General features: G+C 38.0%; 3 protein-coding genes and 1 pseudogene across 4 annotated transcripts; 1 reads left to right on the forward strand and 3 right to left on the reverse strand.

Moving 5' to 3' along the window:
• Nucleotides 1-7570: 7570 nt before the first annotated feature.
• LOC308687544 (uncharacterized protein) lies at nucleotides 7571-11685 on the reverse strand. The gene is made up of 4 exons (XM_081360143.1): nucleotides 11434-11685; nucleotides 10258-10330; nucleotides 9329-9430; nucleotides 7571-8696 (listed from the first exon to the last, which is right to left on the reverse strand). The coding sequence occupies exons 1-4, from the start codon at nucleotides 11569-11571 to the stop codon at nucleotides 8671-8673; spliced, it is 339 nt and encodes a 112-aa protein (XP_081216269.1). The 5' UTR covers nucleotides 11572-11685; the 3' UTR covers nucleotides 7571-8670.
• Nucleotides 11686-19672: 7987 nt separating this feature from the next.
• On the forward strand, nucleotides 19673-20616 carry LOC308687535 (microfibril-associated glycoprotein 4-like; annotated as a pseudogene). The gene is made up of 3 exons: nucleotides 19673-19879; nucleotides 19960-20056; nucleotides 20149-20616. The product of its transcript is annotated as a microfibril-associated glycoprotein 4-like (transcript).
• Nucleotides 20617-24203: 3587 nt separating this feature from the next.
• Nucleotides 24204-27420, reverse strand: LOC308687536 (microfibril-associated glycoprotein 4-like). The gene is made up of 6 exons (XM_081360134.1): nucleotides 27019-27420; nucleotides 26860-26911; nucleotides 25815-26015; nucleotides 25638-25734; nucleotides 25336-25503; nucleotides 24204-24572 (listed from the first exon to the last, which is right to left on the reverse strand). The coding sequence occupies exons 2-6, from the start codon at nucleotides 26863-26865 to the stop codon at nucleotides 24316-24318; spliced, it is 729 nt and encodes a 242-aa protein (XP_081216260.1). The 5' UTR covers nucleotides 26866-26911; nucleotides 27019-27420; the 3' UTR covers nucleotides 24204-24315.
• Nucleotides 27421-51501: 24081 nt separating this feature from the next.
• LOC308687983 (NACHT, LRR and PYD domains-containing protein 12-like) lies at nucleotides 51502-59731 on the reverse strand (the record flags this gene model as incomplete). The annotated part of the gene is made up of 6 exons (XM_081360800.1): nucleotides 51502-52061; nucleotides 52140-52186; nucleotides 55574-55745; nucleotides 55816-55994; nucleotides 56072-57884; nucleotides 59476-59731. 6 exons carry the CDS (start codon nucleotides 59729-59731, stop codon nucleotides 51502-51504), a joined length of 3027 nt encoding a protein of 1008 aa, XP_081216926.1.
• Nucleotides 59732-72089: the final 12358 nt, after the last annotated feature.

Consider the following 72089-nt stretch of genomic DNA (forward strand, 5'->3'; position numbering starts at 1 on the left):
TTCTGTGGTGCATTTTTGAGGCAAGATAACCTGCAAGTTTGTTTTTGATTTATTTCATTTAATTTGTTTAGATTGACTATTGCTCATTTCGTTTGCGAGCGCTGTTGCGAGCAGCCAGAGCCTGCCTCAGTATTTCAAAAAGATTTACTCACTGTGGTTTAATAAATAAACATTAAACTAACTGTCTGTGTGATATGCTTGAAGTGTTTTATATCTATGGATTTTATTGTAGCTAAGTAAAGTATTAGCGTTGATTCGAGAGGCTAAATTGATCAAACATATGTTTTACTTGCTGTTGGCTGGCTTGCTTGGTCGTCATTTTTATTTTTATTTTTTAAATGCTCCAAACATTTGCCTAAATTAACTTAATAAAGAAATGAAAATAAAAGAAACATAACTAACAAAACGGACATATTTTAATGGCAGTTTGCCGCTGTGGAAAAAAACAACAACAACAACAACAAAAAACGGGCTTGGGTCGGACTCGGGCTGATAATACTGATGAGCTGTCGGACACGGGTCGGGCTAGGGCCTGAGCGTCTCGGGCCAGGGCCGGGCTCGGGCCTAGATTTGAGGCCCGTGCAGGGCTCTATCAGAGACCAACAGCCAATATGAACCTGATCATGCAGAGTCTCTGCTGAATGACCAATGAATCACATTCAAGTGTCATGAAAAAGATCATGAAAGAAACACACCTGCAGGTATAAACTCGTCATCATCCTCATTCTGATCTTCATCCTCCTCCTCCTCATGGCTCTGTTGTTGTTCCTCTGCTGTGGTTTCTTCTCCTTGTCTCTCTATCAGGTTCCTGCAGTCCTCCAGTCTGACGGAGCACATCTTCATCTGCTGTTCTCCAGCATTACAGTCAGAGGTTTGATCAGCGGATCCATGATCCTGAGCGTCAGTATAACACAGTAAAGTGAGGCTGAGCTCTGAGTCCTGTGTGTCTCTGGATCTCCAGACTGAATCCTGAGCTTCTGTCCCATCACTCACACACACTGAAACCTTCTCCAGATCCTGACAAACACATCATAGATCAACACAAATAAACAACAACCAGTTGATATTAGCCTCATTATTCAGCAGTTATCTCTAGTGGCTATACTGGTTATTTGTTTGCATATTTTGCTGATGTCTTAATTTGAGATGTGTATAAGTGAGAAGCTAACAAAGCTTTGGTTTGATTGAGCTGAAGGATGAAATGATGAGCTGCTCAAACCTCTCTGTTGGGTTTGTCTCCTCTTTCTCTCAGCTTTGCCTCCAGTGACGCCACCTCTTTCTTCAGCTGACAGATTTCAGTGATGAAATCCTCAATATCCAGCATGGACAGATCAGTTCCTACTGATTTACAGCAGATCACATCCATCTGCGCTCTCATGGTCAACATCTGAAGACAAACACAACATCATTACTACAAAACACATTTATAATTAACTCAACACAGTATTTGCATTTGATTAGGTATTTCTTAAACTATTGAAACAATGGTTTTACCATACTTTTACTCTATTTTCTTCAAATATTACATTCCTCATTTCATCTCAAAGACAGTTTTTCTTTATCATTTTCACATAATAAATACTTAAAGTGAATGGCCAAACATTTATAATAATGTCAGTATAGCTGTTGTTGACAACAAACTTTCTTCAATTTAGTGTAAACTGGTAAAGTTCATTGCTGTCATATGACCACAATAATGTTGTTTAAAGTGGTCATAAGAGTTTTACCATCATTTACCTTTACAATTGCTTTTTATGGTGTTTGATTGTTCCAGACAACTTTAATGCCACCTTTACAAAACCAAAGCGTTTAAATCTAGTTTTAAAAAGGTAAATTTAGAGACGAACAAAAGTGTCCAAGACAGCAAAAATATATATACCGGTATAGAAACAAGACTTTTGCTTTCGAACAGGAATACTACAATAAATAATGATATCACCTCCATTTAAGACATTTACCTTCAGCTGCTGATCTTTCTCAGATTTCTGCTCGTTACTCCTTGAAGTGTAAATCGTTTAAACTGTCCGGTACTAAACAACATCAAGCACACAATAATGTAAAATCACATCATTGATGTAAAACACGATAAACACACACGGGCTGAACTACGCAACCTGGTCTCATAGGATTCCGTGAAATGTCCACGGGCCCTTAACTCAAAATCCGTGGAGCCATCACGGAATCGCCCCAAATTCCGTGATGCGGCCACGGATATTACTCCAGCGCAAGTCAATGACACTGACCTTCCGTGGTCAACACACGGATACCCGTTTCAATGACGGAGTACAGATCTCACTCAATGGACGTGCTTTCTCATTTGGAAACGCAACATTTGAAGTATTTGTTACTTTTCCAACATCAAATGCCATAATGACGTTAACCTGACTGTTATTGTAGCTATTGCATTGTCCTGTCATCATAAAATTTCGGTTTGTTTCAGTTAGCCTAACCAAAGTCCCGTGATGGCACCACGGACCTCAACAACCTGACCTCACTCACGAACGTTGTAAAGTTTCTGGCTTGTTTAGGAACTTATAAGCTTTAGGTCGACTGTGTTGCAATGGCATGTAATTAACTTGACATTTTGTCTCGTCCTGTCATCATAAAATCCAGTTTGATGGCGTTTTACACCTATTGCATGCTTGGCTATAGTGTATAGTCAGATCTAAAATCTGTGGTAGGAGCACGGAGTGAGTCTGTGGTGAGACCACGGATAACTCCAACGCAAGTCAATGACACTCATCTTCCGTGGTCCACACACGGATACCCGTTTCAATGACAGAGAACAGATCTCACTCAATGGACGTGCTTTCTCATTTGGAAACACAACATTTTAAGTATTTTTTTTTCCAACACCAAATACCATAAAGACTTTAACCTCTCTGTTATTGTAGCTGTTGCATTGTCCTGCCATCATAAAAATTCAGTTTGATTCTGTTAGCCTAACTGAAGTCCCGTGATGGCACCACGGACCTCAACAACCTGACCTCACTCACTGGATGTTGTAATGTTGCGCTGGCTTGTTTAGACACTTGAAAGCTTTATGTCGACTGTGTTGCAATTTTGTCTTGTCCTGTCATCATAATATCCAGTTTGATGGCGTTTTACACCTATTGCTTGCTTGGCTATAGTCAGATCTAAAATCTGTGATAGGAGCACGGATTGAGTCTGTGGTGAGACCACGGATAACTCCAACGTTCGTGATACGGTCACGTAATTTAATCTATTGATTCGTGCCACGGACACGTTTATTTCGTTATTTTTCGTCTTTCGTGATCACAGCTCGATTATTTCTGCCTGTCGGCTGCAGCAGAGAAGCTGTTTAATCAACATTTATTCACGAGATCTTATCTTATCGTGGTTTATGTATTTTTTTAATGTTATTATTTCGGTCTTATTGCCAGGGAAGCTGGATTGCTTTGCTGTTTATTGATATTTTTAAAATTTATATTTATATATTTTAGGAAATCGCGCTGAAGAAGTCTCGTTCCGAACACATCGCGATATTTGGCATCAGTTCACGTGTGTCAACTGTTGGTAAGTAGCCTAGTAAATAAATACCTAAATACGCTGTCCTAATAATGTGTGATATAATGTATTTTCTGTTTGTCGATATTAATCTGCCATTATATCTGCCATTTCCACGGTGACTTTGCGTTTCATTGCTTTCTAATTCAAAATAGGGTGATTACACGTGACACTGCCTGTCACGTGACGTGCTATAGGCCTAGATATTCATATCAGATTAAAAATAGTACAATTAGTTCCAAAGTTGTATTTGTAGTAGAAGCACAGTAAAAACAACACTTACCATGCTTTTACCACAGTAACATTAGTTTTACTGTGATAAGTGTAGTAAAAAAACAGTAATCACAAAACTTACCATGCTTTTACCACAGTAACCCTAGTTTTACTGTGATAGGGCGTGGTAAAAGGACAGTAACCACAAAATTTACCATGCTTTAAACCTCAGTAACCTTAATTTTACTGTGATTGGTGTAGTAAAGGACAGTAATCACAAAATTTACCATGCTTTAAACCTCAGTAACCTTAGTTTTACTGTGATTGGTGTAGTAAAGGACAGTAATCACAAAATTTACCATGCTTTTACCTCTGTATTGATAGTTTTAAAGTGATATTTGTTGTAAATGCATATTAACCACAACACTTGCCATGCTTTTAATGCTTTATAATGTAACATCCAATATTTGTAAGGTAAATCAGTACTTTTTCCTTTAAATAATCCTATATATTGTACATAATGATATTTTCTTTTCTCTTTTTTCAGCTGAAAAGACCAAAGGGGCCTTTCGGACTCAGTCAGCCCATTATTGTTTGAGGAGAAGTAAACGGAGGAGACGGACAGCTGCAAAGGCAAATATTCGCAATGGTATGTGTTGGTTTTAACCCTAAATCAAACATTTTATCAAGCATTTGTTGTTTCTTAAAACTTTTCTCACAAAACCCATAGCCCAATCAGTACAAACATAGTCTGAAAGACTTAATAATTCACAAGATTTAACAGGTTGTCAAATTCGTACGATACTCGTACATATTTGTATACTCATACACAATCCTGCAGCTTTTACTCCTAGTGCTGTCATTGGCTACTGCCTCAATTCCTGTACATATTTATCGCGATATTTGTAAATCAGTTGCGCCACTTCTTGGAAAATTGTCGGATGTCACACACACTGTCAGAAAGTTTATATTAATTGCAAATTGGTCCCCGTCTGTTTATGTTCCAGTGATACATGATGTCTCTCCACACCTCATAACCTACCTCTGTTTGCAAGAGTGGAAAAGCTTATGTGACTTGTCACATGACATCAGATACTCGATTATTTTGTCATAATCAGATTAGTAACACTGCTGATAACTGTCCCGTTTGCATGTAAATCATTTTCATATGATTATTGCTTGCTATTAAAGACATACTTTTATTCATAGAAATGACCACATATCAGTGAACTTATTACATAAAAATGCTTTTAACATTTAATTATGCAACACTCTTTACAGAAAACATATCATACAGTTATAAACTGACTATTTGCAAGTAATGTATTAAAATTACCTTCCTTTCTGTTTTGAAGGATTACTACCAATATCAAACTCAACAGCTCTTTTAAGAGCCAACCATTACAAGAGCTAATAGTGAGTCGCAGCGAATCTTGCCGTGATCAGCCCTTCCCAGATGAAGTTTCTAGAATATTTCAGTCAGAATTTACTCATCAAATGTTTTCTCCTGAATCATATGGTAAATTAACTTATTTAATACTGTCTTAATTTATGTTTCAAGAACAATAGTAATTGCACATAGAGTAAGTCGAGACTTTCTTGTTTTACAGCAGAGAAGGAAGACCAGTCCTTATATCAACGCAAGCTAATCGAATAAGTCCTTTGTTTCGGGTGAGGAAGGAACATCTGGTGCCCAAAGAAGACAGAAAAGTGAGCGAGTCCATTGTTATGTCTTGAATTGAAACAATGCTGTAAAATGTAGTACATAATTTGATGTTGACAAAACAATTTGATGTTGTAAGGAACAGGCAACTCTGGCCCTTTGCATTCTACTTTTTGAGGTTAATTAAGAGTTAACCTCCAACCCTAATTGAGCACATCTGAAAATTTTAACCAAAGTCTTCAGGTTTATTTCTAGACAATAGGCAGGAGGGTTTGTGGTCGGAGCTAAATCTGCAGGACAGTGGACGCTGAGGGCCAGAGTAAACCATCACTGCTTTAAAAAACGCAGAACGTAAGCTGACCCGACTGTCCATTAAACAACTTCATTTGAATGGTTTCTGTTTTCTGTTTTACTTTCAGACCAGGACTGGAGAACGCCTGACAATGGGATGTTGAGACTTCTTCCTCTGGCTGAGAAAAGCTACACCACATCAGTGATCACATCTTCTGTTCTTCAACTGAACAAACTGTTTAGACGAGGAAGAAGAACACGAACACGATAGAGACGTACAGGGAAGAGCAAGAAACCAGTTTAGCTGTGATAATGAATCATTATTTTCCAACACAATATCAAATCTGTTTTCTGTAGGTGACTGAATATTCTCTGGCACTAATTGTATGGCTTCAGCAGCTGTGAATGGACTATTATGATGTTAATGTATTTTTGAAGACACATTTTTATTTATCTTGAATCTCATTTGTCTTTATGCTACTTTATTAACTTTATGCTTTGTCCTCCAATAAAGTGTTGTTTAATAAAGTATGGTGACTATTGTGTATTGAAAGTGGTGTTTGGGACAGTAAATATACATTTTTATTTGAGAAATTTTAATTTCTTATTTCTTTAGTTTAATTAATTAATAAATAACTAGGCCTACATATAATTAATAACTTATAAATTACTACATATAATTAATGACCAAGATTCTTTTACTTGGGACATAAAAAAATGTAGATCTGGTTAATGATATTTGGGACAACAATGCAACAAAAGTTGCACATACTTGCATGTATGCCAGTTTGCAGTGAAATAAAAGGAAGCTATGTGAATAACAAGAGGCTCCAGTGGGCTATCTTGCTATAAATACTTAAAGCTTAATTGAAGATGATCCATGTTGATCATTCTAGTATATCTACAACTGCTTTTCGAATGAAAGCATATATCACTGATGTCAGGCATATAAGCAGCAATCAGAGGGGGTGAAAAGGAAATGTTGGCACTGTTTTTTTTTGTTGTTTTACTGAATGGTGCATTACCCTTGTGTAATAGTAATAGTGTGTGTAGATCTGTGTAGATTGTACGGCCCAGCAATGGCCCCCAGAAGACCAAACAAATGCACATTTCAAATGGCTGTAACTCAAAGTCCGGTTAGTGTATCAAAGAGAAAATCGGCAGGACGACTGCTTATGCTATGTATAATAAATAATGTTGGCCACAGTTTTCAGATATATATGTAAAGCTGGCATAAAGTTATTTTTAAAGTGCTCACAGTAAAATATCAAATTTCAGCCTGTCCCTCATATATGTCATAAAGGTTAGCACAATGAACAGATTTAGATATCCAGTTGTCCATTAAATATATGATTTATTTAACATTTATTGTTTTATTACTAAACGTTTTAAACTACATTACCCACATATCTCTGTCATTCTATCAGTGGAACAGGAAGCATTGTTCTGTAGTTCATTGAAATGTGCAGACATGCTTAGGGTTAGGGTTAGGATCTCGGTAAAGGAGTAATTTCTCACATTATAGAGACACTTTATAGTTAGCTTAATGTATAACTAATGTAATAATAATACCAAACCATACTTTGTCACATGAAGCGCCGTTTTATATGAGTTAAACGATTGTCCAATCACAGCGAGTTCTGCGATAAAGTCACAGCCAATAAAAACCCAGCTGAACAGATGCGTCACACTTACATGCCCATTTATGGTAAATGATGACAGATCTCTTCTGGTTCCGGCTGCAGGGATAGATACCTTAAATATTGAATATTTAGGCTGTTAAACATGTATTATTTCTAATTAAATTATAAAACTCATATTTAAAAACAAAAGACTCCTTTGTGTGGTTACCATCCAAAAACGAGTTCACGTGATCAATGACACAAATTTGTTTATTTTATTAGACTGATGCATAAATACATTTGAAAGAGAAACTTTTTCTAAGCAATGTCCTACAGCAGGAGTAGTTTTGCAGTATTTTAATTAAAGATAATTACATGTACTAAAGTGCTTCTAACATTTACAGTGTATGTATAGTCAAAGATATATCAATTATATTCAAATAAATGTAACAAAAGCACAATGAATGGACACAATTTTGAAAGCTTATTCCAATATTTAATGTCAAACTGTTTAAAGACAAATGTAGCACCAAAACTACTGCACAACAGTATAAAAATCAGTTAATTAAAAATATCCAGATACAGGGGCAATCTATTATAGTGACACATACATTAACGTTAAAAAAAATTGCTATGATGAAGTTATATATTTACAAACCAAAAGATGAGATTCAACTTTGTTATGTGAAAATTTGTTTCGTCGCTTTAAAGAACAAATAGGCAAAAACATAAGCACAACATTTTACATTCTCAACTTTCATTCTATATCCTTGTGATTATTGGTCACTTTTATTGTAACTATGCAATGAATATGTCCTTTAGCAAAACACCTGATGAGCACTGACCCTTTTTTATAAAGGCATTAGGCAGCAATCAAGTACAGTTTATGAAGCTGAAAAGAGAAAACAAAATGCTTTAACAATATGGAAAAAGATAAATCACTATATTCAATATTGGTTCTGCATATATCAAAGAGATCCTGAGGAGGAGTGGGACTCCACATGAAGACTTTCAGAAACTGTGACAGAGCAAAGGGTGCACCTCGCTGGACACATCCTACGCATGCCCAAACAACAACACCCAAACACAGTGATGAAGTGGACAGGACACCACCAGGAGGATGCAGGAGACAGGAAAGACCAAGGAAGATACGGAGACAGATGTTTCACGAAGATCTGAAGAATGTCAGTGTCCCATGGGAAGATCTGAAGAATGTCAGTGTCCCATGGGAAGATGTGAAGAATGTCAGTGTCCCATGGGAAGATGTGAAGAACTTGGCCACGGATCGAATACGCTGGAGGACACTTGTTGCCCAATGTGCCCAGCACAGGACTTGATGATGACGTTGTGAGTTTATCCATAACCGTGGGATATGTTTTCTGTAAAGAGTGTTGCATAATTAAATGTTAAAAGCATTTTTATGTAATAAGTTCACTGATATGTGGTCATTTCTATGAATAAAAGTATTTCTTTAATAGCAAGCAATAATCATATGAAAATGATTTACATGCAAACGGGACAGTTATCAGCAGTGTTACTGATCTGATTATGACAAAATAATCGAGTATCTGATGTCATGTGACAAGTCACATAAGCTTTTCCACTCTTGCAAACAGAGGTAGGTTATGAGGTGTGGAGAGACATCATGTATCACTGGAACATAAACAGACGGGGACCAATTTGCAATTAATATAAACTTTCTGACAGTGTGTGTGACATCCGACAATTTTCCAAGAAGTGGCGCAACTGATTTACAAATATCGCGATAAATATGTACAGGAATTGAGGCAGTAGCCAATGACAGCACTAGGAGTAAAAGCTGCAGGATTGTGTATGAGTATACAAATATGTACGAGTATCGTACGAATTTGACAACCTGTTAAATCTTGTGAATTATTAAGTCTTTCAGACTATGTTTGTACTGATTGGGCTATGGGTTTTGTGAGAAAAGTTTTAAGAAACAACAAATGCTTGATAAAATGTTTGATTTAGGGTTAAAACCAACACATACCATTGCGAATATTTGCCTTTGCAGCTGTCCGTCTCCTCCGTTTACTTCTCCTCAAACAATAATGGGCTGACTGAGTCCGAAAGGCCCCTTTGGTCTTTTCAGCTGAAAAAAGAGAAAAGAAAATATCATTATGTACAATATATAGGATTATTTAAAGGAAAAAGTACTGATTTACCTTACAAATATTGGATGTTACATTATAAAGCATTAAAAGCATGGCAAGTGTTGTGGTTAATATGCATTTACAACAAATATCACTTTAAAACTATCAATACAGAGGTAAAAGCATGGTAAATTTTGTGATTACTGTCCTTTATTACACCAATCACAGTAAAACTAAGGTTACTGAGGTTTAAAGCATGGTAAATTTTGTGATTACTGTCCTTTACTACACCAATCACAGTAAAATTAAGGTTACTGAGGTTTAAAGCATGGTAAATTTTGTGCTTACTGTCCTTTTACCACGCCCTATCACAGTAAAACTAGGGTTACTGTGGTAAAAGCATGGTAAGTGTTGTGGTTACTGTGCATTTACAATAAGTATCACATTAAAACTACCAATAGTGTGGTAAAAGCATGGTAAGTTTTGTGATTACTGTCTTTTTACTACACTTATCACAGTAAAACTAATGTTACTGTGGTAAAAGCATGGTAAGTGTTGTTTTTACTGTGCTTCTACTACAAATACAACTTTGGAACTAATTGTACTATTTTTAATCTGATATGAATATCTAGGCCTATAGCACGTCACGTGACAGGCAGTGTCACGTGTAATCACCCTATTTTGAATTAGAAAGCAATGAAACGCAAATTAAGTCTCCGTGGAAATGGCAGATATAATGGCAGATTAATATCGACAAACAGAAAATACATTATATCACACATTATTAGGACAGCGTATTTAGGTATTTATTTACTAGGCTACTTACCAACAGCTGACACACGTGAACTGATGCCAAATATCGCGATGTGTTCGGAACGAGACTTCTTCAGCGCGATTTCCTAAAATATAATTTTAAAAAATATCAATAAACAGCAAAGCAATCCAGCTTCCCTGGCAATAAGACCAAAATAATAACATTAAAAAAATACATAAACCACGATAAGATAAGATCTCGTGAATAAATGTTGATTAAACAGCTTCTCTGCTGCAGCCGACAGGCAGAAATAATCGAGCTGTGATCACGAAAGACGAAAAATAACGAAATAAACGTGTCCGTGGCACGAATCAATAGATTAAATTACGTGACCGTACGTTGGAGTTATCCGTGGTCTCACCACAGACTCAATCCGTGCTCCTATCACAGATTTTAGATCTGACTATAGCCAAGCAAGCAATAGGTGTAAAACGCCATCAAACTGGATAGGACAAGACAAAATTGCAACACAGTCGACATAAAGCTTTCAAGTGTCTAAACAAGCCAGCAACATTACAACATCCAGTGAGTGAGGTCAGGTTGTTGAGGTCCGTGGTGCCATCACGGGACTTCAGTTAGGCTAACAGAATCAAACTGAATTTTTATGATGGCAGGACAATGCAACAGCTACAATAACAGAGAGGTTAAAGTCTTTATGGTATTTAGTGTTGGAAAAAAAAAATACTTAAAATGTTGTGTTTCCAAATGAGAAAGCACGTCCATTGAGTGAGATCTGTTCTCTGTCATTGAAACGGGTATCCGTGTGTGGACCACGGAAGATGAGTGTCATTGACTTGCGCGTTGGAGTTATCCGTGGTCTCACCACAGACTCACTCCGTGCTCCTACCACAGATTTTAGATCTGACTATACACTATAGCCAAGCGAGCAATAGGTGTAAAACGCCATCAAACTGGATTTTATGATGACAGGACGAGACAAAATGTCAAGTTAATTACATGCCATTGCAACACAGTCGACCTAAAGCTTATAAGTTCCTAAACAAGCCAGCAACATTACAACGTCCAGTGAGTGAGGTCAGGTTGTTGAGGTCCGTGGTGCCATCACGGGACTTTGGTTAGGCTAACTGAAACAAACCGAAATTTTATGATGACAGGACAATGCAATAGCTACAATAACAGTCAGGTTAACGTCATTATGGCATTTGATGTTGGAAAAGTAACAAATACTTCAAATGTTGCGTTTCCAAATGAGAAAGCACGTCCATTGAGTGAGATCTGTACTCCGTCATTGAAACGGGTATCCGTGTGTTGACCACGGAAGGTCAGTGTCATTGACTTGCGCTGGAGTAATATCCGTGGCCGCATCACGGAATTTGGGGCGATTCCGTGATGGCTCCACGGATTTTGAGTTAAGGGCCCGTGGACATTTCACGGAATCCTATGAGACCAGGTTGCAACTACACTCGTTCGTGGTTTCACACAGCAACACATGATGACGCATTTCCGCCTCCCGCTGGACTGGAGCGACTGTACAGCTCGATACTAGTCACTTGTTTTTCAAGACTCTGAATGATTAACGTAATGTATTAATATATCTTTAATGTCCCAATAAGGTGGCATCCATTTAATAATTTTAATAAATATAATAATTTACACTCAATATATTATTATTGCATACTGTTTTACAATACTGAGGTGCATCTGCCTCTATTCGCACTATGTATAGCATCTAACTACTATTTACTTATTGCAAAGAAAGCAGCTACTGCTAATTTTACATAGTTTAGATAGAATCTGTTGCTATTTTCACTTAATGCAAAGTGAGCGCTGTCATTATTTACCCATTTTGTGATCACAAAGGAAATATGCACATTACAGAAAATTACTTTTTTGTAATTAAGTTTTTTAATTACTTAATTATTTGCCAAAAAATCTATTTTAAAAGATAAGAGACATCAATATGCATGAATGCTGATATTATATTAGGCTTCACTAGCTTATACTCTGTAGTTTATAAACAAAATATTTTAGTTACAACATTAAAGTTAACATGACATCGTTCTACATGTTCTTAAACAAAGTCTGTGTTTTTCCTCGGCCGGCTTTTGTGTCTTTGAGGAAATTAATCTTAACAAACATTAACAAACATGTTGTGCTTTTCTTTCAAAATGCATGACGTGTTCAAAGGAAAATCTACAGGTGAACATCCTCAATGGTTTGATGTACAGTAGATCTGATGTTTGATGTGTACATAGGCTGAAATTTCACAACACTGTATTTGTGTGTACAAAACATTCATTTGTTTACATATATGTACTGTTGTAAACGAAAAATTGTGTTTTTCTCTGAAAATAAAGTGGGTAAATGTGTGTTGTTGCTGAGACCAAAAATAAAAAAACCAAATGAAAGAATAATATCTGTTCTGAAACATTCACACGCAAAGTTGGAGGTCATGTGATCTGTAATCTCTTTAGCTTTTCACTAGAACACATCCAAGTCCAAAACCCATCAAGAGCACAGCCACATACAATAAGAAGAAATTCTTATTTCTTCAGAAATGTACTGTGAATGCTTGGATGCCTCTATCTGAAGTCCAGATCTCAACCTGACTGAGCTTGTATATATATATATACATACACACAAACAAGGACTAATGACTAACACCTGTGAATAATCAAACAATGAAAACATAACACATGAAACAAGGAGGCACATGATAGGATCACATAAGGGCAAGGGAATAACATGACAAATGTGATAAATGATAAAATTAAAAAGCAATGGCAATTGGGGGGCCTGGGCGGTGGAGCAATGGCAGACTGGCGCAGTGTTTATTACTTATATTTGTGTGTGTGTGTGTGTGTGTGTGTGTGTGTGTGTGTGTGTGTGTGTGTGTGTGTGTGTGTGTGTGTGTGTGTGTGTGTGTGTGTGTGTGTGTGTGTGTGTGTGTGTGTGTGTGTCTGTGTGTGTGTGTGTGTGTGTGTGTGTGTGTGTGTGTGTGTGTGAACAGGGCTGGAGAACATGTACCAGCTGACACGTAACAGAAAGTACATGCTGAGAGTGGATCTGGAGGACTTCACTGGAAGGAAGGGTTTTGCTCTGTACTCGTCCTTCTCTGTGGGTCCTGAATCTGACGGGTATAAACTGCAATTTTCAGGGTTCAAGGAGCAGGTAGGACACTTTCATACTTTAACACTCGAGTACACATGTTCATGTACTTTCAAAAGTTTTGGGAATTTCACTGAAGTATTCTTTACCTAAATATGATGATAATATATTTAATGATGCTCTTCTCTGCAGCCGACTTTTTATCTGGCTATGATGGACAGAAGTTCTCCACCTTTGACAAAGACCAAGACGCTTCAGATACTAACTGTGCCAAACGGTTTCTCGGGGGATTTTGGTACAGAGCCTGTCACAGTACAAACCCCAACGGTGTGTATTTATGGGGAGAAGATCCCACTCATTACGCCATTGGAAATGTTTGGTACACCTGGAAGAGGAATCTCGCTGTTGGTCTGAAAACCATCAGGATGAAGATCAGACCTGTGTCTTAGACATATGAAGAAACATTACAGGGATTCTCAGAAAGAAAATAAATGAAGGTTGTAAAGACGGAGTCCAACGGCCTGGGCGATGGGATAATGTGTGTATGTCTTCTCAGCGCTCCAGTGAAGTTTACTTAATTTATTAGAATTTTCAATATTACTTTAGCCCAGCGCTTAATCTGACTCTAATTTCAAATGATAATCAAATTTAGATTGTGTTTCTTATTAGAAAATAATCATAAATATTGATTATGATTTAATTTAGATCTGAGTATCAATTTCAATTATTCTTTCATTAAGGGACCCGATGCCGCACAGAGTCACACGCCCCTGGTTTACGTGGATCTCACGGACACAAACTTGTCAGTTCTGACTTTTGTCAGTGGATGCAGGGTTTGCTAATACCTCGGTAAGTCGGTTGCCTTCTGCTCACACATACAAAAAAGTGTAGTTTATTTAACCATTTCCATACAACTTGCTAAATCAGTGATAGACAGAAATTAAAAGATTTTATATGCGCCTTATTTGACCTATTTATATGACCAAATATAAATATACAGTACCAGTCAAAAGTTTGGAAACAGTACTATTTTTAATGTTTTTGAAAGAAGTCTCTTATGCTCATCAAGCCTGCAGTTAAAAAAACAAAAACAAAAAAAACCCCAGTAATATTATGAAATATTATTACAATTTAAAATAATGGTTCTCTTTTTTAATATACTTTAAAATGCAATTTATTTTTGTGATGCAAAGCTGAATTTTCATCAGCAAGTACTCCAGTCTTTGGTGTCTTATGATCCTTCAGAAATCATTCTAATATGCTGATTTATGATCAATGTTGGAAACAGTTGTGCTGCTTAATATTTTTTTATAACCTGAGATACTTTTTTCAGGATTATTTGATGAATAGAAAGTTAAAAAGAACTGTATTTATTTAGAATAGAAATCTTTTGTAACAATATACACTACCGTTCAAAAGTTTGGGAACAATAACTATTTTTTTTTTTAAGAAATTAGTACTTTAATTCAACAAGAATGCGTTAAATTGATAAAAGGTGATGGTAACGATTTATAGTGTTAGAAATGTTTTTATTTTGAATAAATGCTGTTTTTATGAATAAATGCTGTTAACGTTTTACTCATCAATGAATCCTGAAAAAAGTATTCCAAAAAAATATATTAAACAGCACAAGTGTTTCCATCATTGATAATAACTGAGTATCAAATCATCATATTAGAATGATTTCTGAAGGATCATAAGACACCAAAGACTGGAGTACTTGCTGATGAAAATTCAGCTTTGCATCACAAAAATAAATTACATTTTAAAGTATATTAAAAAAGAGAACCATTATTTTAAATTGTAATAATATTTCATAATATTACTGGTTTTTTTAGTTTTTTGTTTTTTTAACTGCAGGCTTGATGAGCATAAGAGACTTCTTTCAAAAACATTAAAAATAGTAACGTTTCCAAACTTTTGACTGGTACTGTATATATATAGACCAAATATTTGACCGTATTTGACCTATCCTGGAGCACCAGCCTGCGGGAGCACCAGCCTCCTCATAATCTACTAAAATAATGGTTTCAGAAAACTTCAGAATAAATCAAGATGTAACATTTATTTGTCAGGTAAAAAAGTATCCTGCCAATTACAGAAGTAAATGATTAAAGCCAATTCAGAAATAATAAATACATGACATCATTTACTCAACGATGACTCTAAAAGTAAGCAATGCATTCCTGACAGAGACACACAGTAGTGTGTGAGCGTTTTCCAAATATAATACTTGGGAAAACACTGACACAGCACTGTGTGGGGTTTTCCCTGGTTACAGATTCCCCCGACTGCTCTGTCACCTACCCTTAAATACCCAGACCAGAACAAAAGGGTTATACCAATATTTTTTAGAGTTGTTTTTGGTCAATTCATGTACCCCAGGGGGGAGCACCTGGTTTCGGGAGATATCTTGAAGAGACATCACTCAGAGAGGAGAACAGGATTCTCCTAAGTTCTCAATCTTTCTCATTATACCAATGAATGCAATGAAATTAAGACCATTTTACCAATCGCACTGAGACATTTAAAATGAAACCAAACATGAAAAGGAAAAACAATAGATTCACAAGATACATCATATGTGATATATAGACATTCTTAGTGAACTTTTGGTATAAACAAGGAGATAAGTTTGGACAGGACAATGTCCTGTGCTCTTTCTTTGCGATCTGTCCAGGGTGCGTTTTATTGCTTTATTGCAGGGTGAATTTTATCTCAGCTTTTGTTTTAGCAGGAAAATCAGTTCTTAAAAGGTCAAAGGGTTTCCTTTTCTCCATTAACTGTGCAACTTAGTAAATCATGTAAGAATATTTATGGCTGATGTTCTGTGTAATCTCATCAGTTATTTTCTTCTTTTTTGTTTTTGGGTCACTTTAAATGTACAGTTGAAACAAATCAACAATAAACTTGAGTAAACCCCTGTAATGAATGCATAATGTGTCAATGTAGTTTGTTATGGCCATGTGAAATAATTGCAATAATTGTAATTATTGAAACTGATCAGCATAATTTCTCCACTGAAAAATCTCCAATAAAAAAATGCAATAGATGTACATTTTAGACAAGTCGAACTGTTGGCATTTTTTAGGCATTTATTTTGGTGTGTCGCACAAATATTTACTATTGTGATATTGACAAAAGAACTAAATTATTTTTAGTGTATTCTGCCAACCATGTAACTTATCACCAGTTAGTATTTCAACATTGTGCAGTGCAAGAGTGACTGAAATGCCAGATGCTCTTACTGATAAAAGGTCAGTTGAAGATGCGAGTGACGCAACGATTTATAGATGTTTCATGATCATTGAACTCAGATTAAACAACAATTTAATAAATGACAAAAATAAACAGGCAGCTTTCATTAACACACGCTATGTGCCAAGAATTAAAGAGGTGGTATAATGCCCTTTTCACAAGATGTAAAATAAGTTTCTGATGTCCCCAGAGTGTGTGTGTGTGAAGATTTAGCTCAAAATACCCCCAGTGTTTCCGCTACATTAGGCTAATTCTGCCGTGGTGGTCCGCCACACCAAAAATCATCCCGCCACGGCTGCAGCTTCTCAGTGAGGTCCGATATTGTGTTATTGTTAAGCCCCACTAAAGGCATAAAAAACATTGTAAAGCACCATAAAGTTTTCTTGCACTATATTCCAAGACTTCTAAAATCATTCGATAGCATAATGTGAGGTAAAAATGAATATTTAAGTCGTTAAAGTTAAAGTTAATGGAAACTCATCTCTCCTCAGTCATTCTCCATTCAGCATTCAAACAGCGCGTCGTGTTTGGTTCACGACAGTAACACGATAACACTCTCTCCAAGATCAATGTTCCCATTATTATACTTTATTTGTAGATAAAGGTCTATGGTTTGCATAAAATGACTTTATTGCGCTTTCTAAATCATATTCCTTTATCCCAGGTGTCTGTTAGAGTACAGCACTGGAGTAGAGAGCACTATGAATTGTTCTTCATGTGCACAGTAACTGAAATTTAAAACTGTTAAAAGAAAAGGCTCAATAAACTGTTGCATAGATATAATACACTAAGCATCAAATATCTCTTTGCTTTGTGCTTTGAACTTTTCAATGCGAAGCGCTTAATCGCTTTGCCGCTCTAAATTGGAGCCTTTCATATTATAATACTTACGGGAGGTTTAAACACCTGGGGCAAGGGGGCGTGGCCCATGGGAATATGGAAACACTGACTCCACAGATATTTTTATATAGCATGTTAAAATTGTGCAAAAATGCACTGCATTGCATTGTGTCTGTCCCTTTAAATGTAAATGAGCTGCTGCTCCCAGCACAGAGGGCGGAGCTACAACAGCTTGTGTAATTTTACCTCACACAGACAAGCACTGAAATTTTTTAAAAACTTGAATTTTTTTTTGTTCAAACTGGAGTCAGACAATGGAGAGACTCAAGAAGAAGTGACGTAATCACAATTCATCTAAAGCCCTAACTGGCCTCCAGTGAAGTAGGTTTAGTTGATATATGGAGAGAATTAAACCCCGGAATCAAAGATTATACATTTTATTCATCAAGACATAAATCATATTCACGCATAGATATGTTTCTTTTGCCGCAAGAATATATTCCCTTTGTAAATGTATGTACTATGGATCAATCCTTATATCAGATCACGCACCAGTCTATCTTAATCTTTCCATAGGTCAAGGTTTATCTCAGCACAAACACTGGAGGTTTAATTCCTCATTACTCAATGATAATGATGCATGTAAAAATATTAAAGAATGGTTTAAATATTCTATAATTGATAATGCTGCCTCTAATGTTACACCAGCTGTTATGTGGGATGGCTAATGTCAGAACTCTCTAAATTTGAACAACTTCATAAACAGCATCCTTCAGAGGAGAACTCAAAAAAATTACATGAAATTAGAAATCAATTAAATATTTTTCAGACTGAACAAACCAAGAAATTGCTGTCTTTCACGAAGAAGAAGTATTTTGAATTTGATAACAAACCTAGCAGATTATTAGCTCATCAACTGAAGAAGGAGCGTGAAGAAAATACAATTAAAGTGATTCGTAACTCTAATGGCCAATTGACTTATGATGCAAAACTAATAAATCAAGCCTTCGTTGAATTTTATAATAAGCTTTATCACTCTGACAACCCCTCTGATTCAAATATACCAAAAAATTTGGACTCTATATCTATCTACCATCATTGGCGGAGGAGGAAAAAGAGGTACAACAAGCTATCAGGTCCTTGGCGTCAGGAAAAACTCCTGGATTAGATGGATTCCCTGTGGAATTCTATAAGGCATTTTGGCCTCAAATTGAACCCCTTTTCATGCCAATGGTGAATGATTTTTTTTAAGAACGGGAACCTCCCTGAAACAATGAAGACTACCATTATAACTTTAATTCACAAGAAGGATAAAGATGCAACAGAATGTATGTCATATCATCGTCCAATCTCGCTACTTCCAGTCGATTTTAAAATTATATCTAAACTTCTTGCCAGAAAAAATGGGAAAAAGAAAGAAAAAAAATTCTTCCCTACCTTATTCATACAGATCAGACAGGTTTCATATATGGTTCGGATAATATTCGTAGACTCTTAAATATAATTGATTACTCAAAATTGAATAATTGAAAACATTAATAGTATCCCTTGACGCCGAAAAGGCATTTGATAGGATAGAATGGAAATTTGTATTTGCTGCATTAAAAAAAATTAAATCTAAGTAATACATTTATTTTGTTGATCAAAAACTTGTACAATAATCCCTTAGCAAAGATCTGTACAAATCATTTTATGTCTGAACAAATAATATTAAAAAGAGGCTGTCGCCAGGGTTCTCCTCTCTCCCCTTTACTGTTTAATCTAGCAATTGAACCCCTTGCTGAAGTTATAAGGAGTAGGGATGATGTATGTCTCAGCCAGGGGTATGTATTACAAACACTGTGCATAAGATATCTCTATATGCAGATTATATTTTATTATATTTAACTAAAACTGACCAATCTATCCCTGTAACACTCAGTATTATAAATTTATTTGGCAACATATCAGGCTACAAAATCTAAAGACACAGAGGAGGAGTCTGAGAATCTGACAGATATATAAAGAGTGTTTGTGTCAGACTGAACAATACAAACGGTGAGTTACTGTTTTATTCTTTCAGACATTTATACAACTTTATACAAGAAAACGGACATAATATAAAAATGTTTTTATTATTTTTGTCTAGATAAATCAGACCTCTGCAGTGATCTACTGAGGAGAGTCCGAGAAGATGGCAGTAAGTTCATCAATAAGTCTACATTTCTAGAGAGGGTTTTCAGTGTGATGTTCATCTCTTTCTCTCTGTCTCGTGTAGTTGATGGTGTTCCTGGCGGTTATTCTCTCTGTTGTTCTGGTGAGCGGGTGCAGTCAGGATGGAGACATGCCGGCCGACTGTTCTGACCTTTATAAAGCAGGACAAAAGCTCAGTGGGATTTACTCCATCTATCCAGCAGGAGACGTTCCTGTCTGGGTTTACTGTGACATGGTCTCAGATGGGAAAGATGAAGACAACGGAGGATGGACGGTACGAACGTGACTTTAGATCATCAAACACACATCAGAACATACATTATGAATCATATATTCTATATAAACCCATCACAGGTGATTCAGAGGAGAATGGACGGCAGTGTGAATTTCTATCAGCCGTGGAATCAGTACAAGCGAGGATTCGGGAATGTGGAGAGCGAATACTGGCTGGGTAAGATCTCACAGCGTGTGTCCGTTTGTGTGGATGATCATGTCTTTGGTTGAACATGTTCTTCATGTGTGTGTGTGTGTGTGTGAGAACAGGGCTGGAGAACATGTACCAGCTGACACGTAACAGAAACTACTCGCTGAGAGTGGATCTGGAGGACTTCCCAGGAAGGAAGGGTTCGGCTCTGTACTCGTCCTTCTCTTTGGATTGTGAAACTGACGGGTATAAACTGCATGTTTCAGGGTTCAGGGATGGAGGAGCAGGTAGGACACTTTCATTTACATTAAAAAAATTAAAAATAAAATCACACTCAGTTGAGTAAATGTGCACCTGATGTCCTCAATGATGTTCCTTGACAAAGACCAAGACACTTATGAAAATAACTGTGCCAAACTGTATCTCGGGGCATTTTGGTATGCAACCTGTCACAAGCAAACCCCAACGGTGTGTATTTATGGGGGGAAGATCCCACCATTTTTGCCATTGGAGATGTTTGGTACACCTGGAAGAATTACGCTGTCGGTATGAAAACCATCAGGATGAAGATCAGACGTGTGTCTTAGACATTTGAAGAAACATTACAGTGTTTCTCAGAAAGAAAATAAATTAAGGTTAAAGGGTTTCCTTGTCTCCGTTAACTGTGTAACTTAGTAAATCATGTAAGAATATTGTATGTGGCTGATGTTTTGTGCACGCGCATCAATTATTTTCTGCTTTGTTTTGGGTCACTTCTTTAAATTTAAACTGAAACGAATCAACAATAAACTTCAATAAACTCATGCAACAAACACAATGTGTCAATGTAGATTTGTTTATATATACATGTGGCAGGGCGGGGTTAGATCCCGCCCTAGTAAGTGTTGTCATCTAATTGATGGGCGTGAGCGCCTATTGGCGGCCGTCCCTGGCCTATTTAAGGTGGAGTTCAGGCCACCTGGGTATGCGTCATTGTTACGATCGCCTCTGTTTGGGTGCGCTCGCAGCTCTGTGGGAGCCAGGTTATGGCTGGGACTGGTGTGACCTTGCTTTTTGGTGCAGGCTGTCTTTCACCACAGCTCATGTGTATGATCGGATGGAGCAGCTGTACATTTGTGAGTTTCCTTTTATGAACGAAGCTGTGAGTAACTGAGTTATCTGTGGGTCTAGCGATCGACTTCTGGTGCATCAATTCGCTCATGAGCAGTTCGTCTCGGTGGACTTAGGGGCAAATGCTTCCCAGACAACGCTGTTAGGCTGCACTGTTTGTTCTGCTGCCATTTATTCTACGGTGTGACCGTTTATTTTAAATATTTTTCTGATATGTCCTTGTGATTTGTTTGTCTTCTGTATTGTTATAGCTTATGTTAATGCTGGTGGTAGAGGTGTAGAGTGGCTAACCATGGTCTCGGCGTTGTCACTTAAACGCGAGCCAGTTAATGAATATGATTAGCCCCACCTGTTGTTATATCGCCACCAGCAGTTTGTGTGTTTCTTTGGGTCCAGGTTTTTCCTGGCGACTAGGGAAAAGTCAGTAATATCCTGCACCTGAGAAAACCAATTGTTTTGTTTAATGTTTTGATTTTTCTATTTTTGTTTACTGATTACTTTTGGATGTGTTTTAATTTGGTGGAAGCCCGAATAATTGGGTGTTTATTTGTATTATTTGATTTATTTTGTTGTTTTGTCCTATGCCAAAATGGCAATCTGATGTGAACTTCTTGGGAAACACTAGCCAGTTTAACTTCTGTGGCCAGTAAATTGCCAAGTGTTGGCCTCTTTTATAGTTAGAATTTGTTATACTGTAATTTGTTAATACATGTGCCTGCAGCTAATTGTGAAATTATATTGTGTTTTTGTGTTTCTTTCAGAAGCTGAAGGCCCCCGGTGTAGGGAAGCTAGCTGTTTGTGCCTTTTTGGTTGTGGTGTTTCCTTCACCGAGTGTTTTGCCGTTGGCACCTGCGTTTCTTTCACTTAAGTGTGAGAGTCAGAGTGTTTGTGTGAAGTGTGGTGTGGTCTTAGGATACTCACTGTCCAGCTAGCTCCCTACTGGTAAGCCTCAGCCTGAAAGTGTCTTTTCTCTTTGGTTTTTGTTTTGATGCACACCAAAGTGGTGTAGAACTCTTGTCTCCCCTGGAGTCAATAGCTTTTTATATATTTAAAATAATTATTATTGTGAAAAAGTATTTTTGTATTCAGATCCACGTCTCTTGTCCTCTGTGGTAGCGAACCTCTGTGTTCTTGTGAAATTTCCCTGTTCAGTGAAACGGGGTGGCGTAGTCTGCTCTTTATTCTGCTATACTTTCTCATAAGTGTATATTTTGTCCTTCCACCACCTTGCCACATACAGTATGTGTTTGATTGTGTGTGTGTATTGCAGCTGCACAATTTAGCAATTTAGCTTGCTTATTTAGAAACCACACAATAATGCACAAGGATATGGACAGTGCTTAGTTTGTAAATCAATAATTGTCAAATCCAAAACAACAATTCAAAGGCGCTATGATCGTCACTGTCTATAAAATTTAAGTTTTCCCGGAACATACAATAGAGTCACGAAGTGGTGTTGGCACAACTTAAAAGAGCATCATTCACAAGTTTCAGCACGGCCCTAACTGAAGCCTAGTGTATTAGTCTGTCACGTTTATAGCTACGGACTTTACTTGCGGACATGAAAAATGAAAGTTTCTGCTGCTTACTACGCGCAAAACAATAATCCGCGCTCGCTCGGTCTTCACATGCACACACTGTCACCAAGTAATGGACTTGTTTATGCCGGATCGTTTAAAAACAAATACCGTAATGCAAAAATCCAAAATCTGACATTTTCCAGAAAAGGATCCGGCTCAAATTAAGCACTGGATATGTAGTAAAAGAATGTTTACTTATCTTAGATGTTGAATTTCAGAGGAATTCTGAAAGTGTGCAGCAAACTCTTTCTGAAAGCACACGTCAAAGTGTTACAGCAATCACTGACCAAGAATGTGAATGCTGAGCAGCGAGCTCATTGGCTGCTGATGCAACAGAAACCAATCAGCAGTGTCATGTAGAGGACAGTGTGATTGCTAACAGATTGAGTTAAGGACCTATCAGCTTGTGCCATCTAGAGCTTCATGACAAAACATTATTTATACTTGTAAGACAAACGGAATCTCAGATACTTTGATCTTCTGAGATATGAACACCACAAACACATACTGCCTTTTGTCTCCACACCCCACAGAGTTAAGTTACAGGAAAGCTTCTTTCCCTCCTGTCCTTCCTTCGCATTTGTTCCTTCTCCCCCACTTCCTTGCCTTTACACAACCTTCTCTTCACTCAGTTCATTTAGAAAGTTTATATAAAATGTATAATGTTCTATGTCAATGCAAGTGAATTAGCAGTCATGTTTAAAAAAGTCTCAGTGCGACTGGTACAATGGTCTCGTTTCCAAAGAAGTAAACTGGTAATAAGGGTTAAGAGTTTAGAGAGACATTACAGATTTGCGCAAAACGTTTGCAATATTTTCTAAATGTCGATAAAAAATATTTTGAAATGACGGTGTTTCCATTAACCGATGTAATCCATTAACCGATGTGAAAATATATAAAAACTAAATAGAAATGTGTTCACAAAACTAACAAAAACATTAATGAAACTAACTAAACCTAAACTGAAATTTAAAGCAAAATCCAAAACGATATTAAAATAAAAACTCATTTAGAAATGCAAAACTATAAAATGCGAGAAAAGTGGGTGTGGTCGGGTGCAGATCGGGTGGGTGTGGTCGGGTGCCCCTGAAAAAAATGCAAAACTATAATAACCTTGCCCCTGAGCACAGTCCACTGTCGGCTCCAGCCCCAGAGCCCAACCCAGAGCCCGCTCAGGCCTCAGAGCCCACCATTTTTCCTGCAAGGGCCACAGAGCTTGTTCTTGCGGTTTCTGCAGCACCCCAAGAGATACTTGGTTGATTATCTGAACGTGCTTCTCCCGAATGTTGTTAATAAAATATAATTTAATGAAACAGTTATATGTGGGGGGGGGGGGGGGGGTTAAAAGTTAAAGAATAAATAACACACTTGTTAGCCGTGTCATTTCTTGAGATTTGCCCTGATAAAACAGTCATTCTTACACATTCCCATGCAGACATAATGATTTTCAATGCTGGAGATTATTAAAGATTTTCCAAGTCATTCTGACTTACATGATTTATTCTTTTTCACAGTTAAGGGAGAAAGCATAAATATTCAGAATTTCCATGTACGGTTAACAATATCAGACATTTGCACCTGGAAACACTGATGTTTCTAAGACACATGTTTGATCCTCATGCTGATGGATTTCATATTGAGAGTGTAACTGTTCTTCCAGTGGTACCAAACAACACCAATGCTGAAATAAGTATCATCATTTTCCCACATATACACACCGTTGGGGTTTGTATAGGTACAGTCTTTATGCCAAAATGCCCCGAGACGCAGTTTGGCACAGTTATTTTCATTGACATCTTGATCTTTGTCAAAGGTTGAGAACTTCTGATTATTATTGTAGGCCAAAGAGTCGCCTGCAGAGAGGAAGAGCATCATTAACTGGATTAACAATATATAAAAGAGTTCAGTTTATATTATCCAGTCGGATAGGTTTCACAATAAACAAGGGGTTTTGTATGCTATCAGAACAACATGTCTGACATCTCACACTAACTGCTAAAAGTGGAATTATTCTACACTGTAAATAAAATAGGTGAAAAGGAAAAGAAATGTATGGCAGCACAGGGTGCCAAACGTGTATCATTAATGGAAATAAACAGTCAAAAACCATCAACTGAAGTTGCATTTAGACTGCAGCAGGAAAAAAGCAAGCTGACCATAAACTACAATAACACGCTTAACAAATTAACAGTGAAATACTGGCAGCAGAGGTGACACCAGTTTAATGTTAATTTTACAGTTCTACAGAACTTCAACTGACTTACAGCCACAGCTTTAGATGAAATACACTGAGGATAAAAGAAGACATTAAATCTGTGAAGATCTCAGCAGAGGAGGATTAAACAACTCCACAAATAGTATTACCAGCTTCACTTATTACTAACCAGATTTACTTTATTTCTGACATACATCTACAGAAGCTGTTATTGAGAATTAACAGAGGTTTATATGTTGATGATTTATTGCTTCGTTTAACATTACCACTATGGTGATCAGTGTTAGCTTTAGATTTAACTCTTGACCCTTGACTTTTTAACATTAGCTTTTCTTTGGTTGTTGTAACCGTGTGTTTTCCAAAGAATATGAACTCAATGAGAATGAATGAAAGTGTCCTACCTGCTCCTCCATCAGTGAATCCTGAAACATGCAGCTGATATCCGACACATTCACAATCCACAGAGAAGGACGAGTACAGAGCAAAACCCTTCCTTCCTTCAAAGTCCTCCAGATCCACTCTCAGCATGTACTTTCTGTTACGTGTCAGCTGGTACATGTTCTCCAGCCCTGTTCACACACACACACACACACACACACACACACACACACACACACACACACACACACACACACACATGAAGAACATGTTCAACCAAACACATGATCATCCACACAAACGGACACACGCTGTGAGGTCTTACCCAGCCAGTATTCGCTCTCCACATTCCCGAATCCTCTCTTGTACTGATTCCACGGCCGATAGAAATTCACACTGCCGTCCATTCTCCTCTGAATCACCTGTGATGGGTTTATATAGAATATATGATTCATAATGTGTGTTCTGATGTGTGTTTGATGATCTAAAGTCACATTCGTACCGTCCATCCTCCGTTGTCTTCAACTTTCCCATCTGAGACCATGTGACAGTAAACCCAGACAGGAACGTCTCCTGCTGGATAGATGGTGTAAATCCCACTGACTGTTTCCCCTGAGTTATAGACATCAGAACAGTCGAATGACATGAATTTACAGTCACTGCCCAATACAACCGGGAGAAGAACCGCCAAAAAAAGCATCATCTACAAGAGAGAGGGGGAAAGAGTTAAGCGAAAATGTTTGTAGATTTAAAAATCATGCTTTCCCCATTATTGTTGAATCACGGAAGCTACACCAGTTACTTTTGCCAAGAGATTTCTATCAGAGAGAAACAGGCATGGCAGAATAAGGCTACATGAGAGGAGGTCTTCATTACAGATTTCTCTGTTCCCCATTTCTCTCTCCTCTCACCCCTTCATGCTAGCTGTAAATGGTTTCTCTGGGTTTCTCCTCCCTCACCCCATCATCTCTAAGTTTCTCCTCCCTCACCCCATCATCTCTGTTTCTCCTTCCTCTCACCCCATCATCTCTATGTTTCTGTGAGGTGGTACAGTAAGATTGAGCTTATATACATCACAGAGAGACTTACACTTCCTTGTAAGGTAGAAAAACATGTTGCTTATGTTTAAAAATGGAATGTATACCTCATGCTTTCACATGGTACAAAATCCACTATCCCTCTGTGTATACATTAATGGTACATTTGCATCAGTTGAAACGTTCCTTTCCTTGTAAAGATTATACCAACTGAAGTATCATCATCAGTGAACATCTCTGCTCAGTGAACGTTGCATACCTCTAAGCAAAATATATAACTCATCCCAGATCTCTGCTCAGCACACATGTACAACATACTCTGACTTGACAAATACATTATGAAATTATTGCGAAAATGAATAAAGAAAAATAATACTAAAAATAACATTAAACAGTATTTTTTAGTCTTCAATGTTCCACAATTTATAATGATGAAATCAAAATGAAATTATTAAATATAAATCAGGACTTTAGATTAATTGATAGAATAAAAGAAGCAGATGAACTTACTTCCATCTTCTGAATCTCTACTCAGTAGTTCACAGATATAGATTTGTTTAATCTAGAAAGGAATATAAATTTCTTATGTTTTTCTTTCTTTTTTTTTCAAAAGTTGTATAAATGTCTGAATGTTCTATGAGGTAAATGAAGAATAAAACAGTGACTCACCGTTTGTGTTGTTCAGTCTGACACAAACACTCTTTATATATCTGTCAGATTCTCAGACTCCTCCTCTGTATCTTTATGTAAATGTCCACTATGAAGCTCTAGATCAAGGGTCTAAAACACGTCTCCCATGGCCTGATTGGAGGTAGTTCGCCAAGACGTACTGTTCATCTAATCAGAGTGAGCTAATATGTTTTCCACCCCCTCCAATGCAAATCAAGTTTGACATATCAGACATGTGGTTATTATTTTGTGTTTATTTATGAACATGCAAATGTAATTACAATATAACAGAAAACAAAACTAATCGGGACGTTAAAGTTTCAATCTAGCTGGATTAAGCAAAGTTAGCAGGAGCCTCACGGAGGCACAGCATGCAGCGTAGGTTTCGTTCTGTGTGAAAACATGACAGAAGGCAGATTGCTAAGAGAATTTTTTTAAAGAATGTATGAATTAATTCATTATTTGAATGTGTCTTGTGTTACAGTGTGTTTGGCAGATAGAATACAATTATTTAGCTTAAATCAAGCTTTTTTTGTGTGTGTCTATACCAAATGTGTCTATACCATGTGCAGACTCAAGGCTGAGGTGCATCTACTTTTAGGGCTGTAACTAACAATTATTTTTGAGGATTGATTAATCAGGATTGATCAGTTATTTTTTATGATTAGTTGATTAATCTATGGATTATTTTTAGGATTGATCTATTTATTGTTTTCTGATCAATCAATTAAATATTTTAGTTAACCTTCTAATAAATAATAATCATAACTTTGATGATCATGAAACTTTGAAAGATGAAGTTTTGTCATAATTTATAACAGCTTATTAGTAATCCTTTAGAACCTAAAGCTAAAATAGGTGATCTTCACATTTTGACTGTACAATTCTAAAACAATGTGTTATCTTCAAGTGAAAGTCTTTCTTTTTCCCCCAGAAAACAATTGGCTATAAATGTAATTACTGTGTGGTGAGTTTGTGAATAGAATTTAAATAGACAAATAATTAATAGATTTTAATTTTAATTAAAAACACGAATGAAATAATCTAACACTTCAATGCTGAAAAATTCATTTTTGTGGCACTAGTATGGTACATACTAGTAAAATAATGCCAAATGTTTTTGAAACAAAAAAAGCCTGTTGAATTGCATTACTTGAAAAAAAATATGCATTGCATTAACCATGCTTGCATTTTAATGCATTACTTGTTAAAGGACAAGTTCGGTATTTTACACTTAAAGCCCTGTTTTCAGATCGTTTATGATGAAATAGAATGGTTAAGATTGAAATTTAGACACATGCTACTGGCCCGAGAATTTTCGGTTTCTGTGGTAGCACATTTTCATGAATAGAAATTCAATAATACATATTTACCTTTCATATTTCACTTCCAAAATGTTTAAACTGTTTAAAAAAACTATAATATTCAACAGGCAATTTTCGGTCCATTTTATTTCGCTTTACAAATTTGCTTCCACAAATTCAGTGGTTCAAATTCGACAGTAAATTCAGTGGTTCAAATGGAAAACCAGTAGATTACCGAGCATAATCTCCATCTGCTGTAGTCGACCTCACCAGCAGGTGGTGCAAGCGCGTGTTGTTGACGAAGACCAGAGCAACAGTTAGAGCAAGCCATTCATTCATTCATTCATAAAAACTGATTTATAGAAATGTAAGTGTATTTGTGATTATTATGAGGGCTGTTTTTATGTTTAATTCAGTGTCTTCATGGTCCCTGTGTAGCCTACATGCATCTTTCTCTACCGTGAACGAGATTATAATGTTATTCCCCCGATGCTGATGTACAGATCAAATGTTCCATTTGAGGTAGACATATATTTCTCTTGGTTGTTTAGTTGGCTTAACTTTATATCGCGGCGATGTGCTGCAGTACTAGGGTTTCCCTCAATACTTAACCCTCTGGGGTCTGAGGTGTTTTTGGGATCCTTGAGATGTTCTGACATGCCCTGACATTTGTGCTTTTTTCAGTTGCTTATAAACATATTAATGGCAAAGGTATAATTATACTCTATTTAGCACAAACAGGGTTATGTGAGCAACATAATATATGTGCAACATGTATGTACATGTTTTCATTTTTGAGAGAATAATGTTTATGCATGGTTATTGAAAAAACTAAAAATGAAAGTTTCTGAAATAAGGCCAAAAAACACATACTAAATATGTGTCAATAAGACTTTTGACTAGAGTTTGACTAGAGTCGCCTAGAGTTTTTTCTTCAAAATGATGTGAAAATCATCCTGCCTAATCATTTACATAAAACAATACATTGATTTAAATTTTGTGAAAAACTTTTAGTTTGGAAAGGCAACATGCGGATGGGCGTAAACGTCCAACACCATCATGAATATTTAGTGGTTCACACCTGAGAAGTTCACACCCATAATGAGCCTTTCATTCAGGTGTGTCACTGAGCCACAGGAAAAAATGCAAGGACTATGTATATATATATAAACATATGTATACATATATACATACATACACATACACATACAACAATACATTATATATATATATATATATATATATATATATATATATATATATATATATATATATATATATATATATATATATATATATATATATAATTGGTTCACAGTTGGAAACAAAGTTGTTGTTGTTTTTTTCACAAATTGTGCTCGCAAATTGTATAATATCCAAGGTAAACATTTCTAGTAATTGTGCAGTTAATTCTCATGCTGTATTTTCAGAAAGTTTTGGAATATATTCTCTACCCAAATGTGTCACTAATAAAACACAATAAAAAATTATTTAAAGAGAAGGCTTATATTGACCTTTTAAGTTTTTGTTTACATCTATCCTTGTATATATTTGAGCTATTTTATTAAAAAGGTTATACAATTACAACAATTAAAATTTTAACAATATTTCCAGTGTAATCTTTCTTTGTAAAAATACATTTTATCATACGTATTTCAAAGTTAAGGATTCATTAGTTGAATATCGCCTACATTGGAACAAACACTATAACATCTTAGTTGATTATTTTTGACAAAACATATATATATATTTAACACATGAGCGGAAATTGGCAACATTATAAGCTTATTTGATGTGGCAGTATTTTACAGTAAAAACTTTATAATCTATCTGATTTTTGTAGTCAATTTTTACTCATCTTAGTATAGCAATAGAGTTTGGTAAAAGATGTTCATTCATTCACACACAGAAACGCGATTCATTTTGAAACAGTATTTGTGCCAGCTGTAGTAGCTACAACAGCGCGCATCTGTGCATTCATTCATTCACGCACAGAAACGCGATTCATATTTAAACAGTATTTTTGCGTGTACATACACTTGCTATTAGAACAAAGCATAGAACTGCCCTATTCCTGGATCCGTTGCTCCTCGAAATGAAACTTCCAGAACTTCTGAGGTAAATTTTCCAGGATTATTATCAAGATAGTATTATTCCTCACAGCGTCGTAAAGTACATGAGTCTGAAAGTGAACTCGCATTGTGTGTTATCCAGCTGATGTGGGCGTTTCACAGGTTTGCATGGATTGCCTCGGATTATTTGCGTTTGAATAGCGCGCGCTCTCCGTGGGCGGAGTCAAATTAAAACATAATGAGCTGAGATGAGAACGAATGACATCTCTCTCTTTTCATACAAATTACATAAACTGAGAATATTTGTTTTTTATAAAAATTACTTCATTAAAAAGAAGAGAATTCAAGCTTCATGTCTGTGTGCCTGTGTGACTGTTTGACTGAGTATTCGCTGAGTTACAGTTCATTTTCAGACGCGTTTCAGAATGGACTTCACTAACAGAGAGAAGGCAGAACTCACTTCATGTTTATTTTTCTTTATTTGGCAAAAAGCACAACACTTTGTTTTTATTGTGAGTATACACAAAAAAAATACACACTTAACAGGATTGATTGATGTATAACACAAGTATGTCAAAATCAAAATCAAAATAGTATTTTGACTCTCTCTTGCACTGATAAGGAAAAAAGCGAGCAGATAACGCCAGCGTGATTGCCGACCTCAGGGGGTTAAGGATTGCTGGACATATAAAACACTTAAAGTAGCTTAATGGAGTAATACAGTGATATAAAAGACCAAACTCACACTTTATTGAGAAGGCTGTACTATATGGCTACAGGTAAACATCCCGTTCTCCACAAAAGTTGCTGTCATTTGCTGATGGAAGGCATGACATTACCGTGATAAGTAATAATAGTGCAAACGGTTAAAGAGTAACACGAATACAGCTAACACAGAATCTGCGACAACACACCCAGTTTAAAAGAGATAAATTAAAGAGTCCAATCAAGGCGCGATTTCATCCATCAAATAATTTCAACAACCAACAACTAAAAGCTTTGCAACTGAGTGCATAGAGTATGTTTGAGCTACGCATCTCACAGTTTGCATTTACTGCAGCTCCAGTGAATCTGTAGATGAGTGCAAATCATTTCTCTGTCTCTGTGAGCAAACTAAACCCATCATGATTTTCCAATTCAGTGTGGCTCTCACATCATATGACATGCCAGACAAAGAGTTTTACAGTGCGGTTCCATTCATTAAGTGCGGATGTGTCGAGAATGTGAGTTCTGAAATGTGCGGGCATCAGTTTGGTTAAATTATGCGGTTGTCATGCTTTAAAAAAAACAAAATGCTGTAGGAATGTAACCATTTTGAGTGGCATTGCCATTAGGGTTGGTTACCAAAACAGGGCACCGATATGGAACCAGTACCCAAGTAACCATTATGCAACCGGACCGAATCGAAACGCAGATTTCGGTACCTCATCTCGGTGCCACTTAAATGCCTCAGCTGATGGTTGAAATATTTGCCCTCTGGTTCTCCGAAATGGACGCAAGCATGCATGTGATTGCTAGTTAACTTTGACGCGTACGATCATTCACACTGGTGTGATTAGAACGTTCAGATCGCGTGATCATCAACTTCTAAATTCAAATGTGTTCGCGCGTTGGCTGGCGCTGAGCCAGAGACGGACGTGCTTAGTGCTGTCATATTATATCACAACTATTCAGTGTTTTCAACAATACAAGCTTTATTTTAGGTTTCAGACATTTAAATACACATAACTACTAGCAAAAACAACATTTATAGTTAGTAAAATACACACTGATGTCTATGGAAGCGGCAATAACAATCCGTTTGATTATAAATTGATAACGTGTTTAGAAACACATTGTGTAGCAACTATAAAATTGACTCTATTCTTCCCACACTTCAACAGGCACTTTAATTTATTTCAGGAGAAGTGGATGAATTGACGTGTTGTAGCCTGGCAAGATACAATTCTCTGAACTGCAGAGCGTACTAGCGCCCATTGTGCGTTATAGATCAACTAACATGAATCATGAAAGGTATTTTAAATGACAAAACACATTCACTTACATGTATTTAAGAACATCAACCAAGGACTGGTTGAATCAGCACAAGAATCGCTTAAACCAAATTGTTAAATGGTCGAGTAAGCTGACTGGGGAGCTCCAGTTGCACCCCACGACTCTGTATGCAAACCAACTACAGAGGTTAGCTATGGCCATTAACAAAGATAGTCTGCATCCTTTGAGTAGGGAATTCCAGTATCTACCCTCTGGACGGAGGCTAAAAGTTCCTGGTTGCAGAACTACAAGATTTAAAAACAGTTTTGTACCAGCAGCAATTATTCTGTTAAACAAACTGTAAAATTATTTGCACAAAACGCACAAGCACTTTGGTCATGTACTGTTCTCCGTTCCTTGTTTTTTTACTTAATTTTTTATTTCCTGTTTTTATATGTTTTAATGTGTGTGTGTTGCATGTTGTGTCTTAAGGATGCCCTGTCTCTTTAGACTGCAAAACTAGTTTACCCACGGGTACCAATAAAGTAACCTGAACCTGAACCTGAACCTGACTGACTGACATGTAACACAACCAATCAAAGTTAGTTATTTTTTCCATGTCATGTTTAGTGTGAAAATGTAAAGTCGATGTCCATACAATAACAGATCGACGTACATCTAATAAATTATTCATTCAAGAACGTTGTGCAAGTTTACTGCAACAATAGAGGTTTACTGCGAACCTCACATAGGCTACTTTTAAAAATCCAGCCTTCAGTTGATCCTGATGAGCGCTCATTGTCACAGTTGTAAACATAACAGCGTTCTTCCACAATGGGTTTCGCGTCACGGCATTTAAAGGTAGGGTATGGGATTTGCAAAACGGCCGGCAGATTTTGAAAATACACAACTCAAATGGTCCTACCTTCTTTCCTCCAACGCTGGCCCTGACTCCACCCATTCGACGCGCAATGGATGGGAGGGGGATGGGGCGAACTTTGATCGTTTGATTGACGAACTTACTGTCCAATGATTCTAGGTGGTCTTGGAAATGATTGGCTGGAGTTTTTCGAGTTCTGCCCGTTCCACAGATGATTAAATTGCTTAATTTTCATTTCAGTGCTTCTAACTCAGTGGCTGTAAGTGGGTTAGGAATAGGATTTCAAGTGATTTTGAAAAAATGGACAAAAAAGAGAATCACATACTGTTAGAGACTTTCTTAATACTGTGGTTCAATAGTGGTGTGATCGCGGAGTGTGCATCGGTTAGAATGCAAAGGAATAGGCTGGATGGATCTTTATGGTTGTTTATTCTTAGATGGGAGAGTATAGAATGACTAGCTACATATGCGTGTGTGGTTCTGTAACAAAACAGACAATAAAAAAGAATATTATCTACCATTTACATTGACTTACTATGATGACACAAATAATAACAAAAATAGTAGTGTAAATATAACCTGAGAAAATGTGCATTTAACCAAAAGAAGATAATAGGTAGAATTCACCATATATTCACTGTAATAATGCAGTCACATGCTATCACGTAGGCCCAAAGCCTTCACCACTACGCAGAACTACTGCTATTACACATAAATGGACACTACTATACTACTAATCAACAGAATTGACATACAGGTGACTGCTCTAGTATAATAGAATGCTATCAACCAACTAAACGTAAAATAGAATGAGCATTAAGTGCGTAGGAAAAAAACATGACTTGTCTTAACATCTTAGCTCAAGTGCTAGCAACGATGAACGTGTAAAAATAATGTTAAACATACTCTAGTAACACTCTTATACACTTTAACATTACAGACATCGCACAGCCAAACACCCACCTGTCTCATGGACGCACACAGTGAAGAAAGAAAAAGAACGAGGGAACATGCAACTATCACTGATGCTCTGGGCCGACTAACTAAACACAGAAGCTTTCCTCATTCACAAAATGGCTGTGCCCCTAGTGGTCAGCCTGGGAACTGCATACAAACTAAAAATACTGTATATAAACAATCTTGTCTTTTCAACACATACCCCACCTTTAAGGTGATCCATTCTAAAATAATGCTTACCCTGTGCGGGACATTGAATAAGTCAGGAGAGGTGTCGTATTTGGCCAGAGAAGGCAAAAAATGTGAAAATAATTGCTGAAATTTAAAGCTGGTTTGTAGCATACCAAGAATACAGACTAGCCTACTTTGCTGTTTTTAGTGGGCTAATGTAGTGTTATTTAGTGTTAAATTATTGTATTTGGGTTAGGTGGCTTAGGTTTTATTGTGAATTTGTTATGTACATTTTTTGTGTTTTGTATTTAGACTACTTATAGACTACTATATATATGTATATATATATATATATTTACTATTTAGATCAGATTATTGAGATCAGGAATCTCTAGACTCAACTACCACAGACTGGAGCATCTGGGTGATGAACGTGTCACAGCCTTGAAAATTGCTAACATATTTAAGAACATAGTTGTTCTTAACGTGATCAGTTTTATTTTATTTATTTTAAAAACTGTTTATTAACTCCCTGGGGTTGGCTATCGCACCGGCGCGATAGGCTTGCTTTTTTCTTATCAGTGCAAAAGAGACTCAAAATACTCTGTTGACTTTGATCTTACATACAAGTGTCATACATCATTCGATCCTGTTAAGTATCTATTTTTTTTGTGTATACTCTCAATAAAAACAAAGTGTTGTGCTTTTTGCCAAATAAAGAAAAATAAACATGATGCGAGTTCTGCCTTCTCTCTGTCAGTGAAGTCCATTCTGAAACTGAAACTCGTCTGAAAATGAACTATAACTCAGTGAATACTCAGTCAAACAGTCACACAGGCACACAGGCATGAAGCTTGAATTCTCTTCTTTTAAATGAAGTAATTTATATAAAAAACAAATATTCTCAGTATATGTAATATGTATGAAAAAAGAGAGATGTCAGTCGTTCTCATCTCAGCTCATTAAGTTATAATGTGACCCCGCCCACGGAGAGCGCGCGCTATTCAAACGCAAATGATCTGAGGACGCAAACCTGTGAAACGCCCACATCAGCTGGATAACACACACCGCGAGTTCACTTTCAGACTCATGCACTTTACGACGCTGTGAGGAATAATACTATCTTAATAATAATCCTGGAAAATTTACCTCAGAAGTTCTGGAAGTTTCATTTCGAGGAGCAACAGATCCAGATGAGGAATAGGTCAGTTATATATTTGCTTTGTTCTAATCGCAATAGTGTCTGTACACGCAAAAAGACTGTTCAAATATGAATTGCGTTTTGCGTGTTAATGAATGAATGCACAGATGCGCGCTGTTGTGTAGCTACTACAGCTGGCAAAAATATTGTTTCAAAATGAATCACGTTTTTGTGTGTGAATGAATGAACAGCTTTTACCGAACTCTATTGCTATACTGAGATGAGTAAAAATCGACTAGAAAAATCGGAGAGATTATAAAGTTTTTACTGTAAAATACTGCCACATCAAATAAGCTTATAGGGCCCTATTTTAACGATCTGAAACGCAAGTGGCAAAGCGCAAGTAACTTTGTGGGCGGGTCTTGGCGCTGTTGCTATTTTCCCGGCGGGATAAATGACTCTTGCGCCAGGCGCAAATCTAAAATGGGTTGGTCTGAAGAGCTTCATTATTCATAGGTGTGATTTGGGCGTAACGTGAAATAAACCAATCAGAGCGTCATCTCACATTCCCTTTAAGAGCAGGCGCGCTTGTTCTAGAGCAGATTCCTATCATAACGGCGGATTTGCCAGGCGCGCGCCAGGAGCGGTTCACAGCCGAGGAGGGGACGTTGGGGATGGAGAAACCCACCCAAATTAACTTCGGTTAAAAAGGCGTATGATAATTTGGGTAAATGTGTAAGCTAGATGTATGCTTTTATAATAAATTATCAATCTATCTATCTATCTATCGTAATAATGTATGATTTGCAAAAATGAAAACTGCTGCTTCTGTGTAGATGAGAGAATCAAAGTGCGCGTTGTGCACACGCTACATTGATTATGGCCAAGCATGCGCCCTTAAAATAGCATATGAATAACATGCGCAACGCGCCACTGACTTTAAACAATTTTTTCCTGGTTAGTGGCGCAATTGTTTTCTAAACCTGCAAAATAGCACGAAGGAACGTTTGCGCCGGAACACGCCTCCTTTTTTGCGCTGAACCGCCCAGGGAGCGCAAGTTCATTCCCTAGTTTAGCGACGTGCTTCTGTGGAGGGAAAAGCGCGCTTTGCACGGGTGCAAAATAGGAATGATACATGCGTCGGTGTACAAAGTCAATTGCGCTGGGTGCAAGATAGGGCCCATAATGTTGCCAATTTCTGTTCATATATGTTATATATATATATATATATATATATATATATATATATATATATATATATTAGTGCTGCACGATTAATCGTATCGCAATCGCAATCGCGATGTCAAGCCTACGCGATTATATGACGCAAAATGCTGCGATTTTATATTAAATAAACAAATTAGCGCTGTTAACACACTTATTAATGCAAATGCTTTTAAACCATTCATGCGCGATAAGACATAAAAGAACGAGCTGCCTGTGAATGTCCTCCTGACACACACACAGATAGACGCGTGCCAGTATCAAGTTCTCTTTCGCGGTAGAACGAACAACACACATGTAGCACTATGACCAAATGAACGCGCTGCCTGTGACTGTGACAGACAGAAAGACTCGCGCTAATATCGTGCGTGCGCACAAAACAGCATGACAGAATACAGTTCTCTTTCGAGCTTGAACGAACAATAACACACACAATTATGCCAAAATGTCTTTTTGTCGAGTGTCTTCATAACATAAGAGTAGTATCAGGGGCGATTCTAGGATTTTCATTTTAGGGGGGCTCAGCCCCCAATGAGGGTATGATTTAAAAAAAAAAAAAAAAAAGTTTATGGTCTAATGCTCATTATTAACTAGTTTCATTCATTCATCCAGTAACACGCATATGGCAGGGTTTTATAATCACTAAGGTCCCGAATGTGAGGTATTTAGGGGGGTTCGGGGGCATGCTCCCCCGAGAAAATTTTGATTTCTCTGATCTACATATGTGCATTTTAAGATGTTTTGAAGGCCAACAAAATTGGATAACAATAGCTTTAAAACCATGTGCGGGCAGCTGTTTATTTTCCACACTTCATCAGCATCACACTCTTTTTCTCTTTGTTTTTATCTTGCTCTGTCTTTTCCCCTCCTAAAGCTGAGCTTTGACTGATATAGGCTTTTCATTTTTGTCTGTCAGTGAAGAAAGTAAACATATAGGGTCAACTGATAGGTTGATTTATGAATCATTTTCTCAGACAAAGCTACCAGGAAAGCTAGGTAACTAAGTTTATTAAATTCATTCACAGTATGTACACATTCATTATTGATCTAGGCCTAATATATGGCCGTAGACAGGGCTTTATAATTAATGAGGTCATAAATTTGAAGTTGTTATGGGGTTAAACATTTTTATTTCTCTGATATGTGCATTTCAAGACGTTTGAAGGCCAAAAAAGGATAAGAAATAGATTTAAAACCTGCTCTCTCCTCATCTCCATCACTCTGTCTTTTTCTCTCAGTCTCCTGATCTTGCCCTGTCTCTTCCCCTCCTAAAGCTGAACTTTTTTAATTTACCGAAGGCTACAAATTGTATTATATTAATTATCAACATGTACACATGCATTATTAATCTTGTGCCTATGAAAACGGCTTTGTTAATGTTTCTTGTCCCCTCACAATTACATAATTACACGTTATATAGGCCTATTTTCAGCTCAAAATGGCGAAATTAGACAAAAGTTTATTAGTTTTCTAATTAATTTTGTCATTCGTTTAACATTTATGACCTAAAAAACTGTCAAATATAACATGTTTAGTTTAGCTACTTATTCTTAACTCGCACTTGACCGTAAACTGAAGCGTCAGTCGTGCTGCTAAAATTCGCGCTCAGATGAGAAACCGAACCGTCCTGTGTTGCTCCCAATGCTCTAACATTACATTATGTAAACTGCAATGCATTTATGACAAAGAACTGCACCGTCGCAGATGTAATATCATAGCAATCTATCAATAAATGCACTCACGACACACCTTGTACTCTCTGATGTTCGCTCTGCTCGGCGCCCCTGCAGATTGAAAAATGCGCTAAATCCAAGCAGACGCAGATAAGGGGAGGAGCCGAAACTTGACGCAGCTTGCCGCCGTTTCAAATGAGTTTTTTTAAAAGGGGACTGAAGCGATCAAAAATGTATTAATTAGGGCTGTCAAAGTTAGCGCGTTAATAACGCGTTAACGCAAAATCATATTAACGGCACTATTTTTTTTAACGTGCGATTAACGCAGCGCATATTTTCTGTTTGACCCGTGGCCCAACCCCTAGTTGGAGAAATGGAGATACACAGTGTTGCTAACTTAGCGACATTGCAGACCCCTTTAGCGATTTTTTCCCTTCAACAAAGCGCCCAAACCTTATTTAGTTTCTGAGAATCTACCGGTACCGCCGGTAGGCTACTGCTCTCTCAGCACGCGCGCGCGCCTCTCTCTCGCTCGCTCGCTCGCTCGCTCTCTCTGCGTCTCGTGCGTAGGAGCAGCGCTTTAACTCAGTTAAAGTTAAAATGTTGCTTCTCTATTTTTACAAGTATAGCCGAAATCAGAGCACAGATATTGTCTTTATCTTATGTGAATTTGATTTCACCAGACGACGGCTCGATTATCAGAATTTTTGTGCAGATTAACGTCTTGGAAGGGAGAGCTGGTTATGTCTTAATGGGTAGCGTTTCAGTCACCATTTCAAATTCATTCCGTTGTTTGACAACAGAAACAGTAAAATATACCAATGAAAACAGTTTTATTGAGAATTTAGCTTCATCAAAATGGGCACAGAGAGAGAAAAACTACAATGTAATAGGCTAATAAATAATAAATGTACATTTAGTATTTTCAGAAGAGCTGCCCTGTCATGCAAAAATCTAAACACGTTTGTGTTAGTAAATTGCTCAGTGCAAAGAAAGAGAAGTAATGGTAACCTGGCAATTTTTTTTTTTTGTTCTTTTTACGTGTCTAATAGACATGAACAAGTTCTTTGAAAAACATCTGTGACCTTTGAAACATGTCTCCTCCTTATGCTCTATATTGACTATGGTTTCAATAATAAACATACATTTGCATAAAGCATCTATATTTATCCATGCCCACATTGATTAGAGTATTATAAACTTGAAAAGTATTAATTTAAGGTACATTTAGAACAATGAAAAAATTGTGCGATTAAATGCGATTAATCGCGAGTTAACTCATGACAATATGCGATTAATCGCGATTAAAAAAATTAATCGATTGACAGCCCTAGTATTAATCAAATATTTTTTAGGGGGGCTGGGCAGAAGTTTAGGGGGGCTGAAGCCCCCCTAAAAAGGGCCTAGTGACGCCCCTGAGTAGTATTATGATGAACGTGAAGAGTTGTGATGACTCGTGAAAGAATGAGGCGCGTGTGAGATCCGCGTCTCTGACAGCGGCTGGTCTTAAAGGGACAGTACACAGTAGCCACTAATTATATCTGTCGCTAAAGTTATTCTTTTTTATTTTTCTGTTTTTTTATTATTATTATTTTTCTTTACCCCTGACATGTATGGTAATATGTACTCTTGTATGTAAATTATGTTTTGTTCTTGTTAAAATGCAATAATAAAAAAAATCTGTCGCTAAAGTTAATCAAAGAACAAAGGGAACAGAGAAAAACACTCACTGCTCTTGACTAACGAACTTTTTTCTTTAGGCTGATTATCACTAATCTGTGTGTGCATTTATTTTCCTTGATAAGCAAGCAAGTTGACTCATGAAACTATTTGTTTATTATATCGCATATCGCAATATTGACCTCAATTATCGCAATTTGACATTTTCCCCAAATCGTGCAGCCCTAATATATATATACATACACATACACATACACATACATGGGCGCCGTAAAGGGGTGGAAGGTTAGGACGATTCTAAGGGCCCAGGCTGATTTAGGGCCCAGAAGAGCAGACCCCCTTTTTCTTTTCTTATTTCTTTTCTCTTTTTTTATACATACATTAAATGTGCTAGGGCCCCTCATGCACTAAATGTGTATTTTGTCCGTTTTGACCATAGATTTAATATTTAAAAAACAAATAATGCATTTACTGTTTCAGTCACACCCCTCCCCCTTACAATGGTTCATTCCACCTGCTCTGTCCGAGCTACGATCGCTAGTGTAACGTCTTCTCTTGCTTATTGCACTTGCTATGATGCAGCGCAGACAGTGACACACGCAGGCATGTCACATCAAAAGTTAGGGCATCAAAAAAGAAAAGGAAAGAGAAGACAGAGAACGCCGAAGTCGACAGTATGTCACACAGTTTTTCAAAAAGAAAGGTATCTTGCCCTATTCCTGTATTCCAAAACTTTCAGAGTTACTTATTTTTGTTGCTAACGTACATGACCTGCTTTTATCTAGCTAGCTTATTAAAATAATTACTGAATTATGATTTACATCCAACAATAACATCTCTGGGTTATCATGTCTCTACACCATAGACTGTAAAAAATAGCTACACAGATTCAGCGGCTGCTGCACACCCACGTCCTCCTTCTCCCCCCGTGCGAAATTCGCGTCCGATATTTTAGCACGTTAAAAAATAAATACAACCTCACGTTAGGTCAATCACACCAGCACACTGCCTCCGAAACTTTCGTCCATCAAAAAAAAAATAATAATAATTCGGATCGGGTTCGATTTTCTGTGTTTTTCGCATCCGTAATAAGGGTTTGAATGGTGTTTTGACAGTTTAGAGCCACAGAATGACGGATACGAAAAAACGCATCGATTATGTCAAACTTGACGTTCTTAATATGAATAAAATGCCCCAGAAAAAAATAATATAAAAAACCGAATAAAACATGTGTCTGTAGTAACCATTGGCTATAAGGAGTTTACAAAATAGATATTTTAATATTTTATATTATGAAAACTAAATAGGCCAATAGAAATAATATGGTTATTACGTGTGTGTTTGACTTATAAGTCAAATTTGTATAAATACAATTTTTTTTCTTGTTTTTGTAGGCTTTGTACTGAAGGATACAAATTTAAGAATATGTTTAAGATCTGCTGATCTTACTTCCTTACATAACATCACATGAAAAACTAAGGTGAATTACACTGTATTGGGCATTCAAGGTAAACATGATGGCATCAATTTACTGATCAGAAGTCAGCTTTAAGTCAGCTGTCAAAACATTGTAATAGTAAGGGGTTTTGTCTTTGATCTTCCAACTAAGAGCTGAACTGTGTGTGACTGTTACATAGTCTTAGTTCTCGGGACCATTTGTGTTTATACCATTTGGGGAAGTCAGTTGGGGGCAATTGCCTCTATTGTCTTTAGATGATTAGATCTAGTGGTTACCTCTAAGGCTGTGTGTATGTTTAGCACCTTTAAGGACAGCCCACTAAAAGACCTATAAAGAAACCATGTAAAGTATGTTAGTCAGACTGATCATGTTGGAAGTTTCTACAGCCGCGTACGGAGGAGTTCTCAATAAAGAATAACTTCTGTTGAACGTGATCCCGACTGTCTCCTGGTCTCTGCTTTGAAGAAAGAAAAACTTTACAACAATTTGGTGCCGTGACCCGGATGGAGAAAAAAAGGAAACTCAAAGAATTGCATCTTGAAACTTCAAGCTCAAAGATCTCAACAAAGCTGACTGAGTTCCAGACTGAATTTTCTGAATCCAGATTGAAAACTTCAAGCTCCAAAAAGATCTCAAAGACTGAATTTTTCCAGACGGAATCTTTCTCTACAAATGAAAGACTCGGTGAGTTTCACTCCATTAAAAGAACCAATGCAGACCAGTACAAATGTTTTCCTCTGCACCGTTCAGAGAAGTAGTTAACAAACAGCTGTAGAGTTTGGTTAACTAAAAAGATAAGCCTCTAAAAAAAGTTTTTCATTTAGAGATGAAAATTACCCTCTGTTGTTGGCAGGGAAGATTAACAGTTACATGTTAATATTGTGTGTATCCTCTTACTAAGAGAAGACCTATTCTCTGTAAGCTAGAGAAGAGTTAGCGTCATGTGCTAATAAGATTGTTACCCTCTGTTTGTAAGACAGTAGAGAGAAGCTTTTTAGTGTTTGTTTGTGGTAACAGAAAGTTACAAAATGGTTAGAAGGAATGCTAGGCTGATTTCCACAACGGAGAAAGGTGGATTAGCTAGCCCGTTATGGACAGACAATGAGTTCAAATCCTTGTTAACAGAGCACATGGACTCCATCGTGACTGAGCCAGTCAGATTGAATTTAACAAAGAAATTTTGCATTGATCCAGAAAAAGTGTGGTCAATTGAAGATTGTAAGAAGGTACTAGGAGCAAGTATTCGCAAGAACGATATGAAAGCCATTATCTGTTGTCACAGAGAATTCGGTTTAACACTAGCTACAGAACAGTCTAAGCGCAACTCAGAGCTAGAGAAACAGATCAAAGAGCTCCGTGCTAGATTATCTTCTGTGACGAAGAAAGTAAACCGCAACAAAGATACAGAAAAAACTGATGTGGAAGAAGTTAGTCAGCCTGATAACAATTATCCTGACTTAAAAGCTTTCGTTGAAACAAATGTAGCCATCCAATCAGTAACTGATCAGCCTGTAGATTCAGTGCAGGTTTGTGGGGCTAGGAGAAGATCTCAGGGAACTAAAAGTGTTACTCCGACCTCTTCTGTTGTCCAAATACAAACGGTTGCCAAAACATCTTTAGGTCCTAAGGATATAGATAGACTCTCCCAGAGTTTACCCTCAGCACGCACAAATTTTTCTGAATTTAGAGGAGCATTGTTCAGTAAAATGCATCTTTATGACATGTCGTTGCCGGAAGTCACACAGCTAATGTCACAAATTCTAACTGAATCTGAATTCAACAATTTTGAGTCTGCTGTTACTTCCGAACTGGAACATGTCAGTAAAGGCGATTTGAGAGAAGGTGTTTTGAAAATCCTAAAGAATATCTTAGGACCCAAAATCGATTGGTCGAAAATTACCAATTGTGTACAAAAGAAGGGTGAAACTGTTTGTGAGTACACAGAACGATTCTGTCAGGTAGCTGTAACGCACAGTGGAATAGTGGAGGATTCCGAAAGTGTGTTAGCTGACAAAGGAGCTCTAATCCGAATTTGGGCAGATGGTCTTGTAGCTGAGTACAGAACAGCCTTGCCATTCCTAGATATTACGTGGGCTAAAAGAACTCTCAGAAGTAACCTAGATAGTTTAACTATTTGGGAAAGAGATTCTGATGTCAAAGAGAGAGTAAGAATTGCAGCAGTTTCTGTTAAGGTTAACTCAGAGAAGCAAAAGAAACGCAAAAGCCCTAGAGAAGCCAGTTGTTCTTACTGTGGCAAGCACGGACATTTTGGAAATGAGTGTAGAAAAAACAAAAAGAATTTTAAAGATGTAAATAAGGTTACTCAGCTCCTGCTCAGCTTGCTTGCTACTCTGAAGCAACCCCTCCCCTCGTGGGGCAACCTGATACCGTGTTAACCATTTAGGCTGTGAGTGCTTAATTTCCCCAGTAACACACAACAAAGATGAAAGACTTATTTTTGTTTAATAGAACAAAAGGAAAGTGACTGTCTCAGCCTTTGTTTGAGGGACATTCAGTATACTCACAGCCTTAAAATGTTATCACAGAATATTGCAGTTAGACAACCATCCTCTGTTAATGATGTTTATTAGGACTGATGTTTCACTGGAGAATGGAAATGTGCCAATTTTTCTCACACACTGTACAGTGTGCACACAACAGGGACAGAATAGGACACACAGACCAGGGCGGAGCCAATGGAAGAACCGATGTGCAACAGGCCTCGGGGGTCAGCCATTTGGTGAAGATTTCCTCATCCCCCCTCTTATCCCCACCTCACTGGTCCATAGGTGTCAAATCAATTAAGAGATAGGGAAAGAATGAAACAACCGCAGCAGACGCTACAGCCCTAGTGTTTAAACAAATACTGCTACAACCCTAGTGTTTGGACAAATACTGCTCTGTCGTCTTTTGTTTTCTTTCTTCCTCTGTGCAGATAAACACTTGATGGCTGTTCCAAAAATCCATATGCAACGACGTCTCACCTGCATATGAAGCCACAACCTCAAGAAGACAACTACACCCACTGCTGAACGAGCCAATCACAAAAGAAAAAAAAGAAAAAAAATACACAACGCAGAGATACAAAACCTTCAGTCATCCATCGATATGATCAAGACTACAAGCCTGCACCATTATCTGAGTGCTGCACCTGGTTAATATGACTGAAGATAACTTTTCATGGTTCAGAAACCTGTTAGTATCAAGTATGTCAACCAACAAATGACTCACGTCCAGCACAAGGAAATAACAGTTTTTTTTCAACTAGAAAAGACTATTACTCGTAAGGTTTCACGGACCCTAAGTGCATGTTTTTTTTCTGTCAACATGCAATTACAGATGAACAATACAGAGCAAGTTATATGCGCCTGTAACTTACACAAGTTACAAGAATGAACATATGCGATGTGCCTGTAAATTACACCAGTTACAAGAATTAACTTTATGTGTTTAAATTTGTATTTTGTGAGAGTTTTTAAGAACTCTCAAACGGGGGACTGAAGGATACAAATTTAAGAATATGTTTAAGATCTGCTGATCTTACTTCCTTACATAACATCACATGAAAAACTAAGGTGAATTACACTGTATTGGGCATTCAAGGTAAACATGATGGCATCAATTTACTGATCAGAAGTCAGCTTTAAGTCAGCTGTCAAAACATTGTAATAGTAAGGGGTTTTGTCTTTGATCTTCCAACTAAGAGCTGAACTGTGTGTGACTGTTACATAGTCTTAGTTCTCGGGACCATTTGTGTTTATACCATTTGGGGAAGTCAGTTGGGGGCAATTGCCTCTATTGTCTTTAGATGATTAGATCTAGTGGTTACCTCTAAGGCTGTGTGTATGTTTAGCACCTTTAAGGACAGCCCACTAAAAGACCTATAAAGAAACCATGTAAAGTATGTTAGTCAGACTGATCATGTTGGAAGTTTCTACAGCCGCGTACGGAGGAGTTCTCAATAAAGAATAACTTCTGTTGAACGTGATCCCGACTGTCTCCTGGTCTCTGCTTTGAAGAAAGAAAAACTTTACAACAGTACTCATCTTTAGACATTTTAACTACGCAATGTGCTAAGTATATTTTTTTAAAGTATACAGGGCATGTTTATTGGGTTAAATTTTATCTGTAAAAAAATGTAGGGGGCCCAGAAATTTTGGTTTCCATAGGGCCCAGAATTTCTGGCGGCACCCCTGTACACATACATACATACATAGATACATTATATATATGTTTTGTTAAAAATAAAGTCATCAACTAAGATGTTATAGTGTTTGTTAAAGGGGGGGGTGAAATGCTCATTTTCACTCAATCTCCTGTTAATCTTGAGTACCTATAGAGTAGTATTGCATCCTTCATATCTCCAAAAAGTCTTTAGTTTTATTATATTTATAAAAGAAAGATAGGCTGTACCGAGTCTTTCCGGAAAAAAACGAGCGGCTGGAGGCGGGCCGTGTGGGCGAAGCTAAAGCTGTGCTTACGCGCCGAGCTAACAACACACAGAGACATTTGAAGCAGTTTTACTCACCGCCCGGTTCCAACGCACGACCGTGAACCTTTATCATTGTGACTGCTCGATCCTTAAGCATTAGACGATCTGCAAATCCGTCGATCTGGGCTTTGTTTATAAAACAATCATTGTCGAAATGCAGGGAACAAACAGTCTTGCACAACTCCGTTGATGCTCAGAAAAAACAAACTCCATCCAATCTGTGCAGGGTTGTCTTGCCCTGGCAACCAAAAACCCACTTCTTTGGTGACATTGACTTCCCAAAAGCCGAGCAGAGCGCTTTGATGAGGTACTGCTTTCGCTCTATTCTCTCTCTGGTCTACGAGTGCGCGCACGCCCGCGACCTTCTGTGAGAAGTGCCCTTAGGACCCATATAAGGAAATTCCGCCACATCTGACGTCACACATGCCCATACTCGAAAAAAACTTTCCGAAACTTGTGACAAACCGGAAGGAGTATTTTTGGAACAAAAATACTCCTTCAAACGTACAACTTAATTTTTTAAACTTTGTCCATGTTTAGCATGGGAATCCAACTCTTTAACAGTGTAAAAAACTCACGTTAATAGAAATAGCATGTCACATGGCATGTTAAAATTTTAATTGTTGTTGTAATTGTATAACCTTTTTAATACAATAGCAAATATATATATATATATATATATATATATATATATATATATATATATATATATATGTATGTATGTATACACAAAGATAGATGTAAACAAACTCTTAAAAGGTCAATATAAGCCTTCGCTTTAAATATTTTTTATTGTGTTTTATTAGTGACACATTTGAGTAGAGAATATATTCCAAAACTTTCTGAAAATACAGTAGGCCTATGGGAACAATTAACTGCACAATTACTAGAAACGTTTACCTTGGATATTATACAATTTGCAAGCACAATTAGTAAAAAAACAACAACAACTGTGTTTCCAACTGTGAACCAATTATATATATATATTAGGGCTGGGCGATTTAAATCGCGATATTGTTATGCGCATCTCGTCAGTAAAGCCGGTTCCTTGATTAGTAGTAAATCACCATCACCTGCTTTCAGATGGAGCAGCATTTACTACAAAGTGCCGTAGTTAACTGACAAGCTGAGCCATATCGAATTAATATCGCGGACGTATCGCCAGCGATATTTAATGCGATATGGCTCAGCTTGTCAGTTAACTACGGCTCTTTGTACACAGCAAAAACTCCAGTGTTAAATTAACACTCCTGTGAGTGTATGAGTCCACTCAAGAGTGTTTAAGTTAATGAGATAATTAAGTGATTAATTTAGTGATGATTGAACATTATTGAAGACACCTGATGTTAACAAGCAGAATCACTGAAGGAGAAAATCTCAAATTGTAAGCCACCGTTATGACGATCAATGGTTGCTTTAGTTGGACTCTTGACCCATATATTATTAACTTTAGATTTTGTTTGACTGCTGTATCTGGCTTATAATCGCCAGTTGAACAAAGAAAAAAGTGATCTGATGGTGTTGGTTATATTATGACAATCATCATTTGAACTTGATCACTGAACTCATTAAGATCCTTCTTTCTGACTTCGATTTATGTTGTTGGTTACAGCATAACTGTGAATCTGCATAAATGCCCAGAATTTTTTATATAATATAAAGGATTTCTTAAAAATTGTTTAAAAAAAATCATTCTTTTAGGCACACACAGATGTCAAGATTCAGCCTATGCATCTCAACAATGGTGACGAGCAGAATATTCAATTAGGAAAAGTAAATTACATTGACAATTCAGATCATAATTTATTCATACTGCAATGCATGATGGGAGCCATTAATGAGTTGTGATTGGTGGCAGCCACTGCAACATGCTTTATTATTGTCACCATTGTTGAGATTCACAGGCTGATTATTGATGTCTGTGTTTTAAATTAATTTGTCCGAATATTTTTTGATCAGAATGTTTATTAAATATTTTGAATTAAAGTACTGATAATCGTAGGCTGAAGAATCACAAAACTGCTGCTAACAAGTTAAATCAAACTATCTCAATAAGTTTCCTTTTGCAGATCACAGTATGATTATGTCAAAACATAACCAACACTATAAGATAACATTTTACTTTGTTCATTTAACTGTTATAAATCAATAACAGCAGACAAACAACTGTAAATATTAAAGTAAACATATAATGGTCTAGAGCCCAACTAAAGCAAACACCCATCACCTTAATGGTAACTTACAATTTGTGATTTTCTCCTTCAGTGATTCTGCTTGTTAACATCAGGTGTCTTCAATAATGCTCAAGCATCACTAAATTAATCACTTAATTATCTCCTCAGCCCTAAATGCCGCTCCATCTGAAAGCAGGTGATGGTGATTTACTACTAATCAAGGAACCGACTTTACTGACGAGATGCGCATAACAATATCGCGATTTAAATCGCCCAGCCCTAATATATATATATATATATATATATATATATATATATATATATATATTAGTGGTGGGAGAAAAAATCGATCCATCGATGCATCGCGATTCTCTCTCCAACGATTCTGGATCGATTCTGAGAATTTCAGAATCGATTCTGAGCTTAGTTTATAACCAGATGTGCGATGACGCAGAGTTTGCTTTAGAAACACCTGTCTTCTGCTTGCTAACAATTCCCCACACACGTACCTTCAGTAAAATAATATTTAATAAAGTTCGGAAAGGTTGAAACGAATTATAAGGACATTCACAGGCTTCATTGTACAGGATGCGCTGTGAGAGACGCGCATGTTTGATGTTACACTTGAAGTGTGCTGTCTCGCGCGTCGATATTCTCCTTAAAAATGCTCTACGACGTCATCGTTTATGTGGTTTGGAATGCAGAGGACTTATATATTTAAAATATGAACCTCGCTATTCGCTAACAGAAGGCTGCTTTCAGTTTCAAATGCTGATGCGCGCTTTGTGTTGACTGCTCGCGCATGCGGCTGTGCGACTCCGTGTAAGTGGTTTAATATACTTGTGCAAAATGAACGTAAACACAGCAAGTCTTATGTCTTAAGGGATTAAACGGTGAGGACAAACCACATTACTACTTGTATTTAAAAAGAGATCCGAGCGTGAATGCAGCTAAATAGATATCTAAGATAGCTCAGTCTAATAAGATGTCAAAGTAAAAAACAAAAGTATGATGAAAATAAATCACTCACAGTTCTTGAATGGAAAATGTTCAGATAATCTTAAATACTGAAAGCACTCTTCTGTTTCTTTGTCATTTGTTTCTATGCTTCTCTTTAGGCTATTTGCTATTTATATGGTTTGAAGTTAGATTAGTTTAAAATTCTTCAAATAAAACTGTTTTAATGTTTTATTTATTTTATTTGTAATTATAAAAAAATAGACTACTTAATTACTTATGTAAACTAATGAATTAATGGGGGGGGGGGGGGGTATCGTAGATAAAGAATCGTTCTGGAATCGGATCGTGACTCCCGGAATCGGATCGGATCGTGAGGTGACTGAAGATTCCCACCTCTAATATATATATATATATATATATATTGTCCTTGCATTCTTTCTTGTGGCTCAGTGACACACCTGAATGAAAGGCTCATTAAGTATGCAGCCCCATTATGCGGGGCATTGTATTCTCAGGTGTGAACTACTCTATATGAATGATGGTGTTGGATCGTTGACGCCCACTCGCATATTGCCTTTCCAAACAAAAAGTGTCTTACAAAATTTAAATCAATGTATTTTTTTATGTGAATGATTAGGAAGGATGATTTTCACATCATTTTGATAATAAACACTAGGAGACAAAATGCATTATTCAGAAGTCTTGTGGACACATATTTAGTATGTGTTGTGTGGCCTTATTTCAGAAACTTTCATTTTTAGTTTTTTCAATAACCATGCATAAACATTATTCTCTCAAAAATACAAACATGCACATACATGTTGCTCACATATTATGGCAGCCCTGTTTGTGCTAAATAGAGTGTAATTACACCTTTGCCATTAATATGTTTATAAGCAACTGAAAAAAGCACAAATGTCAGGGCATGTCAGAACATCTCAAGGACCCCAAAAACACCTCAGACCCCTGAGGGTTAAATATATATATTAACTTTGAAATACGCATGATAAAATGTATACTTTAGTTTTTACAAAGAAAGATAACACTGGAAATATTGTTAAAATTTTAATTGTTGTTGTAATTGTATAACCTTTTTAATAAAATAGCAAAAAAATATATAATACAAGGATAGATGTAAACAAAATCTTAAAAGCTCAATATAAGCCTTCTCTTTAAATTATTTTTAATTGTGTTTTATTAGTGACACATTTGGGTAGAGAATATATTCCAAAACTTTCTGAAAATACAGTATGAGAATTAACTGCACAATTACTAGAAATGTTTACCTTGGATATTATACAATTTGCAAGCACAATTTGTGAAAAAAACATCAACAACTGTGTTTCCAACTGTGAACCAATTTTGTATTATATATATATATATATATATATATATATATATATATATTTATTTTGTCCTTGCATTCTTTCTTGTGGCTCAGTGACACACCTGAATGAAAGGCTCATTATGCGGCTCATTATGCAGCTCATTATGCGGGTCGTTGTCTTCTCAGGTGTGAATCACGCCCCTATGCATATTGCCTTTCCAAACAAAAAGTGTCTTACAAAATTTAAATCAATGTATTGTTTTATGTGAATGATAAGGCAGGATGATTTTCACATCATTTTGAAGAAAAAACTCTTCAGAAGTCTTGTGGACACTTATTTAGTATGTATTTTGTGGACTTATTTCAGAAACTTTCATTTTTAGTTTTTTTCAATAACCATGCATAAACAGTATTCTCTCAAAAATACAAACATGTACATACATGTTGCTCACATATTATGGTAGCCCTGTTTGTGCTAAATAGAGTGTAATTACACCTTTTCCATTAATATGTTGGTTTCACTTTATTTTGATGGTCCCTTTAACACATTCTGTTGACTATAAGTAACGCTGCACCTACATGTCTACTAACTCTCATTAGAGTGTTAGTTAAGTATGAATAGACTGGTAGGGTTAGGGTTAGATTAAGTTGACATGTAGTTGCAAAATTACTTATAGTCAGTAGAGTGTCTGTTGGAGGACCATCACAATAAAGTGTTAGCAGATATTAAGCAGACAGTCTACTTATACTCCATTGAAAGTTAGTTGACATATAGTTGCAAAGTTACTTATAGTCAACAGCACGTTCAAAAGGGACCATCAAAATAAAGTGTTACCAATATGTTTATAAGCAACTGAAAAAAGCACAAATGTCAGGGCATGTCAAAACATCTCAAGGACCCCAAAAACACCTTAGACCCCAGAGGGTTAAGTTCATAACTGAAAAGTGTCTGGAATCATGTCTGTCAGGTTGTTCTTCACCTCTAAATTGTGCATTCAAATTGAGTAGCACATGTCCCTGTGTTGTGTAATTTTACACAGAGATACTGAGGAATCATAAACCCTAAATCCAGCATAGAGGGGATCAGTGAATTTGGTGTTGAATGTGTGTAAGTGTGTGAGTGTCTGTGTGTCAGAAACACTGTAGAAGGACAGAGTGCCGACAGACCAGTCCACATACACTCCTACTCTATTAGACGGGCGTGAAGGGTCAGATATCTCAGTTCTGTTATTATTGTGCCAGACAGTGAATCCATTAGCAGTGCAGAACAAACTCCAAGATTTGTCATTGTATCCAAACTTACATTCACTTCCGCCTTTCCTCCTGATTCCTTTATATGTCACTGATATTTCTGTCCCCAGTCCGTCCCATTCAGCCTCCCAGTAACAGCGTCCAGTCAGACTCTCTTGACACAGAACCTGACACCATGTATCAAATCTCTCTGGATGATCAGGATACGGCTGATGCTTTAATACCCGTGTCATCTTCCTGTTCTCATCAGAGAGAATGAGTTGAGTGTGTGCTGTGTTTGGATTCATTGTGAGATCGCAGGCATCTGAACACAAAAAGAGAGAAACAATGAGAACACAACAACAACAATCCATGGCATGAAGATGTGCGTTTTTAAACCTACATCTTTGTGGTCCTGCTTTCATTCTGATCTCTCCTCCATGAGCTACACTATAACACACAAATATACACGTTGAATGTAAACTTTCATGTTCATTGTCAGGACAGCTATCACATTCAGTATTGTTTACTAACCTCCCAGCCAACGTTTCACTTTAAGAAATAATAATAATTCATTACATTTATATAGCACTTTTCTTGGCACTCAAAGCGCTTTACATAGAAGGGGGAAATCTCCTCAACCACCAACATATGAGCCCCACCATGATGGGGGTGTATGTATACACGATATGGGCTTGGGATATGGGCTGGAGGATCTGGAGGTTTGTCCTTGGGTTTCATGTCGGCTCTATATGAATTAGCCCTGTATGAGCTAATTCAGATAGCCAACATGGAACCCATGGACAAACCCATGTAGGGTCCAAACCTATGTATTCCCAATCTACATGTGTTTATTGAATCAAAATTCAATTAAAAATTATACACTTTAGATTAGGGTCCAATTTTCACGATTAAAAATTATTTATTACAACTTTTGCCTCAATAAACTCATAATTACTGCTTATTAATGGTTAGTAAGGTAGTTGTTAAAGGTGCCCTAGAATGTGTTGAAATAATATTTTATTTTTGTCTCTGATATCTACATAGAGGGTATGTGGCTTATTTAAGGGCATTTAAAATGTCCAGATATGGTTTTACAGGTCCATTTTCAACCCTAGAAATTGGCCCTAGAATGAAATGGTCTGTTTTTACCTTATTTGGAAGGGTCATGAATAGTAATGAGGAGTTCTGCTCTGATTGGCTGTTTCACTGCAGGCTCTTTACAGTAGCTCAGAGTGACAGCAAACAGGTCCCTGATGTCCAGCGTGACAATGGAGAGATTAGGCGTTCAACCGTACATCAGAGTCCTGCACGAGTCCGATTTTGTAAATCTGCACCCGCCCGTACCCGCAGTGCTTCAAACTGCATCTGACCCGTTTTCCGACAGCAGCACTAATTAAAATCCGCACCCGACCCGACCAGCTTAAAATAGAACCGACACCCGACCCGCACCCGAAATAAAATAAGTTTAGCCAATCACATTATAGATACAATTACAAAAATGTTTATTGCCAGGTCATACAGAAGTTATTACACGGCAATTAACACAAGGACAACTTCAGCCGAAGCTGTCAAAAGGCCGGTACATGAAGAACATGGCTAATGTTACCACAAAACTGAGTAGCCTTATCACATTTTACCAATCGAACAGAGGCGGCTACAACACTATATCTGCCACGCAATTTCGTCTAGCCTACATCTGACCATTTTGGGTTCAAACATGCCCTGCACACCACACATACTTAACAGTGTTAAATTTGAAAAATACTGTTCGATAGAACTGCATTGTTACCACAGTTATCTGCGTGCTTCCTCGGTGATGAAGTTACACATTTGCGGCTATCCAACACGAAAATGCATGCAGCAAATAAGCCTTTCACAATTTTTTCTTCAGATAACTCCAAATTTCTCCCACACACTGGACTAGATTTTTGATGACGTATTGTCGACAATTTTACAATCTCCACTAGCTATTCTTTTCTTCAACTCCTCAGCATCCATCTCGACGACTGCAAGCAGATCACGCGCACGGTTATGATGAATTTTTAAAAGTGAAAGTAGCCTAGGTAACGTTATAGATTCCTGGGAGGGCACAGTTCTGCCTGGCATTGAACATGGGCAGGCATATGCAAATTTTTGGAGGCGTACATATTAATGATCCCGACTGTTGCGTCACAGTCGGTGTTATGTGGAGATTCGCCTATTTTTCAGGGGTGTTTTTCAAAAACGAGATTTAAATAAGAAGGAGAAAACAATGGTGTTTGAGACTCACTGTATGTCATGTCCATGTACTGAACTCTTGTTATTTAACTGTGCCAAGATAAATACAATTTCAAATTCTAGGGCTCCTTTAAGTTTAGTTATTGGGTAGGAATTGGGTAGGATTAAGGGGAGACACGGCAGGCAAAAACAATGTTTTTTTTTCACTGGTCAATTTTGAGATTTTGGGCTATTTGTCTTCAATAACATGTCTTCTTTCAGACTTGTGGTGATAAAAGTCCAAAATACACATTTAGGTCTTTAATTTACTGCACTTTGTCCATTTGCGTCTGTAGATTTCTCCTTAATTACAAAAAAAGTTGGCATTCTAAATCAACATGCTGCTCCGCGATCGCTGTCTGCACCCTGTCATCACATATACCATTGGAAAGCTCTTTCTCTCCTGTACAATGTTGTCGGAAATGGTCATTTCCTTTTTTATCGGCAACCAATCATGAAAGTACAATGGGGCATTTAACTCTAAAAGTGAAATCTCATTGGCTGATGTCAATTTCTGACAGCGTGATTCGTTCAGATGCATCACGAGATGTGCTCTGACATTTCCAGAGTGTGTTTTTGACTGTTTTTTTTCTACTGTGGTTGTTTTCAGTTGAAAGCCATAAATGCTGTGTTATAAGTTTTGATGTGTTTTAGGTGGTTTGTATTGTTGATTGCTAATGATTTGATAAGATATTGTGTCTGTAAATAGTTGTTTCCACTAAAAAAGTATGAATTTTTACAATACAAATCTTTAAAGGCCGTTTTCTCGAAATGTTTTTTTTCCCCTCATACTCTGAGCCAGAAATCTCAACTTCAGCAGCATTTACATACACCAAACTTTCCAGTTGTATTCCTATCTATATTCTTAAGGTTTTTACAAAGGGGTTTGTTCATATATCATTCAGATTCTGATTTATACAACATTTTATACCTAAAAACAGGGTGAAAATGGATTTTTTTATGGCTGTTGTCAGTTTTTTTCTGATTAATGGAGTGATAAAAAGAGACATCAAAAATCCCCTCTGTAAAAGCCTTTGACTCTAATATTTCAACAAAATGAAACCGGAATTTTGAATCTGGATTTATCCAATGTTCAGATTTCTCTTCTGGAAATATATGCAAATTAGCACATATTTAATGAGATACCACTTAATTTGCATATTTAAACATAAATATTCTAAAAACATGTAATACAAATTGGTATTTGTCTTAATGTCAATAATAAACTGGGGAAGTTTCATGCTGACATCTATTTTTTTTCCTATTCACCTGGGGTGTCCCCACTTAAGGGATGTAGAATATGGTCATGCAGAAAAAGGCATTAATATGTGTTCTAATAAACAGGCAATATTTTAGTAATATGCATGTTCATAAGCAACAAGTTAATAGTGAGAATTGGACCCTATTCTAAAATGTTACCAAAATTGTTAATCAGATCGTGAGATTCCAAACAATTTCCACCCTAGATATAATAACTTTATTTTAAATTATATCACCTTTAAGAATGTTCCCAGTTGTCCCCCAAATAATTTTTGTCAGACTTGTACACAGTGTGTTATAAGTGTAATGCCCACATACTTGAGTATCTGCAGTGAGCAGTTTGGATCCTCCAGTTTGTCATTGAGTAGCTTGACACCTGAATATCCTGGGTGATTGTAGCTCAGATCCAGCTCTCTTAGGTGTGAGGGGTTTGAACTCAGAGCTGAAGACAAATAACCACAGCCTTCCTCTGTGACCATACAGCCAGATACTCTACAAACACACATGGTAAGATCACATACAAACACATGACAAGCTGACTGTACATTATGTTATTACACACCTCAGTATTTGCAGCTGACAATTTGGACTCTTCAGTCCATCAGACAGCAGCTTCACTCCTGAATCATGTAGGTCATTGTTACTAAGGTCCAGCTCTCTCAGGGCAGAGGAGTTTGAGGATTGTAAGGTTGATGACACAATCTCACAGGACTGATCAGTGAGATTACAAGACTGCAGTCTGTGTGGAGAGCAAACAAATTGTGATCTGGAGCAAGATTTGGAAAAAATACTGAATGAACTGTAAAGATGACTTACAGCGCTCTTCTGGTGGTTTTGAACACTGGCATTAGTCTGATCACTGCTTCATCAGATCTGCTGTATTTATGCAGTTCAAACTTCTCTTGAGTCTCTTCTGACATCATCAGCACAAACACCAGAGCCGACCATTGAGAAGAGGAGAGATTCTGTGTTGAAAAATTTCCTGAGCTCAGACTCTTCTGTATTTCCTCCACAGAGTCATCTTTCAGTTCATTCAGACAGTGGAAGAGGTTAATGGTCCTGTCTACTGATTTCTCCGTCTCTATTGCCTTTTTGATATAGTCAGCAGTGTCCTTGAAATTCTCTGTTTTTAGCTTCAGTCTTGGCAGCAGTTCCTTCAGGTCACTCTGATTGCATGGCAGCGAGAGACCCAAGAGGAACCGGAGGAAAAGGTCCAGGTGTCCGTTTTTGCTTTTTAAAGCCTTGTTAACTGCAAACTTATGAAGGTCAACTAGTGATGTTTTGGAGAGTTTCCATGTCAGTATTTCTCTCCAAGATTGAAGAAATTGATTTCTTCCTGAACATTTGTGTTTGAAAAACACATAGAGAGCAGCGAGGAACTCCTGGACACTGAGATGAATGAAGCTGTAAATCTTTCTCTCCGACACAGCTTTTTCCATCTGAAAGATCTGAGTGCATAACCCAGAGTAAACTGAGCCTTCACTAATATCTAGTCCACACTCCTCAAGATCTTCTTTGAAGAAAATTAATTTACCTTTCTCCAGCTGTTTAAAGGCCAGTTTCCCAAGCTTCAGAAGAATTTTATCAAAAGACTTGGCTTTGGGCTTAGGTTCAGAATGATCACAGTATTTTGTTTTCATCTGTTGCTTCTGAGAAAGTAAAAAGCTTGTGTACATCTCTGTGAGAGTTGTTGGTGTTTTGTCATTGCTGTCTTGAGCCAGTAGAGGCTGAAGAACAGTGTGAGAGATCCAGCAGAAGACAGGGATGTGACACATGATGTACAGGCTCCTAGATTTCCTGATGTGACGAATGATGTTTCCAGCAAACTCAGGACTGCTGTTTTTGATGAAGTATTGCTCCTTTTGCTCATCACTGAATCCTCGCAACTCTGTCACCTGATCAATGTAGCCTCGGTGTATCAGACCGGCTGCTGCTGGTCTGGATGTGATCCAGATGAGAGCAGAGGAAACCAGGTGTGTCTTGATCAGGTTTGAAACTATCTTACTCACTGTTGTTTTTTCATGGACGTCTGTAAATCTGTCGTCCTCTTTAAAGCTCAAAGGGAAACAACATTCATCCAGCCCATCAAAGATGAACATGACCTTACCGTCATCTTCAGGAAAAGAGGGCAGTTCTTCAGAACCACTAAAGAAGCATTTGTTAAGCAGTCCCATGAGACTGTACTCTTTTTTAAAGAAATTCAGTCTACGGAATGGGAGTGGGAATATGAAGAGTATGTCCTGGTTTTCATTTCCTTCAGCCCAGTCAAGAATGAATTTATTAACAGAGATGGTTTTTCCCACCCCTGCGATGCCCATTGTCAGAACTTTTCTGTTTTGTCGACCCATATGGACTTTGAACATGTCATTGCACTGAATCGGTGTGTCCTTGGTAGAAAATCCATTGCGTTTCAATTCAATCTGTCTCACCTCATGTTCATTGACTATTCCTCCAGTCTCATTCTCCACCACATATAGATCAGTATAAATATCATTCAGATACTGCCGATGACCTGTCTGAGAATTACCAACCAGTATCCGCTTGTAGTCCTCTTGTAATTTGTTCTTCAGTCTGAGGCTGATCTTTCTGTAATCATGAGGATCAGCTTTACTGTCATCTGCAGTTGAGCCTTTGAGAAAGAGAACAAGATGACAATGAGTATACCTTTTTGTAATACAATGTATACATAAACTCTAACCTGGCACAACAGCTTGCAAAGTCATGGAAATGGCTTGTGCAGAGTCAAATGCTTGGTTTCAATTTAAATTTGTTTTGAAAAATCACTTTTTCTAATTCCTCCTAGAGCATTCATCAAAATATGCCTTAAGACATGAAATGTGCCTTTACAAATGTCATTGTAATCATTCCCTGACAAAGCATATTTGGTGATAGGTCCGACTACTGGACAAAATTATAAGCAACTGTATAACAGTATAATCGTGATGATTGGTCATCTGACCAGGATTCTTCCCTTCCTATAGCCCCTGATGCTGGACCAGAATCTCTCTGACCCTACATAAGACAACATGATGGATGGATTAAGTTTAAATACTTATAAATAGGGCCTTTAAAGCATCAAACCATTGAACCAAAGCTTGGGCCTATAATTGCTGTTTCAGTTATACAGTGCTATGCATAAGTTTAGACACCCATACTAAAGTTGACTAAAAAGAGGAATAAAAAATCATCTTTTGGAAACTGAACTTAATGCCTTCATTTGAAAAATTAGGAAAAATCCAACCTTTAAGGACACCAATTTTCTTTGTGAATGAATAATGTATCGTAAATAAATAAATGTTCTTCCTTAAAATACAGGGTGCATAAGTTTGGACACGTATGTTAAATTCCCATAGAGGCAGGCAGATTTTTATTTTTAAGTATTTTTTTTTTTTTTAGGATACTATGCATCCTGATAAAGTTCCCTTGGCCTTTGGAATTAAAATATCCCCACATCATCACATAGCCTTCACCATACCTAGAGATTGGCATGGTTTTATTTCAGTTAGCCTAATAGCTAGTTTGAGTTCAGTTTCCAAAAGATGATTTTTTATTCCTCTTTTTAGTCAACTTTAGCATGGGTGTCTAAACTTATGCATAGCACTGTATGTTCTCTTGTATCTACATGAGAAGTCCATATGACTAAAATGAATGTACCCAATTAATGGGCCAATGGGCCAACACATCAGCAGAGCAAAGAGGAAAGATAAAGCTGAAAGCCAACAATTACTTCATTATTTACTTTAAAAACTACCACAGTTGTACAGTCACTCTATTAAATAAGTAAGGGATAATGTAGAGCGAGGCGGTTGTTATAGCGAATACAACGCCGACAGGCTGATCGGGACCCCGACGCGAAGCGGAGCTTGAATCAGCCTGAAGTGGTTGTATTCGCTATAACAACTGCCTTGCTCTACATTATCCCACTTATTACATGGCTACCTACCAAATAAATCAATAATTTGACACAAAATATTGATTTAAAAAGGAGTTTTTTTATTTAAAAACGATTGCATTGCTTCCGCTAAGAAAAATAGTCCGTTCCGTCTCTACGTTTAGAATCCTGCATCCATAGCAATGCTCTGTTTTTCATGGCAACGGTGTGTTATACTTAGCAGCAGTCTATTATCAAGAAGTAACAGACTGCATTTTACTTTAGAATTCAACCAAGCCATGTAATAAAAGAATATACTTCAATTGAATTAATGTAATTTTAATTTTACCTTTTTTATGTTCATTCTCTAACTGTTCAGCCAGACGGTTCTGGTTCATCTTCCTCAGGATTTTCACTGTGATCCTCAAGGCTTCTTTTGGTCCAAAACATGCCACCATTTTATCCACTGTGTCTAAGACATCCATGTTCTCCATCTCAGAATTTGGTATACGCTCATGATTCTTCAAGTACCACTGAAACTGCTTCAGATCATCTTTTACTAGTTCCCTCAGTGAGTTCATGAGCTGCTCTTTAACAGACGCCATCATCCTTCAATAAATCACTACTGCATTACAAGAAAAAGCTTGTAATGCTTGCACTCTTGTGAACTGTCATCTCATTGAGCCAAAGCTCTGAAAGTCATCCCACTTCTGCATTTTCACACAGTGGGGGTGGTTTTATTTTTTTAACAAGACATACAGATAAAGATAGACCAACAGAACCAGAGGAGACACTCTGGTTTATAAGGTGGAGGGACGGATGATTGCACTTTGTTCCAAATGGTTGAGACTCCTGGTCTACGGTATGGTACTGAAAGGTGACGTCACAGTCACGGACCCATTTCATTCTGGTCCTGACACACTCGTAATGGCCTGGATCAGTGCTGACTCTGAACTTTGACACTCCCTCATCTGTACAGGCTGTCTAGACCTCTGCTGTGGGACTCTCTCTGGACTGTGCAACTGTTACACATTGTTACACACTTTCTTGTTAATAAATCACCATTCACCACTCATCTCTGCGCTTTGGTCCAGTTATTTCATGTGGTTCCAGCCATCTTAGGACCCAGCAGTACGAGCATTCAGATTCTTCCTCCTGCCATGAATAAGAAGACGATCTTTGTGACTCCCACTGAGAAGCGCAGGTTAAGGAGAAAGAGAGCAGTCAGACGTGCTGCAGCTCCTCCAAAGATGGCCTGTCCAGAGATACCAGTTTTTTCTGTCATAGAAACAGTAGATGTTCCTGAGACTTGTTTTCCTCTCATGGCTGTTGAAGCCTCTCCTTCCTGCTCAGTCAAGTCTGCCAGTCAAGTCACGGTCATCGAGGCCATCTCAGAGCCCACCATTTGTTCTGCAAGGGCCACAGAGCTTGTTCTTGCGTCCGATTGAGCTATTCTCGTCTTGCCTCGACTTATCCACAAATAAAACATAATGGTTTGGTGTTCAGTAGATCTGATGTTTGATGGGTAAATAGACCGATATTTCTCGACACTGTCTGTATTTGTGTCTGCATAATTATTTATTTGTTTTTAGATATTCACTGATGTAATTGTTGGTGTTTTTCTCCAAAAACAAATTTGATCAAAGGTAAGCTATTTTGACAACCAAAAAACAAATAGAATAATTTCTGTTTTGAAACATTCACACGCAAAGCTGGAGGTCATCTGTAATTAGCTCTTTAGCTTTTTGCTAGAACACATCCAAGACCTTCCATGTTATTATTAAAGTAACATACTGTAAAAAAGGATAGCTCTGAATTAATAGTAGAAGGTTGTATATTAAAAGTACATTACTGTGATGGGTTTATACATATTTAATATGATTCATAATGAATGTTCTGATGTGTAAATGTCCAAATAATCATTATCATTAACATTTGAATGAAAACACAGGCTTGTATCATAATTGCAATGGTCAGAACAGAAAGGAATATTTTTCATGTGTAATCATTTATATTAGTTTTAGCATTTACATATATTTCCTCACATAAATCTTGTTTATGGTTTCAGAAGTCTTGCAGTACTGAGCAGGAAGCGTTTATGATCTACATTTATGGTAGTTTTCTCCTCTTTGGAGCAGTAGTGAAACTAACAGCATTGTGGTTATGGGTTCCTGGATTTCACAATATCTTATAAACAATACTGTTAAAAGAATACTTAATATTTCATATTTGTATTTTAATTTATTAGACACGAAACACCCTTTTTCACCAGATCTCACAACAGTTTTGAAAATGCGAGAAAAGTGCGTGTGGCCGGGTGCAGATCGGGTGGGTGTGGTCAGGTGCCCCTGAAAAAAATGCAAAACTATAATAACCTTGCCCCTGAGCCCAGCCAGGAGCCCGCTCAGACCTCAGAGCCCACCATTTTTTCTGCAAGGGCCACAGAGCTTGTTCTTGCGGTTACTGCAGCACCCCATGAGATGCTTGGTTGATTATCTGAACGTGCTTCTCCCGAACGTTGTTAATAAATAAAATATAATTTAATGAAAATATGGGGGGGGGGGTATACATGTTATTTTTTTTGTCAGTGTTAATTGAACATCTCCCTCTAGTGGCACACGTCATCATCACATTCTCAAGTAAGGCAACGAGACTGTTAAAGGGCCAGTTCACCTAAAATTAACATTCTATCATCATGATGTCTTTCCAGGTGTGAATGACTTTCTTATTTCTGTGGAACATAAAATAAGATATTTTTACATCGGAATCTTTAATATCTACTGTAGTCACTGTTTAAAGTTAAAGAATAAATAACACACTTGTTAGCCGGGTCATTTATTGAGAGTTTATTAACCCTCTGGGGACCAAGAACGCGCCGGCGCGTTTTGCTCGTTTTTTTTTTTTAGCAATGAAAATAAACACTAAATGCTCTGTTAATTTTGATCTTTCATTTTCGTGTAATACATCAATCGATCCTGTTCAGTTTCTATTTTTTTTCTGTATACTCACAATAAAAATAAAGTGTTTTGCTTTTTGACAAATAAAGAAAAATTAACATGATGCGATTTCTCCCTTCTCTCTGTCAGTAAACTCCCATTTGAAACGCGTTCGAAAATGATCTATAACTCCGCGAAAATTCAGTCAAACAGGCAAACAGACCCACGGGCATAAAGCTTGAGATCGCATCTGTTAAATGAAGTCATTTATATAAAAAACAAATATTCTCAGCTTCTGTAATCTGTATAAAAAGAGAGCGAATCCAGTCGAGCTCATTACGAGATCATTCACAGTAATGTGACCACTCCCCGCAGAGCGCGTGCTATTCAAACGCAAATTCTGAGGGGTGTGAAACGCCCACATCAGCTGTAAACAAAGCGCGTCGCGATCGAGTGAGGCATAATATAGCCTACCTTATGGAGAAAAGATTCCTCAGAACAGTGCTGATATGAGGAGCAATATCTCCTGATATGAGGAGCAGATCCCGCTGAGTAGTGAGGTAGGCTGTTTTCTTTTCTCACGTGTGGAATAACGTTATGGAATAACGTTAGTGTAGGCCTATGCAAACCGCAAAAAGATGAATCGCATTTCTATAATATGACTCGCCTTTCTGTGAGATGAATGTAGGGGACATATTTGTAAAGACTGTTTAGCCTAAATATGAATCGCGCGTCTGTGTGTGAAAGAATAAACTGCTTTGCTATAGCCTACTGAGATGAGTAAAAATCGAATGGAATAATATTATGTTGAAATAAAATGTATTTGTATAATCAACGTATTAAACTGCAAAAAAAAATACTATTTTTGTCAAAAATAAATTCATAGACTAAGATGTTAGATGTTCCAATGTTGGCTATATTCAAACTAATGAATACATATGATAAAATGTAGGCCTATAATCTTTTTTTTTTTATATATAGGCTATATATATATAAAGAAAGAGTACAGTTGAAATATTGTTGAAATTGTAATTATTGTTGTAATTGTAACATTTTTAATAAAATAGTAAAACATATTTACAAGAGAGATGTAAGCGAAATCTTAAATGGTCAATATAAGTCTTCTAAATACATCTTTTGTCCTTCCATTGTGGCTCAGTCAGTGTCACACCTGAATGAATGGCTAATTATGCAGAGTCATTATTCAGAGTGGGTGGGACACCTTAATCTAAGGTGTAAACTACTCCTCCCCCTCGCATATTGCCTTTCCAAGCAAAACCTGTTTTACACCATTTAAATCAATGTATTTTTTTTTGTGAACGATAAAGCAAGACTATTTTTACATTATTTTAAAGCTAGAACTAAAAGGGAAAACATCCATTAGTCAAAAGTCTTGTGGACACATATTTAATATGTGTTTTGTGTTCTTAATTCAGCAACTTTCATTTTAATTTTTTCCAATAACCACGCATAAACATTATTCTCTTAAAAATACAAACATCTACATACACGTTGCTCACATATTATGGTAGCCCTGTTTGTGCTATATAGAGTGAATTTACACCTTTGCCATTAACATGTTTATAATTAACTGAAAAAAGCACAAATGTCAAGGCATGTCAGAACATCTCAAGGACCCCAAAAACAGCTTGGTCCCCAGAGGGTTAAAGATTTTCCAAGTCATTCTGACTTACATTACTTATTCTTTTTCACAGTTAAGGGAGAAAGTATAAATATTAAAAATTTCCATGTACGGTTAACAATATCAGACATTTGCACCCGGAAACACTGATGTTTCTAAGACACATGTTTGATCTTCATGCTGATGGATTTCATATTGACAGTGTAATTGTTCTTCCAGTGGTACCAAATAATACCAATGGAGTAATGAGTATCATCATTTTCCCACAGATACACACCGTTGGGGTTTGTATAGGTACAGCCTCCATGCCAAAATGCCCCGAGACGCATTTTGGCACAGTTCTTTTCTTCGACATCTTGATCTTTGTCAAAGGTGGTGAACTTCTGATTATTATTGTAGGTCAAAGAGTCGCCTGCACAGAGGAAGAGCATCATTAACTGGATTAACAATATATAAAAGAGTCCAGTTTCTACTTAGTCGGATACGTTTCACAATAAATGAGGGTTTTTGTATGTTATCAGAACAACATGTCCGACATCTCACACTACCTGCTAAAAGTGGAATTATTCTACACTGTAAATAAAATAGGTGTAAAAAGAAAAGAAAAGCATGGCAGCACAGTGTGCCAATGTGTATCATTAATGGAAATGATTTAGATAAAATAATTTAGACTGCAACAGGAAAAAAGCAAGCTGACCATAAACTACAATAACACTCTTAAATAACAAATTAACAGTGAAATACTGGCAGCAGAGGTGACACCAGTTTAATGTTAATTTTACAGTTCTACAGAACTTCAACTGGGTTTCAGCCACAGCTTTAGATGAAATACACTGAGACATTAAATCTCTGAAGATCTCATCAGAGGAGGATTAAACAACTCCACAAACAGCATTACCAGCTTCACTTATTACTAACCAGATTGACTTTATTTCTGTCAGATGTCTACAGAAGCTGTTATTGAGAATTAACAGAGGTTTAGATGTTGATGATTTATTGCTTCGTTTAACATTACCATTATGGTGATCAGTGTTAGCTTTAGATTTTACTCTTGACCCTTGACTTTTTAACATTAGCTTTTCTTTCGTTGTTGTAACCATGTGTTTTCCAAAGAATATTAACTCAATGAGGATGAATGAAAGTGTCCTACCTGCTCCTCCATCAGTGAATCCTGAAACTTGTAGTTTATATCCAGCACATTCACAACCCACAGAGAAGGATGAGTACAGAGCAAAACCCTTGCTTCCTTCAAAGTCCTCCAGATCCACTCTCAGCATGTACTTTCTGTTACGTGTCAGCTGGTACATGTTCTCCAGCCCTGTTCACACACACAAACACACACGAAGAACATGTTCAACCAAACACAAACAGACACATGCTGTGAGATCTTACCCAGCCAGTATTCGCTCTCCACATTCCCGAATCCTCTCTTGTACTGATTCCACGGCCGATAAAAATTCACACTGCCGTCCATTCTCCTCTGAATCACCTGTAATGGGTTTATATAGAATATATGATTCATAATGTATGTTCTGATGTGTGTTTGATGACCTGAAGTCACATTTGTACCGTCCATCCTCCGTTGTCTTCATCTTTCCCATCTGAGACCATGTGACAGTACACCCAGACAGGAACGTCTCCTGCTGGATAGATGGTGTAAATCCCACTGACTGTTTCTCCTGAGTTGTAGATGTCAGAACAGTCGAATGACATGAATTTACAGTCACTGCCCAATACAACAGGGAGAAGAACCGCCAAAAACAGCATCATCTACAAGAGAGAGAGGGAAAGAGTTAAGCAAACATGTTCCAAAATTTATAATAATTAAATCAAAGTGAAATTGAATGTGATTCAGGAGTTCATACTAATTTATATAATAAAAGCAGATGAACTTACTTCCATCTTCTGAATCTCTCCTCAGTAGTTCACAGATATAGATTTGTTTAATCTACAAAGTAATATAAATGTTTTCATATATATTTTTGATCCGTTTATTTTCTGAAAACTGTATAAATGTCTGAATGTTCTGTTAAGTAAATGAAGAATAAAACAGTAACTCACCGTTTGTGTTGTTCAGTCTGACACAAACACTCTTTATATATCTGTCAGATTCTCAGACTCCTCCTCTGTGTCTTTATGTAAATGTCCACTATGAAGCTCAAGATGCCTTGGCAAATATATGTTAGAAAAGTTCATACAACATAAATTACATGTATATTTTCAAATGGTAAATATGGAAATGGACAACAATAAAGGAAATGAGTGTCACAGAGAGAAATCTGCATTGTTTTAGGTCACAGTGTGTGTCCGGCAGACTAAATGATACAATGCACATTGGCATAAGTGATTTGCATCACACGCTCTGCTCCGTGACGCGGGTATAAATACGGAAGCGGGTGCGCTTGCAGTTCTGCTTTTCACTTCGGAGCCAATTACTTGTGTTGTTCCAATGCAATCATCTGTTTGAGTGATTTACTATGAGTCAGGAAGAAGCTCTGCTTATCGGAGTTGGTGTGACGGCGCTGCAGTGGCTGTTTCAATGACCGCCTAAAAGAGCTTTCCTTGCTCACTGCAGGCTGCACTAATTCCTGCAAGCTGTGCTCAGGCCTTTCCTCTGTGTGCTTAAGCACTGAAAGAGCTTATGCAAACACGGTTGTGACGCGTCTTTTTAAAGATGTTATTCCACCCATGCATTTCTGGATGCAGTCGTTCCCATCCTCATCTGACGGCCACGATCACTCTCTCACATCCCAGGGCACAAGCATGTAAGACATGCTTGGGTTGTTCATGTTTTTGAATTAAAAACATGATCACTGCGGCACGCCGTTCGCGACTCTTCTTTCTCCGGAAAGCTTGAGTCCCCTCTGATGTTGACCAGCCGCTGCTTGTGTGTAAAAGCACAGCCGCGGGTCTGCTTGACACTGTTGGGAGATCGAGGATCTCAGCGAGAGTTTATCTGCCGGGCAAAATCCCCACAAAGAAGTGCCCCCTGGCTAAACCTTGTAGGGGTGCAAGAAAAAAAAGCATGCTTTTCGCCAACACTTGTGAGGACTGTGCCCAGCAGTTCTCCGCAGTCCAGAAGCAGGCTGAGGTAATCAAGAGCCCGCTCCGAAATGCTACCAGATCACTCGTGGGCTGCCCCTCAGTCTGCTCGTCGTCAAGTTCCCCTGTTCCCCTGTGGAAAAAAAGCAAGTGCTCTGGCACGACCAGCTCAGACAAGGCCAGACAAGTAGTTTGTTGAGGGTTGGTTTGTAAAGAAGGACTACACGCCTGCGCACATATATTAAAACGCGTATACCTATAGACTAAACACGTAATACGCATGTCCATGCCAACAGCGTTCTCACAGGTTCGCGTTTTTGAAGTTTGCGCAGAGATAATAAAAAAAAAATTACGACACCGTTCTAACAGAAAACAGAAAACCCTTAATGCGCTCTGGCCGCTCATTTGCACAAAACAGTGCCTGGTGGCTCGAGAATGCAAACCATAAAATAGGTTCCCAGGTTCAAGCCGCTAATCCTCCAAGCAGTCGGTGAAACACCAGCCCTAAGATGCAGAGATGGATGGAGCTGCTCTTCCCCCGGAGGTGGAGAATCTTTTGTTCAGTTTTGTTTCTGTTCCGCCAATTTTCAATGAAAGAGCAGTTTCCTCTACCTCTGGGTACCAAGAGGGTGCGGTTGGCGGTGCGCGACGCTATGCCTTGCCACCCTCAGCCCCCTCTCCTATTGCTAGTGGGCAGCGGTTCAAGGACACGATGCCTACTCAGGCACCTTCTGGCCAATCTTGGAGCCAGGTAAGTGTTGCACCACACACCCAGACCCCACTTAAGGCCGCAATGCCGTCCGAGTCGGGTCCATGCACTCCACCTCGCTTCCCCACTGTGGGTACGTCTGTGGTCCTTCTGGTCCCACTTGTACAGTCTCTGGGGGCCTGGCTAGCTTGAATCGGGCTGTTACGGGCGGACGGACACCACCCCTAACATAAATGGAGAGACGCACACAGATCAGCTCGTGTCCAACATAAGGGGTATGTTTATTTAGTAGGTTGTTCAGAAACAGAGGCAGTAATACTGAGGCGGAACGCTTTTGTTTCCCGGGGTGGACTCCTAACGCTTCAACGACAGCACGGCAGTGCATAGACTCCTGGCTCAGGCTCTGTGTGCGTGCCCAGGTGTGCTTCCGGAAAGCTTTTGTAGCTTCAGTATACGGCTGCGCTCAGGTGTGGCTCATCTGTAATTAAGAGCAGGGGAAACTCAAACACATAATTAGAACTCAGCGGAGCTGAGGGACGTAACACCCCCATCCCGAAATGGTGACCTGTCGCCATACTCTAAACATAGGAAATACTTATTTTTACTCTAGCCTTCTGTGTTCAGCTTTCAGGTATCTGTATAGGCCTATGGAAACAAAATAGAATTACAGGAATGTAGTACTTTGGTGTATAAGGTCAACTCATAGGCAATACACACTTATGTGTAAAAAAGAAAAAAAACATCGCTAGAGACTTATATTAGATTAGCAGGCTCAATAAACCAAAGTAAATCTCAGAGTAAATAACGAGTATATACGAGTATATATAAAAAAAAATTCACAAGAAAATTATTACTATTAAGCATCCACCCTAGACAACGCATCTGCGACAATATTGTCTACTCCTCGGATATGTACAATTTGGAGGTTAAACGGTTGAAGCAACAAACTCCAGCGCATTAACCTGCGGTTAGAATTGTACATGCGACTGAGGAACTTGAGTGGATCATGGTCAGTATAGACCTTAACTGGATGTATGGTAGAACCCAAGTACACTTCGAAGTGTTGAATAGCCAACACTAGAGCCAAAGTCTCTTGCTCGATAGTGGAGTACCTTCGCTGGGCAGAATTAAACTTCCTTGAGAAGAAACTCACGGGATGATTTACATGGTCTGCACCTGACTGCAACAGTACGGCACCGGCGCCTACGTTGCTAGCGTCCACAGCAAGTTGAAACTGTCTGTTAAAATCTGGCGCAGCGAGCACGGGAGTTGTCAGTAAGAGAGCCTTGATGTTTTCGAATGCTCGGTTACAGGACTCCGTCCATTCAAACTTAGTTTTGGGGCTCAATAGGTTAGTGAGGGGACAAACCACAGTCGAAAAGTTCTTACAAAAACTGCGATAGTAGCCTACCATTCCTAAAAATCGGCGTAACGCACGCCGGTCGCAGGGCACAGGAAACTCCTGAATAGCGGCTACTTTAGCCATTACTGGCAAAACATGTCCTCTACCAACTATCCGCCCCAAGTAAGTGACAGTGGCTTTTCCGAATTCACATTTTGCTAGATTTATCGTGAGCTTCGCACTGGACAGTCTACGGAAAAGCTCTTGAAGTTGTGTCATGTGTTCGGACCAGTGTGTACTATATAGGACTATGTCGTCCAAATACGCCTCGCAATTTGCCATTCCAGCTAAAACAATATTTACTAAACGCTGGAATGTGGCAGGTGCATTCCGCATTCCGAAAGCCATAACCTTATAATTCATAAACGCATCGGGGGTCACAAAGGCTGATATCTGTTTTGCTCTTGGTGTAAGGGGCACCTGCCAGTAACCTTTTAGGAGGTCGATTTTAGTGACAAATGTAGCCGAGCCAACACGGTCCACACAGTCATCCATCCGCGGTAGTGGATAGCAGTCTGGCACAGTGATGGCATTAACACGCCTGTAGTCCGTGCAAAACCTGTAAGTGCCATCAGGTTTTCCAACTAAAAGGCACGGGGAACTCCACGGACTAGAGCTAGGTTCAGCAATATTATTCTGTATCATGTACTCAACTTCCCGTTTCAGGATAGCTCGCTTTTCTGGGTTTACTCTATATGGGTGCTGTTTAATCGGGCCCTTATCACCCACGTCTATGTCATGTTCCAGAACGGTGGTCACAGTCGGAACATCTCCGAATAATTCAGGAAAATCATCTATCACAGACGATATGTCAGTTGCTTGAGAGGATGTTAAATGTGGCAAATGATTTACAATACCGGACAGCATAGCGGAGTTTTTAAGTCGACCTTCAATCACGCACCGCGACGGAGGAGTCACCTCATCATCATCATCGTCTACCAGTGAAGACGGCAACACGGGGACCTCGACAGGACCGGGTACGTTAAGGTCACACAAGCTATTTTTAACCTCTTCACGTGTATAATATGGTTTAAGCATATTTACATGACAGACGCGAGAATGTCTTCGTCTGTCTGGGGTCACAATTACATAATTCAGATCCGATATTTTTTTTTCAACAGTATATGGTCCACTGAATCGCGCTTGAAACACAGAACCGGGCACGGGTAAGAGAACCAACACTTGGTCTCCAGGTTTAAACGAACGGGCTCTGGCTTTGCGATCATACCATGTTTTCATGCTAGATTGGGTCTTCTCTAAATTCTCTCTAGCGAGTTCACGCGCTCTGTGTAGTCGGGTGTGAACGTCACTTATAAATTGTACTGCACTACGAGAGGTAGGCTTGCTCATCCAATGATCTTTAATGACGCTCAAAGGCGTGCGAACATCATGAGCAAACACTAGTTCTGCAGGGCTGAAACCAATTGACTCTTGCACGACTTCTCTAGATGCCATAAGCATCCAAGGAATCGCCTCTTCCCAGTCTGCACCCACCTCCAAACAATATGCACGCAGCATAGATTTTAGCGTCTGATGGTAACGTTCAAGAGCGCCTTGGCTCTCCGGATGGAACGCGCTAGAAATGCGGTGCTTAATTTGGAGCGACTTTAGGACTTGAGAGAAAACACGCGAAGTGAAATTGGTTCCTTGGTCCGTTTGAACGATTTTCGGTAGCCCCACAAAAGCAAAGAATTTTAATAGAGCCCTGGACACAATTCTAGCAGTGATTTTTCTCAGAGGCACCGCCTCTGGGAAACGAGTAGCAGTACACATGATTGTTAGTAGATACTGATATCCACTTTTCGACCGTGGAAGAGGACCGACACAGTCAATGATTATTTTCTCAAAAGGCTCACCTACGGCAGGTATGGGGTACAACGGTGCAGGTGGAATTATCTGGTTTGGTTTACCACTAACCTGACAGACATGGCACGTCTTACAATACTGCCGCACATCACGCTTCAGCCCCGGCCAGAAAAAGTGACGAAGAACACGGTTGAATGTTTTAGTCACACCTAAGTGACCAGAAACATAATCATGCGCGACACTCAGAATTGCACGTCTATTTTCAGTCGGCATAACGATTTGTTCAATGTCATTCCATTCATTACTTTTGTGAGGCGTCCACCTCCGCATAAGTAAGCCATCTCTGACAAAGAAAACAGAACTCTCGCTGGCACGGTCTGAAACAGATTGAATTGTATTATAACATGAAACAAGAGTAGGGTCTTTTTGTTGAGCACTAATGAGTTTCTCTAAAGATAACGAAATATCTGGTTCTATGGTTTTTCCTCTGTTCCTCACATGTACAGGACTACTGCGGCACGGAGCGGAAGTGGGTTCAAGGAGCCTCTCACACTCCGCAGGGTGAGCAACGAAACTGTCACTTAGGTCGATGTCAAGGGGAGGTACTGTATCCCTCATCCTTCGAGTCTGCGACCTAGTGACAACACTGGTGGGAAAAACTTCTGGGAATTTTTGTGCGCACTCATCGGGGCACTCTTGAATGAGCGGCACAGACACAACCTCCGGTGGGACATCGCCACGGCTCCATACGTTTCCACCGGCTAGGTCATTGCCAAGGAGAAACGTGACACCGGGGATTGGTAAAGAGTCTTGAACACCAACAACCACATCACCACACACCAAATCTGAATCAAGACGCACGCAATGTAATGGCACATCAAGAAAACCCATCTCGATTCCTCGAACAAGGACACTACTACCAGTTGCAGTCTTTTCAGACAACGGCAACAAGCCGCGAAGGAGTAAAGACTGTGCAGCTCCCGTATCACGCAAGATGCGCACAGCGACAGCCTCCTCACCAGGCACAGATACGGTCCCATTCGTCAGAAAGGGCTCGTACATGGACTGGGGTTTCTCTGATTTTAATGCTGCACGAAGGACAGGCGACATTTTCTTCGAAGAACTAACGAGACCCATTGGTTTTGTGGACTGTTTTTTTTTTAATATTAAACAGTCCGCCACAACATGCCCGGGCTTTTTACAATAAAAACAGTGTCTGTCTTCTTGCTTTACTGCATTCTTTTTCGTGTCTACATCAGTGGTCGTAGAGGGGTTAACTCTCAAGCGAAAACGTTCCCTGGCAATGTTATGCGTTAAGACATATTCGTCAGCAAGTATAGCAGCTTCAGAAATAGACTCGGCCTTCTGCTCAGCTAAATAGGTTGCCACAGCGGTTGGCAGGCAGTTCTTAAATTCTTCTAAAAGA

This window comes from Scardinius erythrophthalmus (assembly GCF_964197995.2).
Source record: "Scardinius erythrophthalmus genome assembly, chromosome: 3".
Lineage (NCBI taxonomy): Eukaryota > Metazoa > Chordata > Actinopteri > Cypriniformes > Leuciscidae > Scardinius > Scardinius erythrophthalmus.

Bases quoted from the DNA above. Each gene is read 5' to 3' on its own strand.
- LOC308687544 (XM_081360143.1), bottom strand. From the start codon at position 11,571: ATGCGGCCACGGATATTACTCCAGCGCAAGTCAATGACACTGACCTTC. The intron at 10,331-11,433 runs GTATTTGTTACT...ATTATATTTTAG, and splicing joins TTGGAAACGCAACATTTGAA to GAAATCGCGCTGAAGAAGTC. The intron at 9,431-10,257 runs GTAAGTAGCCTA...CTCTTTTTTCAG, and splicing joins TTCACGTGTGTCAGCTGTTG to CTGAAAAGACCAAAGGGGCC.
- LOC308687536 (XM_081360134.1), bottom strand. The intron at 25,735-25,814 runs GTACGAATGTGA...AACCCATCACAG, and splicing joins AAGACAACGGAGGATGGACG to GTGATTCAGAGGAGAATGGA. The intron at 25,504-25,637 runs GTAAGACCTCAC...GTGTGTGAACAG, and splicing joins GGAGAGCGAATACTGGCTGG to GGCTGGAGAACATGTACCAG.